The 71,255-nt window shown below is 38.1% G+C and overlaps 7 protein-coding genes across 8 annotated transcripts; 5 read left to right on the forward strand and 2 right to left on the reverse strand.

Annotated features, from left to right (window-relative positions):
- The first annotated feature begins 631 nt into the window (after window positions 1-631).
- LOC104420188 (citrate-binding protein) lies at window positions 632-1,650 on the forward strand. The gene is made up of 2 exons (XM_010032080.2): window positions 632-892; window positions 1,264-1,650. Exons 1-2 carry the CDS (start codon window positions 632-634, stop codon window positions 1,648-1,650), a joined length of 648 nt encoding a protein of 215 aa, XP_010030382.2.
- Window positions 1,651-10,694: 9,044 nt separating this feature from the next.
- LOC104420189 (citrate-binding protein) lies at window positions 10,695-11,795 on the forward strand. Its single transcript, XM_010032081.3, has 2 exons — window positions 10,695-10,955; window positions 11,409-11,795. The coding sequence occupies exons 1-2, from the start codon at window positions 10,695-10,697 to the stop codon at window positions 11,793-11,795; spliced, it is 648 nt and encodes a 215-aa protein (XP_010030383.2).
- Window positions 11,796-13,951: 2,156 nt separating this feature from the next.
- Window positions 13,952-15,113, forward strand: LOC104420190 (citrate-binding protein-like). The gene is made up of 2 exons (XM_039302303.1): window positions 13,952-14,269; window positions 14,730-15,113. Exons 1-2 carry the CDS (start codon window positions 13,952-13,954, stop codon window positions 15,111-15,113), a joined length of 702 nt encoding a protein of 233 aa, XP_039158237.1.
- A 3,020-nt stretch (window positions 15,114-18,133) lies between these two features.
- LOC104420191 (citrate-binding protein) lies at window positions 18,134-18,925 on the forward strand. Its single transcript, XM_010032082.1, has 2 exons — window positions 18,134-18,436; window positions 18,536-18,925. The coding sequence occupies exons 1-2, from the start codon at window positions 18,134-18,136 to the stop codon at window positions 18,923-18,925; spliced, it is 693 nt and encodes a 230-aa protein (XP_010030384.1).
- Window positions 18,926-19,702: 777 nt separating this feature from the next.
- Window positions 19,703-22,787, reverse strand: LOC104418173 (alpha-crystallin domain-containing protein 22.3). 2 transcript variants are annotated; one of them, XM_010029428.3, is made up of 3 exons: window positions 22,607-22,787; window positions 21,063-21,236; window positions 19,703-20,307 (listed from the first exon to the last, which is right to left on the reverse strand). In XM_010029428.3, exons 2-3 carry the CDS (start codon window positions 21,229-21,231, stop codon window positions 20,075-20,077), a joined length of 402 nt encoding a protein of 133 aa, XP_010027730.1. In that variant the 5' UTR covers window positions 21,232-21,236; window positions 22,607-22,787; the 3' UTR covers window positions 19,703-20,074. The 2 variants fall into 2 exon arrangements, with proteins under 2 accessions (XP_010027730.1, XP_010027729.1); XM_010029427.3 differs by having other exon boundaries at window positions 19,704-20,307; window positions 21,063-21,245; window positions 22,607-22,784.
- Window positions 22,788-26,094: 3,307 nt separating this feature from the next.
- LOC120288362 lies at window positions 26,095-26,478 on the reverse strand. Its single transcript, XM_039302304.1, has one exon. The coding sequence runs from the start codon at window positions 26,476-26,478 to the stop codon at window positions 26,095-26,097; it is 384 nt and encodes a 127-aa protein (XP_039158238.1).
- Window positions 26,479-56,949: 30,471 nt separating this feature from the next.
- Window positions 56,950-64,388, forward strand: LOC104418175 (cellulose synthase A catalytic subunit 2 [UDP-forming]). The gene is made up of 14 exons (XM_010029430.3): window positions 56,950-57,030; window positions 58,197-58,389; window positions 58,486-58,706; window positions 58,850-58,952; window positions 59,032-59,218; window positions 59,768-60,034; window positions 60,116-60,461; window positions 60,593-60,730; window positions 61,217-61,342; window positions 61,519-61,731; window positions 61,826-62,099; window positions 62,195-62,391; window positions 62,513-62,863; window positions 63,254-64,388. The coding sequence occupies exons 1-14, from the start codon at window positions 56,950-56,952 to the stop codon at window positions 63,833-63,835; spliced, it is 3,279 nt and encodes a 1,092-aa protein (XP_010027732.2). The 3' UTR covers window positions 63,836-64,388.
- Window positions 64,389-71,255: the final 6,867 nt, after the last annotated feature.

Consider the following 71,255-nt stretch of genomic DNA (forward strand, 5'->3'; position numbering starts at 1 on the left):
GCATTGATTACTTTCATAGTATGCACAATCAATTTTTATGCATTGATTACTTTCATAGTATGCACAATTATTACTTTGATGTCAAAAAAAAAAAAAAAAAAAAGAGGGCAGTGACTACATTTTCTCAGGTAATTAGAATTTTTATAAGGTTTACAATAACAAGTGCTTCTAGACAACTTATTAAGAAACTAATTAATGACACCATTTCAATTTTTATGTATTGATTACTTTCATATTATACACGATTAATATCTTGAAAATCGAATTGATGAAAATAAGATAAATTTAACAGGTATCTAGAGACACTCATTAACATGAACATTAACAAAAAGATAAGAATCCTAATAAGGTTAAGAAACTTGTTCAAGTGACCTAACAAGTTTTCACATAAGCAATGTCAATATTGGCCATGAATTTCATCTGTTTGTATAAGCTCACTGGGGCATTGGGTCGCGAGCGCCCAATGGCAAGCACTAGTATCCAAGTACAAAGGGACAATGAGTATAGCACATTGAAAATTCATAGCCACCTAGTTCTCTTCTCCCAATAAAGCCTGGACCTCCTCGCCAATCTACTCGAGCTTTTGACTTCGACTCGCTTCCATAATTTCTCTTGCTTTCCTCCACAGAAAATGGCACGCCTTCTTCTTTCGATTTCTCTGTGCCTAGGCCTCGTCCACCACGTCGCCTCTTCAGGGCCCGTCGATCCAACGAAAGGGTTCGCGTCTCTTCCATTGAATCAATCCAACTTCCATGTCCAACGACCCTACGACGTGCCTGAGGACGAGCGGTATTCCTTCCGACATGGAGTTCATAAGCTTTGGGTGTATTCCAGTGACGAGCCTCACACTCCCACAAGCCGAACAAAGCCTCGCACTGAGATTCGCATCAGCGTAAGCTTTCAATGATCCTGAACTCGCAACGTAATCGAAATCGCCAGATACCCAATGGACCAGGAATTATAAACCCGGGTTAGGATGGCGAGTATTGATGTTTAGAGGCGATTTATTTGTTACTGATTTCATTCATAAGGCCACATCTCTAGTCCGAGCCCGCGCTTTGAAAAGCGTGACGCGCAAGGAATTATTCATGTGCTATTGCAGTAGGCATTACTTTCAGTTATCCATTGCAATAAGAGCTGCATAGTTCAGATAATTTGCAACGAAATTTCAAAAGAGACAATCTGCGATTTCATTTTAGTCGTCGTATACTCATCATATCTGCTTTTCACCTACTGATAATGCTTAATCATACTGAATTACAGGGATATGATTATTCCTCCGGAGTGTGGCAATTTGAAGGATACGCGTACGTGCCACGTGGAACGTCCGGCGTGTGCATCATGCAAGTCTTCGGGGCGAGCCCGCATGCCACAACCGCAGCGCTCGTAGTCTACAATGGTTCATTGTCTTACTACACAAACACAGTCTTGCTGGAGAACGTTTACGACAGATGGTTCCAGGTGAATGTGATACATGACGCGAATGCCTCCACCGTGAAGATCTACATAGACGACCAGCTCAAGATGGTGGCTCCTGGTCGTGGTGAGGCCACACATTACTTCAAGTGCGGGGTTTATGCTCAACGTTATAGTTCCTACTATATGGAGTCGCGTTGGAAGGGAATCAAGGTTCTTAAGATGAGTAAATGATGGACCTTTTTTTCTCAATAATCGTGTTGACTTAGTCGTCACTACTTTTGTAATAACAACCGAGTCGATTCCGAAAAAGTTGACTTATCCTTAGGTGGCTAGCCAAAGGGTTTCTCTCTGGTCGTTCATCAACTTTAGGAGAATCTCGCTTGCCGGTAGTCTCCATAAATATCTTCCAAAAAGTGTACTACTGAAAGTTTCAAAGCTTTAATATATTATGCGATCAAGTCCTAAACTTTTTCATTCATAGATACAAAATTTATACTTTTACTCAAAACTGCCATTGAGTAGAGAACATTTCGGTCAATGCAATCAAGTGTTAAAATATTTGCAGAAAATTGCAAGCATCTCCTAAACTTATATTGCAAATAAATTTAAGGCTACCACATATGCAATCTTAGAGTCTCACGTAGGCAATTTTGATAGTGTTTAAAAAATACTCGATTGCAGCTTTTGAAGAGATATAGAACTTGAATCTTCTAATTAAAATATTTAATACTCGAGTACATTCATTACACGAGGTTTAGGACTTCATACTACTAATTAGGACGACAAAGGTGAGCGGAGTCCATAGTCTTTCTATTCTATTGAATGGAAATAGAAACGGGCATCGTTGTCGAATACAGTTAGCTAGAAAAGTTCCTCGTGACTCTACGGAAGGCACTATACTATTACCAACGATGAGTTTCGTGTGGGTGAATGTGAGTTTCATACTAGCCCTACCAAAATTAAAGACTTTTTGATACAACTAACACAGAAACGCAAATAAACGAAACGATTTAGGTAAAATAAATTGTAGAAATTGATCCTGAATATGGGCAATTCATGAGATTGACGTTGTACCTCCTCTACAGGAGATGATTTCGTGAAAATTAAGGTAAAGGAGATTATCGCTTGAGGCACTCCTACTCAAGTCGTTTCCCTATCCTAAATACACCCAAATCCACAATAACTAATCAATAAAAAATGAGTTTTCTTACACACTCAACTCTCCTGGTTGACGGCTCTCATACTTTATTGAATTTTGCAAGTTTTTCTAGACAAAATAAACTAGGAGATGAGGCTTTAAATTATTTGGATCAATTTACGTCGAGACTCGGTCTACTAGCAAACTAGGCCAAGTAACATACCAGAATCGTACAACTTGAGCACTCTCGATCACTTGGCCAATCAACCCACTAGTGTTGCACCGGCGACCGGGGTCATTTGATTGGCCTCCTACTTGGTAACTCCAACCCCGTCTTCATGTCCATGCCAACAATGATACTCCGGGTATCTCAAGAGCAAAATTTCTATCAATTCCGATCGAAAGAGAAACTTAGAGCCATAATCAAACAACTATCCGCTTTGCCATAATTTCGGGAGAAGGGATGCCTCCTCACTTCATCCTCATCCTCTTCGTCTCTCCCTAGCCCTGCTGAGCTCCTCACCTGCTGCAGATGTTGCCAGAATCCAATTACTAATGGAATTTGATCAATGGGACAAGCTTCATCAGCATATCTACTGTAGTATCTATCATGTGCACTTCCCAACAGATGCAGTTTCGTGTGACACAATATCTCGAATGGTACCTAATGTCTATGTCTTTCATCCACTCATGATATGTCAAATGTTCAGTAAAATGTATAGCACGCTGACTGTCATAATAGGCAATAATTCTCTCTTGCTACGACCCCAGTTCTCTTAGCAAACGTCTAAGCCAAATAGCATCCTTGATCGTCTCAACTGAGTCTATATACTCTACTTCAATTGTCGACAAAGAAATTATTGACAGTAATCACATTTTCCAGCAAGGGATAATTGTCCAAAAAATCATAAATCTATTGTACAATGATCAATTTGGTGTTTAACTTTTCAATTTGGCAAATTTAGTATAAACCTTTTGATGATTTACTAATATAATTCTTCTGACAATCGTTCTAGCCTCATTGGCAACGCCATATGTTGAGGGCATTTCCGAAATTTGAAATTTTCGCAAGAGCAAAGTTGGAAGAAAAAATGTATTAGCATTTCGAAAATACTCAAAGCTCAAAGTACCTAAACCTTTGTTAGGTTAAAAGTCCTTACAGGACTTTGGAAATGCAATTGCATCTCTCCAAAACTTTTTAAAAAAATTGTGAAAATGTATTTACGGCCTTTAGAGTGACAGAGGTTCTGGCAAAATTTTGCCAAGTGCAGCTGAAAGCACCAACTTTTGCAGTGAGACAACTTATTCAATACAATGGATATCAAATTTTCAATCTTTTTAGCTTGCTCTGGTATCTTTCTCTCACGTTCAGCTTGGGCTTTCTTTTCCACTTCCAACTCAGCTATTCGTTCCCTCTCTAATTCAGTCAATTAAAGAAGTTGGAGCGATTTCCAAAATACACTCCCAATTTTACAATGACATATAATACGACATAACTAGCAACAAAGAACCACCAATAATCCTATTTTAAACGCTCGAAATGCTCTGAAGATGGATTTTCAGATCATCATAAAATCGAAGTGTATATGATCTTATCCATCTTAGTTATGAGAAATAAGTAAATCTGCAATTTGGCTTGCTCCTCAATTTCCTTCTTCTACGCGAAGCGGCATCAGTCAAAATCTGTCTCATAAAAAATTAACAAAATAAGTAACAGTCACCATTCTTTTGGTTCTTCTATAGGGGAGTTCGGAGAGAAAATATGACATAGTACGTCAAAAGGAAAACAATCCCAATTTCAAAATAATTGCAGAGACAAAAGGGCTACAAGTGGAAGGGAAGCCAATGACATATAGGATAACGATCTAATTCACATGGGCACAACTCGTAATACAAAGTGCTCTACTTGCAAACTGGAGATTGCTTTAGTTTCAACTACATGAATCTGCAACTATGAAATAGCAAGGATGTGTACAGGTTGCAGGTGAACAGAAGCGATTCCCACCAAAAACTATATGCTGCAAGTACTGTTTAGAAATTAGACTTGTGTTCATGTAAGAGTCCATTTAGTTGCCACATAGTAAAAATATCACCTTGTGTATCTACTAATATTATTAAAAAGCATGGAAATAGAGTTGGATAAAGAATGCCATTATATGGTACTCGTACAAGGGATTCAAATGATGCCTTGCATGGTACCTATGCATGAGATAAAAACTTATGTTCTAGGTTATAGATACCTCAGCATGAAAGGCTGAAGAAGGTCCCAGGAAACTTGACGGAGTTAATAAAATAGAAAAAATCATCCAGTTCACTGCAGGAGTTAAGTGATTTTAATAAGAGAAATGAGTAGAGAACAGTGCTATTATTTCCAAAAACGGACGGTGCAATCTCAATCACAAGTGTTAAAGATGGAAAATGGGAGACTCATTTGACCGGTGAATAAAAGATTTAAGGTGAATATCTATTGGATATTGATCCATAAGTTTTGGTGAATATCCATTGGATATTTAAATAGACTCAAAAGTTTTAAATGGCAACATTTTAAAATATTCATTATTATTCTCTAGTCAAAGAAAAGATTTGGGGGATATTGTTCCCAAATAAAAGAAACTTAATAACACAAAAAGAAACTTAATATGGAATTCGATTGAAAATATTTTCTTTTTTATTTTAACTTTAGCTTTGACTCATGTGATCCTAAAATTAATCTTGTAATGTTTTAGGTCCTTGTACATCCTCGGGTAATATTTTCATCTACGAATTTATTATTAATGATTTCTTTTTAGTTAGTGATTATATTTTTTTCTATTTGTGATTTGTAGTTCTCTATACTTCAGTATTTAATTTTTTTTTCTTCCTTCATATTAATTCCACTTTATGAGATTTGTGAGAGTTTCCCTTTCAAATTAGTGCTTCTTGGGCCTTTTTAAATTCTCTATAATCTAATCCCAATTAAGCCAAGAAAAAAGGAAGCAATGGGACGCCAAAAGAAAAATTAAAACAAGTGGAACCCATCTTGCAACTCCCTCCATGAAAATGCGTGGCGAAAATTTGACGGTTCCTACCGTCACAAAAGCCCCATCGTTAGGCTAGCTAAGCTCTTTTAATAATTTAGGTGCAATAGTAGCTACATCACAGGGAATAGTTTCGCTTGAGCTCTCTTCATCTTGTAGCATGCACACGCCAACAACACTCGAATCCACGAGTGTTTTCTTTCTCTTAGATTGTCTTTAGTGTCGGACCTGAGCACGTCCTTAAAAGACTCGAGGATCTTCTAGACAAGCGGGAGATCCGCCCTAGGGTGAGAGCCCTCGCTTGGCTATGGCTTGTATTCCCTACTAATCTTGAAAAAAAATATCAGATTAGCTGCAAGGGGAGTCGGGAGTGACATTTCTCTTCTCGAAAATAATTTATATTCAAAAATATTTTTTTTTCTATTTTTATTCATGAATGAGTTTCTGAGCAAAAGAACATATTTGACAACTGCATGAAACTTTTATTCCCAAAATAGAAATAGAACAAGATTATATTTAGTACGACCCTTAAATTTTTTTATAACGTAGAAATTTTTAGTTTTTTAATAATTATTAAAATTTTAATAATTCTTTTGACTTCTTTCTTCTTTTTTCCTCCCTTCTTCTTCCTCCTCTAGCTAGTCACCAGGCCCCAACGATGACCGACGACCGGCCAAAGATGAGAGCTAGCAAGGCTTGACCTTGCCCAACCATCCTAAGATCAACTTTGCCTGGCTATAGCGAGACCGACCTCACCTAGCCATGGCATGGCTCCCCAACCCTCATCTTTGGCTAGTCGCTAGCTATCACCAAGGTCTAGCGACCAACTAGAAGAGGAAGAAGAAGAAAGGAAAAAAAAAATGATTTTGTTTCAAATTTGTTTCGAGAATAAAAAAGGATTTTTTTTTTTTTTTACTTATTATTTCTATTCCAAATCTATTCATTGGTCATTAATCTGTTTAGAGGAATAAAAGAATTAGCTAATGTTACTAAACGAATTTCTATTATTTTTCTATTTCAAAAAACAAAATAGCAAAAAAAATAAAAATAGAGAAATAGAATGGTTACCAAATAGGGCCTAAGAGACAAATATTATATATCAAGATTATGAGCCCCAGAATATAAAGTTCCCGAATTAACAAAGAAAAAGAATTTTGACCTGGAAGCAAATCCCTTTGATATTCCTCGATTTCAGCCAAGAGTGAAGACGTTTCTTTCATGTTTTCACGAACCAAAGGCGGCAACAATCCAGATTTTCCATATTAATTTCGACTGAGGTTTCATTTAGTTGCTCCAACTCCAGACGTAATTTGATAGTTTGTATCACTTAAATTAATAAGTCAATAAGAAATGTTTCGTTACCAACAATAATTTATATCTAAACATATTCATATGCACTCCTTAGGCTATGATAGCCTTTAGCCCAAGGGTTGTCATTGGTGGAATGTTACCGCTACCACACCCAGGGACATATCTAGAGAAAGTACTTCAATAAACGTTAAAACTAATTTGTCAAGAAAGTATAATTAAGTTTTAAAACTTATAAAAAAATATAATCAAGTTTTAAAATTTGTCAAATCAATTCAATCATGTCCTTCTATTAGCTCTTTCCAAATGAATTAACGAAAAATGCTGACGTGACTTTTTTTAAAATTTTCTCTCTCCTATGTGGATTTTTTTAATACTTTGTCTCTCCTACGTGGCATTGACCCTACTAAAACATGAACTATAAAACTAAAACAATGTTGTCTTGACCTAATTCCTAATTTTTTTACCAAAATCTTAAACAAATAAAAATTTAGAAAAACACAATACAAAGAAGGAAAAAAAAAAAAGGTTAGCCATTGCTGAGGCCCAGGCGATGATGGGGCAGCAACGGCCTGCAGCCCTTGCTCTTGCCCTTTTCTTTTCTTTTTTTCTTTTTGTGTTATTTAAAACTCTTTTTCATCTTTATTCTAATTTAATTAAGATTTAGGTTAAATAATTATATTTGGACCAAAACGACATCATTTTAGCATTATCCTTCATGTTTTACCCATCTTAGTGCCACGTTGGAGAAAAGAAATAATTTTTAAAAAAAATCACGTTGACATTTTTCATTAGACAAATTGGACGAACTTACCGGAAGGACTCAACACGCACTTGACAAATTCTAGAACTTGAGCACTTTCTTAAAGTTTTAAAACTTAGTTACACTCTCATGAAATGTTTTTTGGACTTCCAATACACTTATCTCAAGATATTTTGATGCTATATTCCATATAAGTAATTTTCAATTAAATTTTGAGGAATAAATCGATTGAAGATATATATCTCCAAATAATGTTTTCTAGATCTTATAATCACTGTATTTCTAATGATAATTCAAAAAATAAAAAGTTGAATGCTTATTTTTTGACTTTACATTATGAGAACAAAATAATCAGATCACTTTATGTTTAAAATATATTGAATAGGTTGACCAAGAAAACCTAGCCCCTTTACCATTATGTATAAATGGGCTATTCTATTTATATAGATTTGGAAGATGGACCCATTCAAGCCTTTTTCTTGTTTGTTTATAGGGCCTCCTTCTTATCTTTATCACGGGTAGAGCAACCTGGTGGCTCACCAAGCTCATAAGGTCACAGGTTCAAATCATGTCTCCTATTGAATTGGATAGCAAACAAATCTTAGATAGAGTACACTTGCTTATAGTTTATCATTTTTTTCGCACGTAGAGAGAGAGAGAGAGAGAGAGTGATTTCTAGAAAAAAAAAAAAAAAAAAAAAAAAAACTTCCCACTTTGGTGGCACGAAACCAAAAAAGAGGAGAATGACTAATTTTTGTCAATTATTTCTAAATATTTATGAGGATTATGTTAATTATAGCCTTAGAGTGCATTTGATAACTATTCTATTCTCGATAACAATTTTTACTAAAAAATGATTTTTTTATTCTGTTTCTAGGAATAATTTATGAGCTTTTGAAGATGTTTGGTAACTGCCCAAATGTTTATTCCCGAAATAGAAATGAGTTTGGTACAACTCTCAAAATTTTTTGTTTATTTTAATTTTCTATACTTTTGTTGTATTTTTATCTTCTTATTTTCTTTCTCTTTTTTCTTTTCCTTTTCTCTTCTTCTCCCTTCTTCTTTGTGGCCGGACGCCGGCCGTGGCGATGGCCAATGACCAACTTGGTGAAGTTCGGCGAGCTCGCTAGAAGCTCGCCTAGTCATTGCAATCATTAGCCTCGCAAATCTAGGTGAGGCCGAGCCTGGCCTAGCAAGGCCTACCTGGCTACCGATGAGGCTCAACCTCACCCAAGCGGTGCGAGGTTGGCCTTGGCCTTGCCCTAGCCTGGCAAGGCCCAACCTCACGATAGCTAGGCGAGGCTTGCCTTGCTAGATCTGGGGAGGAGAGCCTTGCCCAACCACCAGCAAGGCTCAGCCTCGCCAACCACCACAAGGTTGGCCCTCATCAAGCCAAGGCAAGGCTTGTCCTTACTCCTCATGTAGATATGCGAGGCTGAGGCTCACAGTGGTCAAGCAAGCATCTAGCGAGCTTGCCAAAAGTCGCCACCATCAACGATGGCCTTCGACTGGTTAGGAAGAAGAAGAGAAGAAGAAAAGAAAAGAGAAAAAAGATAAAGTTGGTCTTGTTTATGAAATTGTTTTCAAGAACAAGAAGCAATTTTCTATTTTTGATTCTGTTCCAAATCTATTCCTGAAAGAAAAAAAAAAAATTTTTGTTCCCAAGAACAATAAATTTACCAAATGCATTTATGATCTTTTTTGTTCCAAAAAGCAAAAAATAGAATTAGACACTATTTGAAGTGTTACCAAACAAGGCCTTAGAGGTACTTGTTTTTTTTCATTGGAAAAAAATTCCATTCGTTACTAAAATAATAAATGAAAAGATCCTTGGGAAATTTCAAAGGTCTCCATAACAAGGCAAGGCCACAGAGCTTCAAAACAAACTAAAAACCAAAAATTAAGGTATATCATCATAGCATTGGGAAAGATAATGATGCGCCTTTCATTCATGAACAAATTTGTAACTACATCCAAGTAAAAAGATCAATGGCCAATCACCAAATTATACATTATCATTAGTAATGAGCACACACAAAGGGCTCTTTAACTATAGTTATGGTTTTGCCTTTCGGCAATGTGCGTCTAAGTTCGGCATTCCCAACACCATCATCATATGAAGACTAAATAAGCTCAGATCTAACACCTATGAGAGTAAGTGTGAAACGCCAAGATTCTTAACAAAAACACATTGAATGAGCAGAGATTTGATACTAAAGCTGTTGTGAAAACCGTTGAAACTAGAGACGGACTATTTATTTATTAAAATTTCTAAATATAAAATTAGATCAGAGAGAGAAAAGCTCCCAGATATAAAATTGGAAGAGCGAAGCTCTCTGATCTAAAACTACATTGAAGAGTAAGGAAAAATAGGAAGAAATAAAAGGAAAAACAATGAGGGAGGGGAGGAAGAGATCTAAGTCAAGTCCCTCTTGTCCAAAAGTTGAAGAGACAAAAAAGAGCTAAAACTCAAAGAAGGAGGGAGAGGAAGAGGGAGAGGGAGGGGGAATGGAGCGGTTGGAGATTTAGAAAACAACAAAAATGTGGTAAAATAAATCTTAGAGGTACTTGTTAAATAACCAACTAATGAAACTTCACAGCTTTCCACGCATTAATTGTCCTCATATTATACTCGGTCAATGATTTGAAAATCAAATTATCTCGAATAAAATATACCTAGTAAGTGCCTGAAACACTCATAAACACGACCCTTATAGTAATACGGTAAGATATCTTAATATGAGCAATGACTTGCTCATGTGACTAACAGAGTTTTCGTTTAAGAAAGGTAAACTATGAGCCACGAATTTCATTCATCCCCACGTCAGCTCACCAGGAGCATTGACCGGGGAGCATTAAATGACGAGCACAAAGTCCACCGTCATAAAGTATCCAAGGTGCAAAAGGACAATGAATAGAGCCCATTTTAAAACACCATGGCCCTCTGCTTCTGCTCCCACAAAAATCGAGACCGTCTCGTCGTTCTCGCCAATCTTCTCAGAAGCAAAATATCAAACACCTTCAACTTCGACTCACTCCCCCACAGAAAATGACCCACCTGCTTTTTTTTATCTCTCTGTTCTTAGGCCTCGTCCACTGCATTGCCTCTTGGAGACCCATCGATCCAACGAAAGGGTTCGTGTCCCTTCCATTGAATCAATCCAACTTCAATGTTCAACGACCCTACGACGTACCTGAAGACGAGAGATACTCCTTCGAGCATGGAGTTCACAAGCTTTGGGTGTATTCCAGTGACAAGCCTTTCGCGCCTACCAGCCGAACCAACCCTCGCACAGAGATTCGCATCCGCGTAAGCTTTCACTGCTCCCGTACCTGCAACATTACTGCAGAAACCCCAAGAGCTCGAGAATTATAAACCTGTGTTAGGACGGTGATTATTGATGTTTTGAGGTGATTCAATGGTTAACAATTTCGCTTAGGAGTCCACGGCCCCTGTCCGAGCTCCGGTTTTGAAAAGTATGACAAAAGCACAGACTCACAAGGTCATTATTCATGTGTTATTATATTAGCCTTTAATTTCAGTGATCCATTGCATCACAAGCTGCATAGTGACATAGGGATCAGACAATTGGCAACGACAATCCAAGACAGACAAACTACGATTTTGTTCAGTCGTGGTCACTATCCTATCGTATCGAAAACACTTAAATCCATCCAAATACTAGAGTCACATTCACTCTAAGAAAACGTTGTAATATATGCATTTCACCAACTGATAATGCTTTATAAATCTGAATTATAGGGATATGATTATTCCTCCGGAGTGTGGCAATTCGAAGGATACGGGTACGTGCCATGCGGAACATCAGGCGTGTGCATCATGCAAGTCTTCGGGGCGAGCCCTCAAGCCACAACCCTAATGGTCCGAGTCTATAATGGTTCATTGTACTATTACAGAAACCCCATTCTACTCGAGAACATTTACGACAGATGGTTCAAACTAAATGTGATACACAATGTGAATGCTTCCACCGTGAAGATCTACATAGACGGACAGCTCAAGATGGTAGCTCCTGGACGCGGTGGGGCTTCACATTACTTCAAGTTCGGGGTTTATGAGCAAGACAATGCTTCCTACTATATGGAATCACGGTGGAAGGGAATCAAGGTTCTCAAGATATGTGATTGACAGACCTTCTCTTTTCCATTAGTCACGTCGACTTAGTCGTCACTACTTTTGTAATAATAATTAAGTCAGACTACATAAAATTTGACGAGCTAGGCGGTGCTCTTTCCCCATAGTAACATGTGCCTTGACCCCTGTACTTTAGGTACATTGGAAAGGCGCTATACTATTACTAAGAGGAGGTCTTAGTGGCATCCTTGAGCCAAAACAAAGAGTAAGGCTTGTTTAGACCGGGATCATGAATCAAGTCAATCAATTAATCATGCGAGGTTAACGTGGGTTTCATGTGAGTCCTACAAAGACCCTATGTTATATTTAACACGAATGCGGAAGCGTAAACAAACGAAACAATTCAAGCAAGATAAAAATTGCAGAAACTAAACCGAAATATCGGCGTTTTATATGACTCCGCAATATGCCTAGTCCACGGTAGATTCTAAAACAATTCTCTCCACTTCGTAATTACCATAAATTGTCGATGTTTGTTTTATAAAATAAAAATACTAAAAATTCGCATTTAGTGCGGCCTATTTAACTATAATATATGGACGTGGTGAACTGTGGATGCACTAAATTGACTTCAAATGATTTCCCCATTTACAAGAGGATTTTTTCTCCACCACAAAAACTATTACTTAATCCCAATTATCTAACTTTTGACACTTATATTTACCCTCAACCTTCCTCCAAGAGCTAATAAGAATATCCACCAATTTTTGCACACCTATATATTACGTGACAGTATATTCAATGATTTTCGAAATCTCTTTGTACTTTTCCTTGTTCGGAATTTAGCTGCCGATCGTCCATGATTCCCAATTAAAAAACGTACAAAAAGGAAGAAACCTACGAGCTCACGTTGAAAATTTCATGACCCAAAGTTGATTTCATGCAAGGAAGCAAAATGACGAGTAAATAAGACAGAAAAAGCCTAATAAGATAATTAGTAGGTGGGCTTAAGTTTTGGAAACATAATAATTTTTCCCTCAATTTTTTATAATGTGGTACTCTTTCATTTGTCAATGCTGTTATTCTAACTCAAGCTGACTGCAACAGAAAACATAACTTCCACCGCCGGCTGTCTACATTATTAGTTAATCATTTTTCTGGGTCCATGTATATATCATGAATTAATTTTGCCTCAAGACTATTTTGCGATTTTGTGTTAAGGGGTGTTTTGGAAGCATAACGATTCTGATCTACCTAAATTAATTACCGCTTGAGTTTGCTTATTTTCTGTTGAAAAGATAACACAAGATATCGACAATTGGGTCAAATAAACGTGAATACCGTGTTATATTTGTTCATTTTCCTTACATTTTTCTTCTTGAATGGATGTTGATTATAACCATCTTTTTGGGAGGTTGGCACCCTCCGGTGCCCATGCTCAAAATTTTGCCAAATTGGCCATCCAAATTTAACCCTCCAAGTAAATTTCACGAATCTTTTAGGAATATTTAAAGATGCTTTATCGAATAGGATGACCACCGGAACCGCCTATGTTGTTGCCATACTGTATAAAGTAAGGAAGATTCCATTCGAATATATAAAATATATGCTCACATAGGTACATTAAGGATTTATTCCTCAAATAAATCAATTGACATTATGTTCATGGATTTTTGTTAGATTGACTTACTCTTTGCGAAATTTTTATCTGAGGAAGTTTTATCCTGACTACACATAAAGATTTGACATATCTATTTACTCCATGCGTCTCTGTAATCAATGTGTTCGATTACTATAATAGCCTTCATATAAAGTGTTTCCAAAAATAACCACCATTTATTTATTTTTTTACAAAATAGGGCGTGAAACTCCACGCTCAAATTTGATATACAAAAATAGCTATCCATATCTTTAATACAAAACGACGTGAACATAAATGAATTTTTTTTAGGCCTCATCGCCAACGAAATAACATATGCACGAACATCGCTATAGATCTCCCGACACATCTGCACACAAACTTACATTATTTAACTGCTCGCTTTGTTGTATTCTACGTCATTCGTGAAATTATTCTTTTCTCCATCTCTCGTCACCAACGTTGGACCTAAATGTACATCTCTCTATATGTAGTCATATTCTACATGGCAAGTGATTGGCAATGTTTTCAGATTAGTCTTGCCACTGGTCTTTTAGCTCGAAAGTCTCAAATGGATGCTCGCAATGGCTCTCTTCACCCCCAATATTTCTTGTCCGCCATGTTGAAACTTACCCCCTTTCTTCTTCTTCTTCCATTGATCTCGGCTTCGACTCCCTCATCATCGAAGGGGTGGCCATCGGACCCGATCTATGGCTTCGAAGAGCTCCCGCTGAACCAGTCCAACTTCGATATTCAACGACCCTACGACATACCTGAAGAAGAGCGATATTCCTTCCAACACGGAGTTCACAAGCTTTGGGTGTATTCCAGCGACAAGCCTCACACGCCTACGAGCCGAACCCACCCTCGCACAGAGATTCGCATCCGCGTAAGCTTTCACTATCCCGATCTCGCAACGTTACCAAAAATCAGCAGAAACGACGATAACTCGAGAATTTTTAAACCCGAGTTAGGACGGTGATTATCGATGTTTCGAGGTGATTCAACGATTAGCGATTTTGCTTATAAGTTCACGTCCCCACTCCGAGCTCCGGTTTTGAAAAGCATGACAAAAGCACAGACTCACTAGGTGTGTTATTATAGTCGCCTTTACCTTCAATGATCCGTTGCATCACAAGCTGTATTGTGACATAGGGATCAGACAATTGGCAACGACATTCCAAGACAGACAAACTACGACTTTGTTTAGTCGTGGTCAAATCACTATCCTTTCGTATCAAAAACACTTAAATCCATCCAAATACTATATTCACACTCACACTAAGAAAACGTTGTTTATAATATATGCCTTTCACCATCTGATAATGCTTTATAAAACTGAATTATAGGGATATGATTATTCCTCCGGAGTGTGGCAATTCGAAGGATACGGGTATGTGCCGTGTGGAACAACCGGCGTGTGCATCATGCAAGTCTTCGGGGCGAGCCCTCACGCCACAACCCTAATGCTCCGAGTCTATAACGGCTCATTGTACTATTACAGAAACCCAGTCTTGCTTGAGAATATTTACGACAGATGGTTCAAGCTGAATGTGATACACGACGTGAACGCCTCCACCGTGAAGATCTACATTGACGGACAGCTCAAGATGGTGGCTCCTGGTCGCGGTGGCACTTCACATTACTTCAAGTGTGGGGTTTATGAACAAGACGATGGTTCCTACTATATGGAGTCGCGATGGAAGGGAATCAAGGTTCTCAAAGATATGTGATTGACGGACCTTCTTTTTTCCTTTAGTTACGTTGACTTAGACGTCACTATCTTTGTAATAATGACTAAGTCAATTACGTAAATTTCAATGCCCGAGGCAGCACTCTCTCTTTAGTAACATATTCCTTGACCCTCGTACTTTAGGTACATTGGAAAATGGATGGAAAGATTATGCAAACTGTGCAAACCTTGTAAATCCTAGCTCTGTCACTGGCCTGCCAATTCAAGGTTACAACGTTAGGTTCCGACCAAAAAAAAAGTTTACAACTCTGGGAGACTTTCGCTTGCGATAACCCTTGCTGAGGTAGCTTGCCTAGGCACCTATAAAAGGGTTACTCGACGAAAGTGCCATCTTGAAAGTTCTAAAGCTTTTATATGCAGTACAATCAAGTCCTACACTCTCTAACTGATATAATCATATTGTACGTTGTTACTCAAAGACATTCCTATTGGCGCAATCACATGGAAAGTGCAAGCAAGTCCTATACTTATGCTGAAAAATAGATCTTCAGGTCACCACAAATGCAAATTTCATCAAGTCTCACTTTGACAACTTTCGGCCTTGTGCATCAAAAATACTCAATTCATTTTCAGAAAGATAAAGGACTCAAATGCACCAATTCAAAGATTTAATACTCAATTGCATTCTTTACATGAGGTTGACCTCTTAGCTCTCTTTAATTGCGAAGACATAAGAGAGCGAAGTCGATAGTCTTTACTATTGAATATTGTAATGAGTAGAGAGGAGTGGCATTTTCAAATACAGTTAGCTAGAAAAGTAGCTCATGACCCGGGGAAGCCTCCCATAACACGATTTTTCTCTCTTCTCCTTAGGGTTCTCTCCTCTCCCTCTCATCTTCACACAGCTTTCTTCTTCAACCTCCATGGAGGAGAGGATTTGAGTTAAATCTCTCCCTCCCATCCTTTTTTTTTCCTTTTTTTTGGGGGCTGATTTGGTCCTCCATTTTCTTTTTCTTGCTTTCCTCTAATTTTGAGAAGTTTTTCTCTTCTAATCTAGTATAAATCTAAGAGTTTCTTTCTCCCATTTCAAGGAGGTTTCCATCTCCATGTAATCTAGATTTGGGGTTTTTTACATGGATCATTTCGGGGTTTCGCTTCCTTTGGGTTTCGTTACTATAAAAGTTCAGTTTTCAAGGAGATCAAAGGAGTTTCACAATAGTTTTGCTCTCATGGATGTCAGATATGTGTACATTCAACCTTGTTACTTTGAATGGCAATGACGTTGGGGACGTCAAATCTAGGCGCACACCGCTAAAAGGCAAAATCATAGCAACATAAGGAGATCTCAATGTGTGTGCTCATTACTAAAGATAGATTTAGTGACTAGTCACTGATCTTAGTTTATGCTTTTTAAGCATGTGACCCCTAGCTTTATTCAATTATTCATCTCATTATCTTGAGCTTGTTTTTTTTCGGATTTGTTTGGGATTTATCTTAATTTACAATTAGACTACATTTCTCTATAGTATATTTATGAAAATGAACAAAATGTTTCTTTGACCCCAAAAAAAAAAAAAAAAAGTCGCTATTCTATTACTAAAGGAGAGGTCTTAGTGGGCATCATTGACCCACAATAAAGGGAAAAACATGTCTAGTTCGACATTCTAAAACAATTCTCTCTACTTCGCAATTACCATATATTGTCAATCTTTGCTTTTATAAAACCAATGAAAATACTAAAAATTCGCATTTAGTGCGGTCCATTTTACTATAATTTATAGACGCAGCGGGCTGTGGATGCACTAAGTTGACTTCAAATGATTTACCCCATTAACAATTTCTCCACTACGAATAATATCATTTAATCCCAATTATCTAACTTTTAACACTTTTTAAGCCTCAACCTTCCTCCAAGAGCTAATAAGAACATCCACCTTATAACGTAACTGTATATTCATATTGTTAAATGAAAAAAAAAAAAAGGTCGGAACATTGTTGAATGAAGTTCGACAGTTTCCTTTTGTACTTTCTTATTTCGGAATTTAGCTGCCGGTCGTTCATAATTCCCAATCAACAAACAAGCTCTAGGAAAAGAAAGAAACCTACGAGCTCACGTTGAAAATTTCATCACCCAAAGTTGATTCCATGCAAGAAAGCAAAATGACGAGTAAACAAGACAAAGAAAGAGCCTAATAAGATAATTAGTAGGTGGCCTTAAGTTTTGGAGAAAATAATAATTTTTTCTTCGATGTTGGACATTTTGGTACTCTTTCATCTGTCTATGCTTTCATTCAAACTCAAGTTCACTATCAATATGGTACTCTTTCAAGATGCTTTATCGAACAGGATGACCACCAGAACTGCCTATGTTGTTACCATAATGTATAAACTAAAGGAAGATTCCATTCGAATATATAAAGTATATGCTCACATAGGTAAATTAAGGATTTATTCCTCAAATAAATCAAATTTTAATTCCTCAAATAAATCAAATTTGACATTACATTCATGGATTTTTGTTAGATCAACCGGCTCATTGCGAAATTTTTATCTAAGCAAGTTTTATCCAGACTATAAAGAAAGATACAACCAATCGATTAACTCCATGCATCACTATAATCAATGTATTTGATTACCATGATAACCTTCATTTAAAGTGCTTTCCAAGTTAAGCACGATTTATTGATTTTTATAAGGAGTAGGGCATGAAACTCCATGCGAAAATTTGACATGCAAAAATAACTATTCATTTCCTTAAATAAAAAATGACACGAACATAAATGATTTTTTTGTGCTCATTGTTAACGAAATAACATATACATGAACATCGCTACAGATCTGACAACACATCCGCAGACAAATTTACATTAATCTGCTAACACCGTTGTATTCAACGTCATTTGCGAAATTATTTTTCTTTTTTCTTTTTTTACCATCTCTTGCCACCAACGCTGGACCTAAATTTGAATCTCTCTATATGTAGTGATATTCTACATGTTTAGTGATTGGCAATGTTTTCAGCTTAGTCTTGGCACTGTTCTTTCAGCTTGAAAGTCTCAAATGGATGCTCGTGATGGCTCCTTACCCACCACTTCAAAGCTCACTCTCTTTCTTCTTCTTCTTCTTCCGTTGGTCTCGGCTTTGACTCCCTTGCCATCGAGTGGGTGGCCATCGGACCCGACCGCCGGCTTCGAAGAGCTCCCATTGAACCAGTCGAACCTGCACATACAAAAGCCGTACGATCTGCCAGTGAGCGCCCGGCACAGCTTCGTCGACGGCGTCCACAAGCTCTGGGTTTACTCCACTGACCACCCTCTCTCCAAGGGAAGCCCAACCAGGCCTCGCTCTGAGATCTTCCTCAATGTTTGCTTGCTTTGCTCTCTTCAATCTTAATCCTGTTCTACGTTGACGTGCGAATGCATGCTACATCGCTCTGAATCGAGATCGTTTTGACCCGCGCAGCAATACATATACTACTCCGGAGTGTGGCAGTTCGAAGCGCACGGGTACGTGCCGTGCGGCACCTCGGGCGTGTGCATCACGCAAGTCTTCGGAGCGCAGTTCCCTCGGAACACGACCCTGATGCTCCGAGTCTACAACGGCTCGCTGTACTACTACCACGACACGGTCCTGGTTCCGAACATCTACGACCGGTGGTTCAGGGTCAACATCATCCACGACGTGGCTGCGTCGAACCTGAAGGTCTACATCGACGGTGAGTTCAAGTTCGAAACGAATGGATATGGAGGAACCTTCCATTACTTCAAATGTGGAGTCTATGCGCAAGGCAACGCTTCCTACTACATGGAGTCCCGCTGGAAGGGAATTAGGGTTCTGAAGAAGGTTGACTGAAAATGCTTCCTGTGTTACCCTGGACTCCCATCACATGTGAATCCTACGTTGAAATAAAAGTAAAAATCATTACTTGTTCCCCATCCATTTGAAAACATTAACTGATCTGTATATTATACACTTAGAATAGGAAGCAGATTTTCTTTTTTTTCCTTTTGTTCTCCCTACGGATGTTCCAGTACTCGAAATTAGCACGGTTAGTCGAAGAGCTGGGAGATTTTCAGCTCAGTGGAGATTAACCAGTCAAATCCCATCAACTGCGCATAAACTACTCTAATTCAAAACCACCTACATAGGCTCAAAGTTTAGACTTATTCAGTTCATTAGACTTATAGGGTATTTCATGAGCCTCTAGTTAGTCAACTTTCCACGCTCATGCCCCTCAATTATAAAAGAACAAAGACTTTTGAAAGGCTAGAAAAGAAGAAAGGTCAGAAAAATAGCAATTTCTTTCTTTATAGCAATTTCATTCGTCCTGGTTTTCACAAGTTGGTACTAGTGAACCTAAGCCGTTTCATTTACAGAGTGTACCTAAATTTAGGAAATCCTGTTTTAAAAATTGGTCGATGAACTGGTTCTCTTTGAAAAGACGAACCAAACTGCAAAAAAAAAAAAAAAAAAAAAAAAAAAAAAACGATTTGGTTCGATTGGATTCCATGGCTCGGACTGTTTGAGCTCACCCTACATCAGACCCGCAAATAAGCGGAGCAAAAGGAAAGTGAGATGGTTGAATCGACCGACTGCAGAAGCATCACACCTGCGGAGCAGAGAACATAGAAACTGAAGGCAACATCTTATTCTGCACTACGACAGTACTTCACATAATGTCACCAACAATCGATGTTTTGCCACAATACATAAGTCATATCTCCATAAATAACTAGGAAAATCTACCCAGATACAAGATAAAACCAACATGACAACGGTGCATGCCCAAAATTGCATTCCCCTTTATATGGGGCCAAGATTGAAACAGCTTCAGGCTTTATCTGCAAGCACACAAGACTTAACTCCGAGTGTTCGGTTTTTTGAGACATCAATGAAATAATCAAGATGCATCGTTTGCCTCGCAGAAAACGGCGATATTTGCTCTCTGTGTGCCCTGTACATGTAACTTCTGAACGAGAACATTAGCAAGACCACTGGACTTCACTTTTTGAAGGCCATTACTTCCAGAATGCCATCTTGACGGAAATTGGCAAGAGTAAAACGGGTATCTACAGGTCCAGGCAGGTTAAAATGAACGGAGAATGGCCCCGTTGGACTCAGTTGCTGGGTTATCATCCGGTACACGTTTGATGAGCTGCTCAAAACGCCTCTATCTGTGATCTCGCCCTGTATTTCAACCCTCCCATGGACTCCAATAGAACATTTCAGCTTAGCTTCTCAACAAAAGCACAAAGATTTCTTTAATATGACAAGCTAGAAGATAATCACTTCTTGAAGCTGAACAAAAATAAATTAAGCATGCTTTAATTATGTCACCATAGCAACACCATGCAGGTTTTGCTGCATGGGTGGATGAGAGGAGAAGGCAATACAAAAAATAAGCAAAGAACTTGACAAGATCTCACAAGCAACAAAATGTTATAAGTTACCAAGCAATCCACATGCAACATTATGTCACTCTTTTCTGCCCACCTAGAAGACAATAGAGGCAACCTCAAGCTTATTTAGTTAAGTTGATAAAGCAAGATGCTTGGACTTAAATAGCTCAGAAAATCTTCGTTCAAGAAACTCAAATAATTTTTTTTTGACTTCCTTGCTAATATAATCAATGAACTCAACATCAACTTGACCTCATCTGCTTCTTGCAGAAACAGAACCTGAGCTCATCTCTCTGAAAACAGTGCATAGCATAATCTGCTCTAGTGAATTTGATGTGGATAAATCAATGCATATAAACAAAACATCACAAATTTATGCATGCCTGTTCAGATAATGTAAATATAAAATTAATGACAATATCTCACTACATAACAACAATCTCGTGTAATCACCTGAAAATAATCATGCTCTCCATCTCACAGTGGTGACCAAATGTGCATTCTTTCCTAAGGAACACTATGCTATACTTACCTGATAAGCATACACAAAGAACAGAGAGTCCAAAAAAAAAAAAAAAAATGGTAAATACCTGATTCCTTGTCAACACCAGGCACAGCAACCCGAAATAGATAGGCTTTCTCAGCCACCCCGATATCAACAACACCAATGGGTGGTCCAGGTTTCCCATCTTTGGCAGTCCCTCTAAGAACAACAGCTGATTTCATCTGTGGATGGTCTGAAGATGCTTGTGCGTCCATATTTTCTGTTTAACCTATCAATTGACATTAAATAAGCAAAACGAGGAAGAAACTTTACAAGGGGAAAGACCTTTTATTTAATATGAGTTGTAACACAGGTAATTTTTCTGTCATCTATCACTCAAAGTTAAATTTTCCAGAAACACAATTGTTCTAGCTGCAATGAATAAGAACTACCAAGGAACATTAGGACAAATCAATGAACAAGGAAAGCAACATCAATCTTCAGTGTTGCTTAGCAGTTTCTGAGGGGAATTAAATATTCGCACTATATACAGATATTTAACTATGAGGTGAGTGCTAGTCTTCATATCAATCTTAGAAGTTTAAATACCGGGCCCATAAGTTTCAAGAACAGAAACCTTATATGGCTCCATCATGTGTTATAGCTAGCGCGATCATTATTATCAGCGCTCTAGTAAGACCATCCATCTAGTGGATAAAATTCACAATTTTCATGTTGATTCTAAGTAAAAGCCATGAGTTGCTTCAATGTAGGGAGGGTTCAGCAATGGTAGAAGCAAGAATAAATGTCCAAATGGAAACGCCAGAACTTAAGACACCAAAATTACATGCAAAAATTATCAAAAGCCAAGCCTTTCTTTTCATACTTCTTAGATCCTCCTTGGTACACCATTAATTTCACTTTTCTGCCTTACTACATCAACTTCATATCGTACCTCTTCATCTACCTCATCTTCTAACCATACTGACAACCTCTCCAAACAGAAGATCCGCATCTAACAATCCAAACCCGGGCGTACGGCTATAGGCAACTGAGACAAGAGCACATGACATTGAGCCAAAACATGCAGAGAACCATCCACACAGGGCCATAGCATCACGAAAGGAATCATAACAGCCCAGAATAAACCCAAGAAACTCCAAACCCACAAGATTAGCACCATTTACAAGTATATGGACTGCCAATTCATGTCATGCGTTGTATCCCTGCCAGCTATTCATGCCAATCCGTGACATTACCAAAACAGTGATGACACAAATTGCTTTTCTCGCAAATGGGTCAGAACGCTTCGTCAACTTCAGTCGTGTCCATGTTGGATCAAATTCGGATACTGCAGACAGACGTCTGCCCAACAATGTCATGTTCTCGCATCGTATCAAGAGTCGACACCCAGGTCAAACCACATCTATCTGCTAAAGAACTGCGAAAGGGCCGAGAAAACAGAGACACTAGAAAAGACTATGGACAAGTTTGCTCAGCACCGTGCAACGGCTGGAAAGACAAGTCCAGCAGGACAATCCCCGCAGTGAAAAAGATCGACAAACCCACAAATCGAATAAGATCAGTAACAAGATGGCCAGTTCGCCGCATCAATTACAAAAGCGGAAGGAAGTTCGAGAAAACACAAACCTGCACCGAACTTGGCCTCGAACAGCGGTCGATCTTAGCGGCGAGAGATGGCAACGGCCGCAGGTTTTCAGGCAGTACGGTGATCTTGCCGGCGGCGGCGAGAGTGGCCGTGAGGAGTGAATCGAGAGAAATGGAGGGAGCGGAAGGAGTCGTGGGACTACTGACGAGAGAGAGAAAATAAATGTTCGGGGAAATTACGAGACAAGTCCCCCAACTCTCGTTCCTCTTCAATTTTTGCCCAATACCATTAAAAAAAATTAATATCACGAAAAATCTCAAACTGGTATATCAATAATAAATTTACCTCAAATTAATTTTTCAAATATCAAAAATTATAAACTATCATTTATTAATCTTCGTTAAATTAGATTAACACAATGAAAAAGTACAAACCAAAACACCTATAATAAACGAAGAGTAAAATCTCAAACCGATGCATCCGTCAACTACCATGTGTTATCAAACTCAGCAATGTGATGGTAAAAAAAATTTACAAAAATTAACATGAGGTAAATATATCATAGTTGTATTAATTTATGATTTTTCATAATATTAATCATTTAAGAAAAAGCGCAACTTTTATCACTATAACGAATTAACAAGACCTTTTAAATGTTTCGGAAGAAAAAAAAAACACAGCTTTTTACCATTATGATAAATTTAACATGATCATTCAAATGTACCAAAAAAGTTGCACAACCTTTTACCATTGTAAAGTAGCATTATATAATATTTTATTTATTCTTAAATGTTATTTATCCACGTATATTTCCACCCACCCTCACTACTTTAATAGCTATTAACCACTAGGAAAAATAACATAAATAGTCCCTAAACTTTGGCTCAATGCACAACATGATCCTTAAATTTTAATTTGTTTAATGTGATCTATAATCTTTAGCTTGATGTGCAATATGGTCTTTGAACTTTTCACTTAATTAATGTAAACCTTAGAGTTTAGGTACATGTTCAACTTAATCCCCAAACTATGTGAAAATATTAAATATTTTCTCTAAACTTAAATTAATGGAAAGATGGTAATGAACATCTTCATATAGTTTAGGGACTAACACCAAAAATCTAGATACTATATTAAATAAATTAAAAATTCAATGATCATATTGCATATTTGATCGAAGTATTGGGACCATTTAAGTGATTATCCTTAATGATTACTCTCAAGTTCTTAGTCCCAAACATAGTCTACCTTCACCTATATCATTTCATGGTGTCTTCTTAACACTGAAATTGGTTATTTTCATTAAACGAGCATTAGAAAAAAAAAAAAAGTCCTCTCTTCATAAGACAAGTATTTGAAAGATGTTTTTCTAGAATAGGACCTTTCGGATAAAGGAAGGTTATGGACCAATGCTGTCGTTCGCTATTTTTGACACATAGCAAGAAGTCGTGCATTCTCATGATAATTTTGAAAGAACATGTTAAATTTGTCATGGTAATAAAATGTTGCACTCTTTTTTATAAAATTTATATTAAATTTATCACAGTGCTAAAAGGCTGCGCTTCTTTTTTTATATCTAGCCCTAGTTTTTGCAACCTGTACTTCTTTTTTTCTCCACAAGTTTGATCTATATATTAACTTGGAAATTCAGGATTTCAAAATACAAATGAAAAACATCAACTAAGAATTATAGGTCAATATGTAAAACCAATGCAGGGTATACAGGTAAGAAAATTTGGAAATATTGTATAAAAAGTCCTGAATCTATTGTACTTTTGTCAATTCAGTCTTAAACATTTTAATTTTACTAATTGAGTCCTAAACATTTTTACAATTTGTCAATTAAATCCATCCAATCAATTTTGGCTAAAAATCACTGATGTAAACTTCGATTGTCTTACGAGACAACGTCGGCATTGAAATAGATAAATCTTAATAATTTTCCGATTTTTTCTTTTTCCTTTTTCTTTTCTCTTTTGGTTTAAAGGGTCGACAATGTCACGGCTATTGGCTAAGGACCCGCAACCTTTGCCAGCTACCAGGAAAAAGCAAACGACCCCCCTCCCCCAACATCCCCAGGCAAGGGCTACAAAGCCCTCACTAGATCTAGCAAAAGGTTGAGTAACAGCTTTCAATAACCTCACCAAATGTAGCAAGGTGAGGGTGTGGCGACCCTAACTCAAGCCCTTGTTGGCCATAAAGAGGGTAGGCAAGGGCTCGCAAGTAGAAACACCCTCACCTAAAGGTTAGTAAGGGTCATTGGCCTCAATCGGTGGTTGGTGGAGGTTGTCGGCCCTTTGAACCCAAAAAGAAAAAAAAAACTATTTAAAAATTAATTAATAATATTAAAATTTGTCAACGTCACTGATTTTTAGTCCAAATTGACCGAATTGAATTGGTAAATTGTGAAAAGATTAAGACTTAATTGATAAAATTAAAAAGTTTAGAATTTGCCGTGACCTCCACGATGCGGGTTGGACCACCTAGGAGTTTGGCTAATAAATTATTAAACTCAAGCCTAACTCAAGCTCTCCCAAGTTCAAATCAATTCACAATTGGGGTTCATATTCTTAATATCAAGTTGCCACTAATCAATTTACGGTAAGTTGATTAAACACTTAAGTAAAATAACGGGATAATTATTTTACTTCTACGAACCAGAAATTTTGTGTACATAGACTTCATTACACTATATTTCTCTAATGCCCTTTTAGTACCATCTTTTTCATGAAAAATGTTAGGCAAACAATTTGGATTCATTTTATTATTTCCTAACATGTCAGGTAACTATGCAGATGCACAAACCACCAACTTAACACCCACATTATAACTCATTTAGCCTCTATTTCCCATTTACCCACAAATATTCTAAATGTGGCTTTGATGGATTAAGGAGTAAAAAAAACCTCATGTGCTGCTCCTTTAGGTAACTATGCGAATCCTTTGGCATTGTTTCTCGATCCCATTTTGTGTGAAATGTTAGTTACTATCATGGTTCATTTTCATCCCGTTCTAAGCTTCAAACTCTACTTCCTGCAAAATGGTAGAAAATTGAGAATCAGCATATGCAAAGATCAAGCCATAGTTTCTCATTGGATGAAAGATTACTCGAGAAGACTCTAATTTAAATATTATAAAATTCATTGTATTAGGCTTTAGTGGTTAGTCCCCAATAAGTCATTGGGACACAAATAAAACTATTATGTTGGAATTAGGGATGTGCAAAATACCCGGGAACCGCCCGAACCGCTCGGGATTGGACCGGAACCACCTAAAACCGAACCGGAACCACCGGAACCGGCGGTTCTTGAGGGAACCGGTCCGATTCCCGATTCCAATTTATGGGAACCGGTGGGTACCGAACCGGTTCCGGTTCTCCATGGGCGGATCCGCCCGCCCGCCCACCTGCACCGGAACCTTTTTAATATTAAAAAAAAATTACTAAAAGAAACCCTAGATCTCATCTCACTCTCTTCGTCTTCGATTCTCTCTCTCTCTTTCTCCGTCTCTTCTTTGGTTCCTCCTAATCCTATCGCCATTTCGATCCTCCCCGAGCGTCGACATTGCCACCGCTGCTCCTCCGCCGCTGTTGTCTGCCCCCTCGCGCCGGCCACCACCCGCCACGGCTATTGCTCCTCCGCCTCTGCTGTCCGCCCCCTCGCTCCGAGCCCCCTCGCCGGCAATCGATGCCGTTGCAGCCCCTACAGCCGCGACGACCGACACTAGCAAATCTCGAACCGGTCATTGCGCCTCCATCGCTGCCTACGACTACTTCCTCATCGTCGGTGCCTACAACTACTTCCCCTTCGCTGTTGTCCGCCCTCTCCCTCTGGGCCCCCTTCGCCAGCAATTCGACGTCGTTGCAGCCCCTACGGCCGCAACGACCGACACCAGCAGATCTCGAACTGGTCATTGCGCCTCTGTCGCTACCTACAACCACTTCCTCACCGTTGGTGCCTACAACTACTTCCTATACTCTCTCTCTCTCTCTCTCTCTCTCTCTCTCTCTCTCTCTCTCTCTCTCTCTCTCTCTCTCGCGGAGCCTAATTTCCTTGGTTCTATCTTGCATCTTGGATCGAATTCTCAAATGGGCTTTTTTTTTGGGTGAGAGGTGTGTCGGGGTGCTGTTTGGAGTGAGAGCAGAGGCACGAATGCGATTCTGGAGGTGGAGCGCTTCTGCTACGATTGCCCCCAACCCTATTTTGCAGGTTCTCACTTGCTGTGAAAGTTCTTTCTTTTCTCCCCACCCATGATGTGCAATTCTTGATTCTTGTTGGAATCGTAGGCAGGGAACCGCTTGTTTCCGAAATGCTTGATTTTTGAGCTTCTATCGCCTGTGGTTATGAATATCTTTGAATTTGGAAGTGGGAAATGGAATATTTTCTGGTGGTTGAAGTCTAGCCTTATGCTCGCAATGTTGAGTTTTATGCAATTGCACAAGCTTTCACCTTTGAGGTTTACTCGAAATGGAGTACGGTTTCTGTATTGCTATAGTGAATTCGAACTCCTAGCCGATGATGATTTGCATTTAAGTGAAGGAACTAGGATTACCCTTTTGATATATGTCAATGAAGGTGGATGGATTATATACAGAATGTTACAGCTTTTTTCTGTCTGAGATTGGATTCTTTTAGTAGGTAGTGTCGGGTTGTGACTTATGTGCTATTGACTGTATTGTTCATTTTAAAGTGTTCTCGCCATTAAATTGTAGCGACACTCTGCTTTCTGCATTTCTGTGGAAATTTTGTCTCTGGCAGTAATCTTCATCTGCGTTAAGTCTATTATTTCAAGAAGATACATATATGTAGACATCACTCGGCACATCGCTCTGCATGTGTAGATTGTATTAGTAAATTCGTTGCGTTTACTTCTCCCGCTGTCCGCATCTCCACGGTACTTAAATTTGGTTTTTCTTTCTTTGGCTTGCTTTGATATCACGTAGTCGTTCTATGTTGAAAACCAAAATTATTTCACGTCAAAATTAGTTCCATGGATCCACTCGGGAATCGGACCAAACCGGTAGTCCGGTTCCCGCATGGATCCATGCAACAAATAGGTGGATCCCGGTTCCAATTTTTCGGAACCGGTCCTTAGCGGGTGGTTCCCAGTTCTAGATCGAAAACCACCCGCTCGGACCATGCACATCCCTAGTTTGAATTATCAAGGGGTGGGCACATCCCTAACAACTCAAGTGGTATTAAGGCTAAAATGTCAACTAAAATTTCATGACCATTTTGTAGTTAATCCTAAGAGTATAGCAACTGGTTTAGTGATAATTTGGAATGAAGGGGTATCAGTTATAATGGAGTCATCTGCCAATTATATCAATATCGTTCATGATGATATTAAGTGCAAAAGACCTATGAGGATTACATTTGTGTGTGCAACGAATGCTTTCCCAGATTGGCTTAAACAGTAGGATGAATTGAAATATATTAGTAATTTTAACCATTTTTCCCTAGATTTGTCTTTGACACTTTAATGAAATTATGTACCATACGGAAAAGGCAGAGAAAAAGATGGCTTAACATTATCAAATGGTGGCATTCCAAGATTTTATAAATGAGTGCTCGTTGTTGGACCTTGAATGCAAATGGTGTGCTTTCACATGATCAAATAACAGAGCGAGAGAAGAATTTGTGAAAGAAAGACTAGACCGAGTGTTATGTAATATGGATTGGAGGGTGGCTTTCCAACAACTAAAAATTTTACTTTACCTACAATTAACTCGAACCATGGCCCAATTTTGCTTTCCTTGGAAATAAAAGCAATGAAGTATATGAAAGGGTTTAAATATGAGGCTTATTGGGTGAAATGAAGAGTATAATGAAATAGTCAAAAAAAGCCCAGTTGTCCACTTCCCCCACCAAATGACAATTTTGTGAGCAAGCTAAAAGAGGTGAACTTGTGCCTTAATAGTGTGGAGCAAGAAAAAAATTTCCCATGCACAACAAAAAATAGCTCGGTTAAAACATGAGCTTTAGCGCATTACCAATGATATCACCGGTGAGGCTCAACCTCACCTAGCCACCACAGGGTCGACCTCGCGTTGGTCAAGCGATCAAAACTTATCCATTTAATTTGAAATTTGACTATGTTAAACTACAAGATGTGAAAAAACAACTTTTGTGGAGGAAGCCTTTCAAAATTCGAACCCTAAGAGTTAATGAAAATCCATTGAATCCCACAAAGTCACCAATTCCAGCAAAAACAGAGGTTTTGTTTTGATCAACAACAAGATAGAGAAAGAGTTACATAGCTAAAAGGCAAAATTCAAGAGTTATAAAGACAAGAAAAAATGTAGTGGGAATTGACATCTCGAATCATGTGGATGAGATGGGGCAATAAAAACACTAATTTTTTCCATGCTACAATGATCCAAATAAGACAGAGAAATAAAATTTCCATGTTGAGGTTAGAAGATGGGAAATGGAGTAGAGACCCCAACAAACTAAATAAGACCATAGCAAAATTTTTCCTAGGGCTATATAATTTAGTAGGCTACCAAGACTTCAACCCTTTTTTGGAGTAGTGTCCAAATATTGTTGGAGAGGACATGAATGAATTGCTAGTAGCAAAACTCACCTTCTAAGAAGTTAAGGATGCTATCTTTCACTTGGGTGCATCAAAAGCCCTTAGACCGGGTGGGATTAATGGACTTTTTTATCAGCATCATTAGGGAAATATCCAATCGGATTTACTTCCTGAATTGAACAAGACCCTCATCACCCTTGTTCCCAACATCCCAAACCCAAAGAACCTTTCTCAATACCACCCCATCAATCTTTGCAACTTTGCGTACAAGATTATCTCAAAAGTTCTATCTAATCACTTGAAACTTTGGTTGCCCCGGTTGATTAAGGAGAAGCAAAGTGCCTTTATTAGTAGAAGGCAAATTCAAGATAATATTTTGGTGGTAAAAGAAGTGTCGCATAAACTTCGTATCAAGAATAGAGAAAAAAATTCCAAGCAATTTTGAAGCTCGACATGGTGACCGAATAAAATGGGATTTTTTGGAAGCTTGCCTACTAAAAGTGGTTTCAACAGGACTTAGGTGACCTGAATTATGTAATGTATCACAATGATTTTTTTCAGCATTAATTTTAATGGAGAACTGTTGCCGTTCTTTCAACCCTCAAGAGGAACTAAGCAAGGCGACCCTCTTTCCTCATACTTATTTATTATTGTTGCTAATGTGCTCTCATTGCTCTTGAAGAATGCAACTGAGATAGGAAACATAAGAGGCATAAAATTGAACAAACACTATCCTGCACTAACTCATTTATTGTTTGCTAATGACTCGATTCTCTTCCTAGATGGTAAGGTTAGTGAGTGCGAAAATGTAGTGGATGCGCTAAACCAATATTGCGATGCTACAAGGCAAGCTATGAATGTAAACAAATCATGCATTTTCTTCAGTTCTAGTTGTCCTCAGAGTTTGAGACAAAACATAGCCCAAGAGTTGCTTGTCTCAGAAGTAGACAAAACAAGGAAGTATCTTGGCATTCTGTCAAATTGTGCCACTTCAAAGAAAGAAATGTTTGGAAAGAAAATTTGTTATCAAATATAGGGAAAGAAATCCTTCTAAAAGCTGTAGTCCAAACTATACCACAATATGCAATGTTAATTTTCAAAATCCCAATTTCCATATGCTAAGCTATAGAATAGAAAATTGCTACTTTTTGGTGGAAAAATGGGACTCAAAGGTAGGTATTCATTGGAGTAGTTAGGATTTGCTCAAGACTAGAAAGGATAAAGGGGGACTAGATTTCAGGGACTTAATCACAATCGACAAAGCTATGATAGGAAAGCAAACTTGGCGAGTCTTTCAACATCCTCCAGTATAGCTCTTTGGAGTAAACTATTGAAAGGAATTTATTTTCCTCATTCTGACTTTTGGCACGTAGGAAGAGAAAATAGACCATCTTGTGGGTGACAAAGTTTACTCACGGGGAGGAAAGCTATTTCAAAGTCAGTTTTATGGATCAAAGAAGGTAAATGGATTTCATCAGGAGTGATAGAAGGCCTGGCAAATATTGACAAGCCAAGATTTGTGGTAGACCTCATAAATTAACAAGACTCGTCCTAAGATGAGTAATTAATCCATCACTGTTTAATGATAAAGTGGTGAAGGAGATACTTTCCATCCCTTTACCAGCTTTTAGTAAGCCAAATTAATCTCAACAAGGACAGAGTTAGGCACTTATATAGTGAAAAATAGCTATAACCTTCTACAAGCAGCCTCAACCACTATAAACACACAACAACCATCCTTCTCTTACCAAACTCCAGCTAAACTCTAGATAAACATTTGGCAACTGAGAGCGTGTTTGGCAACTAGCCAAATAGTGAAAATTTCTATTTTTTTTGTTTTTAGGAGTAGATTTGGAAAAGAAATCCATTTGGTAAATTTTTGTTTCCGGAAACAAAATTCTATTTTTCTATTCCTGGAAGTAGATTTGAAACAACATCGAAAAGTAAAAAAAAAAAAGTTGATTCTTTGTTCTCAAGAACAATTCTAGAATCAAGCCAACCTATTTTTTTCTCCTCTCTCTTCTTTCTTCTTGTTCTTCTTCCCTTTCTCTTCTTCTTCAACCATTGCCACCACCACTACAGCCATTGCTGCCCCCCCGCGATCACCAACGATCGGTTGGGCAAGGTCTAACGAGCTCGTCGAAGATTCACCACGCCGGGGCCACCACGAGGTCGGCATCACCAGGCCAAGGCAAGGCCAACCTCCCGGCGAGGTCAAGCCCCGCCGATGGCTCGTCGAGCTTGGCCAAGCCTTCGCCAACGAGGTGAGGCCTCGCCAAGGGCCGACGATGATTCGATGAGGTCACCGGCCCTTGTCTGGCTGATCGCCAATCGTCCCAAGGCCGGTGACTGGCAAACTTGAAGAAGAAGAAGAAGAAGAAGAAGAAGAAGAAGAAGAAGAAGAAGAAGAAGAAGAAGAAGAAGAAGAAGAAGAAGAAAAGAAAGAAAAAAAGAAGAAAAAAAAAATGTAATAAAATTATTTAAAAATTAAAAGAAAATGATTTGGATTATAAATTTTCAAAACAGTATCAAACACAATTCGATTTCAAGAATAAAAAATTTGGACGAGTTACCAAACGATTTAAAATGTTTAAAATTTGTTCCTAGGAAAAAATAAAAAAGAATAATTTATAATCATAAATTATTCTCAGAAACATAATGATTACCAAACATGCCTTAAGTATCCCCCACCCCCAAAACTAAGAATATTTCTCTGGAGCGTATGCCAAAATGCGCTACCCACAAAAGACAATTTACTCAAAAGAAAGATCGGACCCAATCTTATATGCCCTTTATGCCAACTAAATCATGAAATTACTGAGCATGTTTTCCTCCTCTGCCCTTGGACAAATGAAGTTTAGTCCAACTTGCAAGTAAACATCAAGGTGTGAAGCTACGAACTGAGCATAATTGAACAATGGATCTTAAACTATAGAAACTCATAATTGGCACAACTAGATTAGGAGCTTGTCACGGTGCTCTTGTGGCAAATATGGAAGGCAAGAAATGATTTCATCTTCAAGGGGGAGGAAACCAAATCCGAGATGGGTGATCTCTGAAGCCCTTGCCATGAATTAAAACATATCTCATTAGTGTCAAAATTAGGGGTGTGCAAAAAAACCAAGAACTACCCGGACCGCCTGGAATCGGGTCGAACTAGCCTGGAACTGGTGGTTCTTAAAGGAACTAATTCGATTCCTAATTCTAATTTTCCAAAACCAGTGGGTACCGGTTTGATTCTCGATTCTAGGGGTGGAACTACTCACCTACCTATCTGGAACAAAGCAGTATTATAATAATGTATATTATAATAATATATTAATTTTCAATAAAAAAAATGAAAATTTTAAATTCCTTAATATGAAATTTATTCTCGTTCGTCTCTCTCATCTCTCTTAGTCTCACCCGAACTCTCTCTATCTCAACATACGGTTGCGCCTCTCAACTCCGATAAACTCACAAATGTGCCACAGTTCATCACCTCCCTCTCTTGACTTACAGCCACGCCTTCGGCCATTAATCGCCTCCCTCTCTCACTCTTAATGGCTCACCTCCATTTACTGTAAGTTCGAATCCCTAATCTTCAATCTACCAATTAAACCCCTAAAACTGTAAGTCGTTTGTTTGTTTGGTTAGTTTAGCTCTAAACCCTAAATTCCTATGTTGACACCTAAATTTTGGCAATCCTGTTATTTATTTATTGCATAGAAAATTATGAGTTAATTTTATCCTTGAAAAAATATTAATTGCATAGCATATAAATTTAGGTGCATTTATTTTTTATGTACATTTTTTTCATTTATTTATTGGACAGGTGGTAGATGATTTCGAATTAGTGGTTCTGAGTTTTAAATTGACAGGCTGGACGAAAGGAGCAAATTAGCCCAAGCCTGTTGTTTTTTGAGAAATAGAGATTTGATATGATATTACGACGGATTTTTGGAATTTGAGAAAATCACATTGCAATCTTATCTTTAGCAATAGGCGATAAAATTAGTGAAGAATATTCAAGAGATGAGGAAAATAAAAGGATTTTTGTGATTGGGGGATTATGGGCAATCTTCATGTATATTGGAAAGAGATGAAATATTCTAAAAAATATTGCATTTATTTTGCCTATAAAAGGGTTAAACACATAAGATTTTTGGGGGTTCTTCTCTCGTGTTTTTTAGGTCAGAAAAATTTAACATAAAAGAGAGGATTTTTCATTTTCTTTTGTTCCTTCCTTGGGGTGCTTCTCTTCAAAGGAGCAATAAAAAAAAGTCAATAAAAGCAAATAAAAGGAAAAAAAATGAGGGGACATGAGAAGACAAGAGAGAAGGGGGGGAAAGGAAAAAGTGAAGACAAGACCCCTACTGTTCATCTTCTCCAGAAGTTCTTCGTTGCTGGATTTCCACCAGTTTCTGCTACTCTGCCCACGTCCGCACCATTACACTCGCTAATGCACCAGCAGCCAGGCCACCGCACCGCCGGCCACCCCCATGCGAGCACCACCCACGAGCTCACGCCGCCCCTCATCGCTCTTGCTGTGGTCGCAACGACCCAACAACTCCGACCGCCCGAAGCTTCGACGTCGTCATCCTTGTCCCCCCCATGAAGTTGTTGTTGCCCGACGCCACTACACTTCGCCCTCTGCCCACTAGAAGCCGCATCACTGACCACCGTCATGTTGGATGTATGCCCTAAAGCTACTATGTAATAGTTACATATTAGGAATTTCAGTTATACTATCATTATTATTAATTAATTAATGGCAATGACATTTTTATTCATTTGTCAAATTATTTTATATTTATGAATGATTCCAAAAGATTAGTTGCAACTAGATCTATTCTTGAGACGTCAAGAATATATGTGACGTGTTCATAGTTAGGCTGAATCTTTAAACCGTTCCCGGTCAATGGATTATTGAGTGGATATTTATAATCCTGTTAAGACAAGTGTGTTCTTAACTTCACTATTAAGTATTGGATATTTAAGGAAATGATGAGTCACATGTCATTGGGTATTATGATGCTTGAGTTAGAACACATGTGTTTGTATCAGACAAGTTCACTGAACGTGACGCATATGGAACGATTAGCAATATAGAAGCTTTTAGCGTGGTCAATATCTAATTGTTCATGCTTTGGTCTTATGTAAATAATCCTTAGACCTGAGGTACAGTGTTAACTTGTGTGTCGAACAACTATAGTTCACGGGTGCACGTAATGCCGGGTCATTGATCCGTCTTCATACCTGATAGTCATAGTTTGTTCATATACGAAATTGCACGTATGCACAATATGGAATATATCTCATTGTTAAATGTAAGGTATAATAATGATATCCTACGCGATCTAATTATAACATGCATTGAAATCATCGGCCAAGGTTGTAACCAAGAATAAATTGTTTATATCTCAAATGAAATGCATGTCAATTAGATTTGTGCATATGATCAAATAAGTGACTTGACAAATATTTCATAGTCTTTGTTTGATCGGGACATAGTAACAGAGGGATTGAATTTCACTATAGCCAAAACTGACAGATTCATTATGTTCTTAAAGCATTCACACTATTTGAGTAGTCATGACATATTAATAGATGTCAATCATAGCTTGTAAGACCCAAAGATTAATTAGGACAATTAATTCTTTTGAGAGTATTAATGTGTTAGTACAAGTCTTACTACCAGCTTAGTGATGAACATAAGAATGTCACACACCATAAACAATTAGGATGATGTGGAACTAGAGAGAAATAATGTTGTAAATGTGTTTGCAATTACTGCAATCAAATTGTGTCGACTTGAAATTAAATTAAATGAGATTTAATTTAATTTGTATTATAATCACGAGCCTACTTGCATATGATGCACTTACATGCTTAAAGTGAATATATGTTAATGTATTTCAAATGCACACATAAAAATTATGTCATTTTTATTTATATATATATATATATAAATAAAAATGGGTTTGATTAATTATCTTTCATTTAATTAATTACTTAAGGTGCACGTGTGCAACGCACATCTTGTGCATGGTTTTATTTTGAATAAAAAAAATTAAAGCTTAAAGCTTCATGCATGTGAATGATTCTTTAAAATCGTGCACATGCACGAAGCATGGACGATCATGCACGATCGTGCATGATCGTGATCAACAACGGTTGCTGATCCCACGATCAGCAACCATTGCTGATTCGTTAAAGTTTTAAAAAAATAAAATCCTGCAAAAGGTTGCGAGGATAAGTGCTCGTTGAAAAAAATAGAGCAAAGTGTGTGTTCTCGTGTTTGTGAGAAGAGAGAAAAAGAGGGATTCTCTCTCGTTCGGGCCGTGACTAAAAATATCAAGGATACGGCGGATTGTCTCCATGAGATTACTAACATGATCATAGTGGTGAATATCCGAAAGTTCTCTCCTCCATTCGACGTCCATTGTCGATGTGTCTAAACTAAAGGTCTGACATTTGTGGGGCTTGAACTGTAGAATATCCAAACCAATTCGTATAAAGCGCGCTTCAAGAGGTAATTCGTTTAACTCCTTTTTTTTTATATTCAGATTTTTGATTAAAACGCACGAACAACGCCTTCGAAGAATTATATATAAAATATATCATTTTTGTTTCCGCTGTGTTCTTTTGTTAATTTTACCTATACATGATTCATGAAACCCCAACATGTCGTTCCGCCAGCCTCGCGACACCTGCTCGCCGCATCCACTCAATCGTGTAGTAGCCCGCCCCTTGCTACCCGACGCTGGTCACCTCGCTGCACCACCGCAACTTCGCCCTGTTGCTTTAGCTCCTTCGCTTACCCCCCTTGCGACGCTACCAAGCCCCTTCACAAGCGACACCCGCAACCTAGTGCCGACGCCTAATAGCATCCAACCGGCCCGCCGCACCTCCGCTATTGCTACGCCTCTGACCACCCGAGTACCAGAACCCCCGACGCTCACGCCTTCACCTCACGCTCAACCCGTTCGCCTCTGCCAGAGCCAAACCCAAGCTAGATCGCAACCCCTTTCGCCTTGGCAACGCTGCAGCCCTCCGCCTATGCCACTGTGACCAATGCCCAACTCTACCCTAGGAAGCACGGACACGCTGTCCGTGCTTCCGAGTCATGTCCGACACGTGTCGGAATGTGTAGGACACGTCGACACGCTCGGACACGGTCGGACACGCGGTCAACGCGTGTCGGATTTTCCGACACGCGGTCAACTTTTCTCGACACGCGTGTCGACGCGTGTTCGGAAGACGATGGAGGGTGGAGGTGAGGGAGGGCGAGGAGCAAAGGCCGTGAGCGCCGGCGAGACGAAGCCACGAACGGATCACCGCGACGGCGAGAGACGGCTAGAGAAAGAGCCGAACAAAGAGAAAAGAAGAGAAAAGGCAAACTCCCGCCGGCGAGACGAAGCCACGAACGGACCATCGTGACGGCGAGAGACGGCCAGAGAGAGCGAAGAGGGCCGCCACTGTTGCGATGGATCGGCGACGAGAGGAAGAGGAGAGGAGGGAAGGGGGTCGTGCGACGAGCGGCAAGGAGGAATAGGAAAAGGAGGGCTCGCGGCTCGCTAGGGTTTTTCATAAAGAAACCCCAAAAAAATAAGAAAGGCATGAGGGGAGGGGAAGTGACAGCTTACCTGTCACTGTCAAGTGGTGGGGGAGGGAAAAAGTAAAATAAACTTAGGGTGGAGGGAAAAGGACGAACGGAAGGAGGGATGGATTTGGGGGATTGTTTTTGAATTGGAAAATTAAATAAATGAAATTAAAAAATAATTTCGAAAAATAAAAGTATTGAATTTTGAATAATGATAAATTTTGATCACCGTAGAAAATCATGAATTTATTTAAATAAATTGATTCTAATTTCTTATTATTTATTAGTTTCATCGATAACTTTTGTTAAAATTAAAAAAATGTTTCGCATTAACTATGAATATATCTTTCGAATTTCAAATGAATTGATTTGTTAATATTATTAGTGTAAATTTATTATAGGCTCTTTTTTAATTAATTATTTATTTATGAATTTGAATCAAATTAATTAAAAATAAAAATATTTATTTAATATACAACGTGTCGCAACGTGTCGAATTCTCTATTTTTTAGAAATAACGTGTCGACGTGTCGTTTCGTGTCGGACACTCGTGTCGTGTCGCGTGTCGGTGCTACCTAGACTCTACCACCTAGACTCTACCAGCCATCCCCTGTTTCTCAAGTGCCACCCCTTTCCCACCTGACTCGCGACCAGCTGCAGCTACTGCCGCCGATCCGCCCATCGATCCTCACCAGAGCTCCGAACGCCGGCGACCCATCACCACCGGTGACCCACCACAAGTTGCCAAGCCCTATTTGGAATAAAGAAAAGAAAAACAAAAAGCAAAAAAAAAATTACCAAAAAAAAAAAAAAACAAAAGGCAGAAAAAAACATTATGTAGTTTTTATTTATTTATGGTATTTTTATTATTTTTTTATAGTTTGCTTTTTTAGTAGAATTATTCTTTAATGTAGGACTGAAATTCTCGACATGAAATTGTCTCTTAAATTTGGGATTGACAGTCCAATTTTCGAACCCGAAATCCAACTCGCAATCGCTTGCAAAATCGTCAATCTAATCTCACACTTGAGATTCGATTCACGATTTAGTTTACAATTGACCAACTTGATCTCATGCGCGAAATATGGTTCGCCAATTTATGGATATCAGTCATATCTTGTCTGATTTGCCGTCGTGTTGGTTGAATCAATTTTATTTTCGTTAAAAAAAATCAAAAATATTTGTATTAGGATTAGGTTTGTTTTAGAATATTTATTGTTATCTTGCATATTTAGAATAGGGATTTTATTTCGATTGTTTAAAAAAAAATGCATTCATTTAGGATGTTAGTTTTTTCTTTTTTTTTAATTTTAATTGCACGTTTAATTATTTGGCAATTTTAATTTCGAATTTCATCAAAGAAAAAGAAAACATTAGAATTATGGCATTCTTTGCACATCATTGCATATTAGGATAGATCGCATGCTTATTAAGAAAAATAAAAATCACGTGCACGTCTTATAAAATTAGGTTCATGAAATGTATGTCATTTAATGATTATTGCTAGGTTCATTTAATTAGAAATTGCCCGTCATTAAGATTATGTCATTTTGGTTAATTTAGATTGCATATTTAATTATTGCATGTTCATTAAGAAAACACAAAAATTATTTTACTCATTCATATAGTTTAGGCAATACTATTATGTCATATCATTTCATGTTAGATTAGTAACATGTATTACATAAAGCATGAATCTCATTAAATAAATGGAAACAAAAAAAAAAATTGAGTGATTGTGTGTTAATTAGAAATCATATATAGGATTGTCGATGTGAATTCTGATCTAACACTGCAGATGCTTTCAATGCTATAAGGTAAGTCCTGCAATTAATTTCAAATGTGTTAAATTGGTGATTTGCGCACCCACATGATCACCTCACATGTTAGGAAAATAAATTAAAATCAATTCAAGCTGCTTGCCAAACATTTTTCAAAATAAAGTAGAAAGGTACCAAAAAGGCGTTAGAGAAAATCTAACGTAATCAAGTCCCCGTACCCAAAATCTTTAGTTCGTAGAAGTGAAATAATTCTCCAATTATTTTACTTAGGTGTTTAATCGACCTATCGTAAACTGATTAGTAGCGACTCCCTTTTGCATGCTAGATATTTGAACCTAAGTTGCGAATTGGTATGAGTTTGGGAGAGTCCGAGCTAAGTCTAGACTTAGCAATCCATTAGCCTAATTTTAGGTGGTGCAACCGAAAATTTGATCGTGACACCTTGAATTTCTAAAACCCTCTCTCACTCTTAATTTGTGTCTCATGAAGCTTTGGTTTTTATCTGGGTTTGGCTTGTGTTTGCTCTTTCTTATCTACACTTCAAGATTGAAATAGTAAAGATAAGGTAAAAAAATATTAAACCTTTTTGCACGAAATTTTTTTCTACTTTATCACTTTCCTATTTCTTGGGGTCATTTTTAATCTTCGCAAAACAGAGAAAAGAACAATTTTAGGCCCTCAAAAAAACAAAAGCAAATTGAGATCTTTTGAGGGGGGACAGGGACAGAGAAACAGATTAATATTAATGTAATTTGAAAGTTCTTAAAGATAATCAAAGAGAGAATGATGATGGATTCCCTGAACAAGGAAATACTAATTTATAACACCTTGCTCAAGTACAAATGCTATATTACAATTCCGTCCCATTTAGCTCAAAACCCTAACTTCTCATAACATGGAGGAGGTGAAGAACAATGGATATTTCCCTGGACAAATTGCACAATGCTATGTAAAATTTTATGTTTTGCTAAGTTGGTTAGGAGGTCAACTAAGTCAAATGATCCTTATGTTTTGGTATCTTGTATGCATCAAGTTGTTGACTGAGAGCAATGGATATTTTCATTGACAAATTGCACCCTGCTGTGTAAGACTTTTATAAGTTGATCTTTATTGATGACGTGTTACTTGATTCAAGCAGGTGATCCATTAACATATCAATGGAAATGGAGGAATCCTATGATACAGTAACGACAATAATGGAATAAAAAACACCAAAAAAAATAAAGAGGTGAACACTTTGATGAGGCATCCAAAACAAATAAGGTATCATGTTCTTGTCCTCCTATTAGTAAGCAAAAATAAGCAACTTGACTTCAATTTCATAAAAATTTAACTCACATCAATAGGAAAGTTAATGTGTTTAGCAATTATTATGGGGCCAAGTATTCGTATCATGTTGATAATGGTACCTCAAATATGTTGAAGCACTTGAGAAAATATAATAAGAATCCTTGCAATATAGATAAGAAGCAAAAAAAATTACATCACAAAGAGTAGATGGAACTCAATTGGTAGGCGGAGATACTAATACTATTAGGAGTTCTAGAGTTTTAACAACATGGAAGTTTGATCAAGAAAAATGTAGGCAAAATGCTTTTTTGGATGAACAACTATTTTTTTATGGTTGAACATGTTGGATTTCATGATTATGTGAATCAATTACAACCTCTCTTCAAGCATATGTCACAATTTACGATAGTTAGGGATTGCATAAAATTGTATTTTTGTGAAAAAAAAAAGTTTGAAGGCTTCCTTTCGGAAACTTAATTCTAGGATCGCACTCACAACTAACACATAGAGTTTCATCCAAAATTTAAACTATTAATGTCTTACTACACATTTTATTAATGAAAATTGGAAATTGCACCAAAAAATCATCAATTTTATGGCGATGCCTAATCACAAGGGCAAGTATATTGGAAAAGTGATTGAGAAATGCACATATGAGTGGGGAATAGAGAAAAAAGTGTGAACAATCACTATGTATAATACTAGTTTGAATGATGTTGCCATTGGTTATTTGAAAGAAAATTTTTCGAAAGATAGACTATTGATCTTAGATGATGAAATTTTACATATAAGGTGCACAACTTACATATTAAACTTGATTGTGAAGGATAGCTTGAGGTACATGATTCCATTGCATGTATTCAAAATGTGGCTAGGTATGTAAGAAATTCTCTCATGAGAGTTAAGACATTTCGAGATCGCATTAAAAGTACAAGGATCACTTATAAGAGTACGATTTGTCTTGATGTCTCTACTAGGTGAAATTCCACTTACCTAATGTTAAAAAACGTCATAAAGCTAAGAAAAGCTTTTGAAATGATGGACGAGGGTGATCTTTTTTTCTCAAATAAGCTTAATTATGATACTCCAGGTAATATTGATTGGAAAAATGCCATTATTCTTTCCAAATTTTTGAAAAAGTTCCTATGATGCCACCAACAAAATGTCCAGCACTTTGTATATTACTTCAAATGGTTATTTTAAGGGGATAACTTCTTTACATAATTATCTTAAAGAAGCTTTTGATCATATGGTAAGAGTTATGGGTGCGAAAATGGAAGATAAGTTTAATAAATATTATAAGAGTTTCGAAAAAGTAAATATGACATTATTGATCATGGTAACAATAAATCCAAGAAAAAAGATGAATTATGTGAGGCATTGTTGTAAACTCATTCATAATGGTGCCGTGAAAGTTGATGAGATGTTTCATAAGGTGAAGTTCGCCTTGGAACATTTAATTAATTTTTTGAGAAATTTCATCCTACTTCTTGTGACAAAAATTTGTATGGTGAACTTGTGAGTTCTACTAGTACCGGTAGTAACTGCATCCTTATTGCAATGAGGGATATGGAGAGAAAGACTGCAGCTTAAATTTCTATGTGCAAGAGCCTTGTTTTGATGACCTTCTTGATAAGGAGAAGAAAAGGTCCGAAGACAACTTATCTGAGCTCAATCAATATCTTAAAGTTGAACTTAAGAAAACTTGTGATCTTGATATTTTGTAGTGGTGGAGTGTTGCCGACCAAAAGTTCAAATTCCTATTTTTGATGGCTCGGGATATCTGTTTGTTCCTATAATGCCATTGTTTCAAGTTAACTTTCAATACATACAGTCATATGTTTGATGGCTTTCGAAATTCGTTGACTCCTAGAGTCATAAAAAATTTGATTTGCACTTAAGATTGGTTGAGAGTGATTTGTGAACTGATTAATGTTGAAGAGTGTATCAGGAATGCATAAAAGTTTGAGTTGGGTAAGTCCATTATTTCATCTTTTAATTCTTTTATGTATCTAATAAGTGAATACTTTATTTAAATCTTCTTTTTGTTAGATATGGATTATGTTAACACGGAGATTAATGGTACATAAAGTTTACAAGTTGAAGCGAGAGGAATATATGTGATGAGATTTTTCAATAATTGTTTGAGTTCAATTGTTACTATTGTTGAGCAATCACCTATGCTTATTGTTGTTTTACTTTTAGGAGGATCGAACTTGAAGTTTAAGAGCTCTCAAAACTAGAGATTTACAAGCTTTACAAGTCGTGAACTTTTTGGCAAATCTTGTTGCGATTGTTTTGTCATTGTAAACTTGTCTATTTGATATGCTCGATGAGTTTGTTTCATGTACTTAAGTTTGGTTTGGTTTGGTTAGTTGGACTTGTGTCATTGAGATGGTATGGAGCTCATGTGATCAACTCGATGGCCATTCCAGCTTCTAACTTCTAATTTGTTTTTTACTTTCTTTCACTTTTAGCATTATGTTTTGACTTCTAGCTATTGTAGCTTCCAGGTTCTAACTATTGTAGCTTTTGGTTTCTTTCACTTTATTTTGTTTTTATGAGAATGTTTGCTTCTAGTTTCTGATTTTGTTTATCAAATGTTGTAGTTAACGATTCAATGACAAATAGACGGGGATATTTTGAAGAGGAAAACCCCACCTAACTTTGCTCTATTCGGTTTTTGCTAAAAACCAAGAGCCATACTTTTGTTTATATGAAAATTGTTTACGATTGAGGTTGTTTTGATGATACAATTGAGCCATATCATTGTGTATACTCAATGCTTTGGATTTATATATGTGGTGGCTTGTGAGTGGTGGCAATGATCTTGCAGTCAGCAATATTAATTATCAAAAATGATCAGGGTGTAGTTGAGAATGTGTTTTGAGTGAAGTAGGCATTTATGTTTTAAGAAAAAAACTTTCTAGTTGCACAGACCTTACAGTCAAAAGAATGGAAATATTTGGTTGATGTTTGGTAAGACCGGTTACATGAATTTACATAGAAATCAAAGTAGCCAACAGGCGATTCCCAATTTTAATTTTTTGAAACAAGTCCTTAGTGGACAATTCCTGAATCTAGGGTGGGAACTGCCTGCCCAAACCATGCTTACCCCCACTCAAAATCATATAGTAAAGAAAAGAGAGGAAAGACCTTACCAGGATCTTGGACTTCACCAAGCACCGGTACCCATGAAATCAATGTAAATGGCTCATTCTTGAAGGGTGAAGCAATCAATGCCACCTTGTGGTTGTGCCGAGACTCCACCGGGAGGCTCATCAATGGCCAAGCTAGCTCCATCTAAGTTCACTCAGCTCTTCACGCCAAAATCTGGACACTACTCCACGCGTTGAAATGTGTGTCCTCTTGTGGATTTGTAGGAGTGATGTTTGACCATTTAACTCTTGTAAATACACTTCAAGGAACAGACTAGTTACCTTGAGATGTCCATGTATTCATCAAGGAGTGCCACTAGCTTCTTATCAGTATACAAGGCCTTTAGTTGGCCCATTGCACGCAAAACCAAAATAAGGTTATGGATTGGGTTGTTAAAGCCCAAATCAAAAATATCCTCCCCTCTAATTGAGTTTAACCCACCTCGAGCCCTTTGGAATTTATTATGCTCTAAAGCCCAATTGATATATCTAACAACTTTTGATTATGAATGATGAATGAAGCTCTCTTTCTAACAAACAAAAAAACAATGAATAAATTGCAGGATTCATCTTATAGCAACAAAAACATCTGTGAAGTTAGCTTAAAAATCACATTGACAATCCTAAAGATGATTTCTTATTAATACGTAATCACTCAATATTTTTTAGGATTTTCTCTTATTTAATGAACTAATATATGTGCAATGCATGTAATGCAAATGCAATGACGTACAAGATGTCAATACTAACCTGACACATGACATTCAATTAAATGAAATTAATCATGCAAAACTATATGTCATGCAATAATAATTAAATGACCTAATCTAATGACCGGCAAATATTAGATGTGATTATTCTAATTTGTCACGCATTTAAATCATCCTAACGTGCAACGACTAAATGACGTGCAAGGGATAGTCTAATTCTACGTAACACACGTATTAAATTTTTTATGTTTTCTTTCTTTTAATTCAAAATTTCAAATTAAAATTACCCAATAATTAAACATGCAATTTTAAATAAGGAAAAGGAAATCTAACATCCTAAAGCAATGTTTTTGTTGTTTTTTATTCTAAAATTCGGAATAAATAAATTACATATTCTAAACATGCAATCTAGCCTAAAACAAGTAATATTCTAGCAAAAAGTCAATCTAATTCAAAGACATTTTTTGGATTTTCTTTCTAAGGCAAGCAATCAATCAATGGACAAATATTTAATCAAATAATGCGATCCACAATCTTATTTTATCTATCTCAATAAAAACACAAAATAAATCACTGATCATGTCCAAATGGTTATGGATATTGATGAAAGGTTATCCGTTCAAATTTTGAAACAGATCAAATCAATAATCATATCTTAATGGCTATGGATAGAATGAAAGATTTTTAGCATCCTAGGAATCGTATCTCGTAGTTTGGGATTGGACAGCCGTCAAGATATGTTGTTAAGTTAGGAAAGTTTTCTAACTTGAGGGGTATCTTAGAATTTTGTGAATCTTACATTATTTAAGTAAATGTTTAATGAAATATTCTAGCATCAAATAGAATAATTCTAATTCTAACAAAATATATTAGGATACACCGATCACTCAAATAAGGCAGCAAAATGTACGGAATATGTTAAAAATAAGCACCTTACTTAATTTGAGGATATTCTTGCTAAATTTGAATGCAATGCAATCAGACTGGAATCGCAATCACGGCTCCATGACGGTGAACTCTAGCAGGTGGAGGCGAATGGCGGTGACGCAGCAATTCACGAACTAGGACGTTGAGGCAGCAGGCTTGGCACAGCGTGGGAGTAGCTCACGTCAGGGCTCCAACTCGGTCACGAAGGAACAGCGATGACCATGGACAACTCACGGTACAAGGATGGCGGTTCGTGGAGCTTGCTCTCAATCAAGTCATGTTGATGCTCGGCCAAGGTACGTCGTTCGGTGGGCGACGAACCGTGTCAAAAGCAGCGACTACAATGATTGTCGTTGCGTAATTTGTTGGTCAAAAGATGGGACATCGAGATAGAGCTGCTGGACTTGCTGGGATTCGATGATTTAGGAGACTGCAGCAATGTCTTCAATGAAAATCCACTATTCTTGTGACAGTTCTTCTAGTTTTAAAACTTTGACTTTCTAAACCCCACACTTAGATTCTCCCATCGGTCCCTTCCTGATGCTTCCATATGTATCCAGCAAAATCCTGCAACAAAATTCAAGTGAAGCTCTAAAGAAAGATCAGTGTTTCTGGAGTTATTGCTACAAGGGTATTCCAATAGCGCAACGGCTTTGTACAAGGCGTGGTTGCTTCGTCTTTGATGCGAGGACTTCCGGCACAAGAACCACTTGGCCGCAGGTCCGCAGGTCGTCGTTGGTATGGCAGGGACCGTCGTGGGTAAGAGACAACAGCAACGTCGTCCCGGGTTGATGCAGGAGGTGGCGGCATGGACTGGGAGCAGCAGCATCTAGCTCGGATCAGGCGCAGACAGCAGCTTGGCGAGGAAGCTCCACGGCTTGGGAGGTGCAGCCATAGGTCTGACCGTGGAAGAGGGCGCTAGCGTGGGGTGTCTCGACCAAGGTTTGGTCGAGCTCTCTCTCTTTTCCTATCTTTTTTTTTTTTACATGTGTCTCTTGTGTGTACTCTGAAATTATAATTACCAATCTCTGATTTGTAAGGCATATCGTTTTATATATAGTGCAAAATTAGGTTTAAACTTAATCTCATGGGCTTACTTTAGGCCCTTTTCCATGTAATGAGCTGAATTAAACTCAAGACTTATTTTAATTAATTCCCACGGGCTAAATTTAGATTAAGTAAATCTCAATTTGCCATCTTCTCAGGCAAATTTTGCCCACTTGATCCCCCAGTGGAGGCCAAATTTTGTCCTGCTATAGGGGCTCAATCCATTCACTTTTAAGTTCATGACCATCCACTACCAATCCAATATATAATTAATGAAGATATAAACTAAATAATAAATAATCCTAAAATTATACACTATGCAATTTAATTCTCTTTTTTTGGGGGCTTAATTTTCTATGCAATAAATGAATAATCGGGTTACCAAAATTTAGGTATCAATAGGACTCAATTGGCAAAAATGCAATAGTTTTAAAAAAAAAAATTGATAACTTTTGTAAGAAAATTGGGAGGAAATTATAATGGGATCCCTATATTAACTCTCCTATTCAATTTGGGTCACGTTCTTTATTTTATATCGATTCGATTCCACAAATTAATGTCCAATTATGATTTAAAACCCACTTTGTATTTTTGTCCTGAATAGTCAACATATTATTTCGTTAGCATATGCAAAAGGCCTAACCATGCTACATGCGCAAATTGCAATTCCACAAATTCTAATAATACCTCATTTTGTGCACGGAATTTTGTGCTTACCACTTTAACTTAAGGAAATAAAAAGGGAATTCTATAATCATATAGGATCAAAAACATTTAAATAAATGTTCGAATCTTGAAAAATTTAGGAAATCAGTAACGTAATATCTAATGAAAAATTCTTGATGCAAAGGGGTTTAGTTGTGAACTTAAATTAGTTAATATTGCATTCAAACATCAGTTTAAATCCTATAATCACATAGAATTAAAAACATTTAATCTAATGTTTGAAGAATAAAAATAAAATTTTCAATAGGATTGTAATTAGCGGCGGCACCACATTATGTTGAGTAAATATTATCAATTGCCAAATTATGTTGAGTAAATATTATCAATTGACTCCACTTAACTGTTGAGTTGCACATGTGAGTTGTGTTAGAAAGTCTCACTTCAAAGAATTGATGTGGTATGGAAAAATTAGTATATATTAGTTGCTCCATAATCCATTAGCTTTAGTTTTTAAATAAATGTGGGTCCTACTAGAATTGCTTGTGGGCTCAAACTTAGTTACCTCTTGGCGATCTCCCCATCCAAATATACCAAGCTTCTGCTATGCGCTTCCCAACAAATAGTATTAGAACTGATGATTGATTGGTAAGCCACTTTCAACGTGTATTGGTATTTGATAAATATCTTAATGAAAGAATATGGAAACCTATGCAGTTTTTGGGTAGGTGGACGTTTTGGCAAACCTCATGGTTTGGTCTGAAGAAAAAGATAAGAGATAAAGTTGGGCATCGATAAAGATGCAAGTTGAGATAAGTTGATGCATAATGATACTTGAATTAAGGGGAACAAACCTAACACTAAACTTGCATCTCAAGGGAAGATGGTTGAGTTGCACTTATGAATTATATTAGAAAGTCTTAACATCAGAGAATTGGAGTGGAGTGGAACGGTTAATATATTATAATTGGCTCATAATTTATTAGCTTAAGCTTTTGAGTGAATGTAGGTACAAGTAAATATATTGACAGCTCGAACTTGGCTCCCTTTAATAATCTCCTCACTTAAAAGTATTGGGCTTTTGCGACATGCTCTCCAACATTGACTTTAAAATACTTTTAATCATACCTATAACTAAGAGTGAGTATGGTCTGGATGGGTAGTTCCTAACCTAGTATCAAGAACCGCCTACTAAGGATCGGTTCAAAAAAATTTGAATTGGGAACCACCCATTTCAAAGAACAACCAAATATCCCCATTCTTTTAATTGCAAAGTGCATATTACAAACAACCTCACCAAACATTGAGTATACATAATAATAGCCCTATCCATTTATCATTATAACATATAACAAACAAAATCAGAAACCCTATCTATTTTGTGGCAAAATCAGAAAGTAAAACAAAAATAAGTATGTGGGACTGGTCTCACTATAACCCAAAATCTGAAACTATAAGCCAACGTTCTTAATAAGAACAAAAGAAAATGAAAAAGAAAAAAGAAAAACCTATAACAACTAGAAACTAGTAGTAGCTAGAAACTAGAACATTATGTTGAAAGTGAAAGAAACTAAAAACCAAATTAAAAGTTAGAAACCAAGTTAATAATATATTAATTTTTATATTAAAAATTAGTATATTATTATAAGACCGGTCCGGTCTAGGTGGGTGGGTGGGTGTTTCCGCCCATGGAATCGAGAACCGAACCGGTACCAATCGATTCCAATAAATTAGAATCGGGAGCCAGACCCGCTCCCTTAGAAACTACCAATTCTAGGCCAGTCCAGTCCAGTTTTAAGCAATTTGGGGATCTTGGTTCTTTTGCACACCCTTACCTGAAACTTTTTTGAGTTAATGTAATTTGACCCCATTATATTGAGTTTTGACGACACTGAATTTGTTTAAACACCAAATTGGACCCTAATAAAACTTGAAATGTCCAAGTTACAAAAAGAAATACAAAAAAAAAAAAAAAAAGCCCACTCAATTTTGCAAATGCTTAAATAGAATTATAAAAAAAAAAAAAAATCTTTCACATGCTTTCTTTGAGATAAATGAATATAGTCTATATAATGTCAATTTTTTTTAGTTATTCTTTCCTGCGATCCTATTTTCGAAGATATTTGAACAACTTTAAGAATATTTATGTTGGCTATAAAAATAAGACGATTGCAACCTAAACTCGTATTTGATTGTACTTTCCTACAACTTATTAGCATGTAATTCGATTTGAAAAATCATGGTGATGTCCTAAATTTTCCATGGACATTGTTCGGCTGCTTTGGAAATGTTTTATATAGGCCGGGAAATTATCACAAAACAAATTCAGACTAGAGCTAAAAACCGGTGACCCACGTTTGAAGAAAACAAGGACCACAATTTGTTCTTAATCCCTAAATTATGGATAGCATATGTTGTTTGATGACACGAATTATCATATGCTGAGTTGAATTTTAAAAAATGATGAATCAACATGTCCATTTTTTTATCCATCTATTTTTTAAAATGAAAAGACAAATTAAAGACTTCAAATGCCCCACAGGGAAGCCACATAAGCAAATTCCATAATTTGCTTTTTTTTTTTTTCCGCCAATCAAACTTATTAGATTGGAAGCCACATCAACAAATTCCATAATTTAATGACAACATTAAACACTTTCATAATATCAAATTTCACATTAAACAAATTAAAAGTCCAAGGATGACATTGCACATTAAACCCAAATTCTTATTCCATTTGTATCATTTTCTCTTTATCTATCTCATGTTATTCAACTTCGCATTCTTCTGCAAGTTTCCAAAATGTCCAAGAGCCCATAATTACGCCACCCCAATTGTATCATTTCCGATCAATGTTCTGAATAATCACAGCTCAAATCAAAAGACTCATATGATTGTACGACTCAAAATTCATCCGACGAAATTGGTAAAATTGTTAGAATTCACTAACCTTGCAACTAGACTGAATTTAGATGGGCTTTTCCCCTAATCTATTCGATTGCCCTATGGAAAAACAAACCAATTTGATGAAATCAAATGAACCATTTGCAGTATTGACGAAGACGTGTTTAAAAAACGAACTATAATTTGGTTATTTTATGTGTTATTGGTGTTGATCTGTTAAAAGTGCAATGGGCTGTGACTATTGTCATCTTTGTTCCTAGTTCGTGTTCGAACGGTATTAGAAACTATAATTACATTTATATTCTCGTTGGTTTTTTTTTTCCAACACTTGACGTATTTAAATTGGGTTTATAATCGGTTATATAAAAAAGATAAATAGATTTAATATGCAGAAATAATATCTCCTTTTAAGGAAACCAATTATGCTTCTTCTTTTTTAGTTGTTGATGATCAACACCTTAAACAAACTATTAACTATCACTTTCAATAATAAAATAATACAGACACGAATGCTCATTTGGAACCTAGATTTACTTTTTAGGATCCGTTTATTTCATGGAAAAAAATGAATGGTCAATGAAAAGTACTTTTGCTATCGATAATAATTTATATTTAATCAATTTTAAGGTTGATAATAATATTTTTCATTCATTCATTTTATAGGTAATGTAATAAATAATTTTTTGAAAAAATTTATTTCAAATCATGAGCTTTTTGTCAAATGAATGCACCTTTAAGACGATGAAATGATCTACATACAATTTTCTACGAAATAGTTGAAAGAAACAGGAAAGAGAGAGAAGTGGGGGGGTGTACATTTAAGAAATGGGCTAGGGCTTAACACCCGTTGAGCCCCATGTTCTTCACCGAGGTTCATGGCCCCTCCAAAAGAGAGATTTCATTTCAATCTTGGGAAAAATGGGTTCAATCTCATTGTCGATTAATACATACATTTTGCTATCCTCGACCAAAGCCCTTGAAAAACCTTTTCCCTTAAAGCGTGACTCATCTTAAAAAGGAAAAAAACCATTTCGATTCGTAAAGATTGAGTTCTAAAACTTGTGGAATTGGTGCAGTGTAGGGTACTTGTCAGGTTTTGATCATTTTTGCATAGGGTACTTGTTAGGTTTCGATGATTTTGCATGACGATAAATGTGACGTTGCGCCTAATTGATTCGATGACTGATTGTTTGTTTTCTTCGTTTCGATTTCGTAATTCATTTTGTTTTTTTCCTTCCTATTTTGTTCCCTTCTGTCTTGAAATACTGATTTCAAACAGAGGTCCACCGCTTCCGTCCTGCTGCGCCCTTGCAGTGCGGATCCCTCCACATCTGGCCACCACCATTAACGTCTCTCTCTCTCTCTCTTGCCGACACACACATGGGTTCTCTCTCTCTCTCTCTCTCTCTCTCTCCAGAGTTGATGTACTTACAAATCCAAATTTGGCATTCATAACACATTTATTCTAAATTATTTTTTATCTAGCAAAAAATCTTAAATTAGTATCATAAATTTAACCAAATTAATTTCATCTGACAAAAAATACCAAACTGACATTCCTAATTATACCCTAGCATGTGTGAATTCATGTATGATCTGTCATTTTCCACATTAGATTCGTTATGCAAATGTCTGGATATTAAAAGGAGAGTAGATTCGGATTAGAGGTACAAATTTGGATCTTTTTTTTATATATTTTATAAGATGAAAATTAATTTTGATCAAATATGTCTTGGATTATCAATTTGGGATTTTTAATGGGTGGTGAGCTTTTTTGTTATAATCACAAATAATATGGTAAATTGAAAATAAATATTTGATATGACAAAATGTATGTGTAGTAATATAAATGTGGTTTTAAATTCATGAGGAATCATAATTGACTACTAAATTGATATTTATTATATTAACTCTAATTTTAGGCTATTTGAGAGTCATGATGTTTTTCTCCCTCGTTACATATGTCATGCATACGACAAACAATGTAATATATAATATTACAGTTATTACTTAAACCAATTAGCATTATAGTTATTACAGTCATATGACATTACAGAGCAATGACTACTGCACTACAATTTTATTTCATTGTTGCAGTCAAACAGACTATAAATTACCTTCAAGAGTAAAAATAATTGATAGAAGCTTCTCTTCAACTTAGAATTAAGCTAAAACGGAAAAAAAAAAAAAAAAAAATCTTCTCGACAATATTTAAAATATTGTCCACATTAAAAATTTCAAAGAAAACCCAGGTGTACTCGAGCGTTGATATCCGTATATTGTCAAATTTTCAACTATCTAAGACTAACCACAGCTAAGAAGAGTGTATCACAAGATTTAAACTAAGTAAAATGGAAAAAATGACATGCCCATCTATCTCTAAATATGCATATTTTTTCAAATTTATTTCCATTTTTTTTATTTACCACTTGGGATTTCGATTTTAGGGTTTGAATATTGAATTCGTACTCATTATTCATTACTAAAATAACGTCAGAAATTCTATGATAACCCATGGATTGTGTCAAGATCTGGAGTTCTCTTGGCAACAATGTCCTTCCTTCCCTCCCTTCGTTGACTTGTCAACAGCCTAAAAGTCAACACAGCTTCTGGCGTACTCTCCCTCGTGCAGTGCCGTCCAGTTGCGCACCAGATGGAATATAAATATCTACATTTATACTTTAAAAATAAACATAATCGGTTAAAAAAATTTAAAATATAAATTCGCGGTACTTGAACAAAAAATAAAAGCTGGCGCTCGGCTGTCCACCTGCCCGGGCATCACCCGTCTCGTCAAAGAGGGAATCGGGCAGGCCCACGCCCCTGCCCGCCAGGGCTGCCCGGGGACAATGATTTTTCCATTTTTAGTTTTTAATTTTTCTCTCACTTCCCGTCCAAGTAAAGAGCCCCCCCCCACCCGCGCCACCGCCAGCTGTACCCGCGACAAAGTCCCAGTCATCGGCCCAATCAATCACCGTCAATCCTGCGCGGGGCCCCACCCACCGGACTGGGAAATCCCCTGGTCCTACCCGTACGCGATCGCTGCCCACCGTCACATGCGGCTCCACGTGGCGCGTCCCCATTCGAGGGACCGCCCCCGCGGGGGGCCCCCTCTCGTGATGATGCCGGGTTCGAGTTTAAGTGATTGATTTAATGATGATGGTGGTAGGAGATTATTAGCGAGGTGGCGGGGAGGAGGCGCCGCCACGTGGCGCGAGACGAGTGGAGGAATGTGAAAAGGTAGGGGAGGGACACGATGCGATGATTAGCGACTGGAAATCTGAAAAGCTTTGCCTTGCGCTCACGTTGTAAGCTGGAGAGCATTTGAACGTGAAGCTTCTTTGCAACGAAGGAAAAGCCTAACCCGTTGTGTTACACGTGTTAGTTTCGGAGAAGACTCATGATTTCTTTCTCGTGGCTGCTTTTCGTGACCCTCTTTTTTTTTTTCAAAAAAAAAAAAAAAATTTGGGGTTTGTAATTTGACGATTTCTTGGTTTATATTTTATGAAAACAATGGAGGGTTGTATTTATGATGTCGTTGGAATTAGATCATACCCTCCGTTTGAGGAAAAAGTAAATACTTTGGAGTTAAGGATTCCCGTTTTACTAAATTTGTAAAAACTAATTGGGTTATGATGTAATCCATACTTTGATTTTCTTTTTCATTTTATGATTGAGTGTTTAGATTTTTTTTTATACCTCACTTATTGAAATTTGGCTCAATTCGAGGTTCTCTTTGAATAAATCACTAAAGTAGTTGAGGAGACTTGCCTACTTGGCAAAAGTTAAGTCCAATTATTGACCCGGCACATTTACAAAGTTAGAAATCGTGTTATTTTCTTAAAGTGTTGATGGGCAACGAGGAGGAGAGAGACTTGCAATGCCTTTATAGACATTGCATTGTTTGGAGTGGTCATATCGAATATTGATGTTGACAGTTGAAATTTAACGTTAGTTGTCAATTTGACATTTCTTTGTTTACTTTTTTGAATGGAGGTCTCGTATTGATCTGAATTTGAAATGTCAAGGTACATGATAAAAGAAATAAAAAGTATAGATGCTTAATTTTCAAAAAATAGAAATTCAAGTATTTATCGTATCATAACTCTCAAAAAATTATGAGTTTTGCTTCATTTTTCGCCAGGCACATCGGATTGCATAAATCATATTAGATCTATGGTAACCTAAGGCTATAAGACTAGCCAAAATGGGCATACAAGCTTGATTACACTTTTTTTTTCATCGGTCTAGACCCTAGATTAGAGAGCTTGATTAATTACATGGACAATTAATTATTTTATCCTCCTTTTGGAGTTGGGGACAGATGCTAACGATTGGTCATCGAGTTTTTTCCGATGCCTTTTAGTACTCAATCAAAGGAGGAGGCGTTCTTACGTCGCAATCATCCCAAGAAGTATTTTAACCCCAAAAGAAAATAAAAATATAAAGAATGCAAAAAAAAAAGAGAAAATCATCATGAAAAGTAATCACAAGCCTAGGTCAAATTAATAAGTCGCATGTGAGCGGGGGAGGACGAGGGCCCCAGGTACTTTATACATTTATTAATTAAAAACAAATAAATAAATAAATAATAGGGGTGGGTATTTCGCGCGACCCCTTGAGCCACCGACAGTTTCCGGCACGTAATTGACGAAATTGCCATTGGCCGGATACGAGATCGCTGGGGCATACATGGGTACTCGAAATGGCAATTAATTCTCAGATACAACTAGTACGGAAAACGGAAAATCGAAGAGCTTGGTTGAGAATCATGGTATAGCTCGTGAGCCGAAGTTATGATACGCCCTATTTAATTGCCAAAAAGGTGAAATTCGATGTCTAATTCAATGGATTGACGAAATTGCCCTTGATCGGGCATGAGATCGCGAGGGCCGAAGGAGGGGCATACCTGTCCACTTGAAATGGCAATTAATTTTGAGATATTGCTAGTACGGAACATGAAAACTTGAAAAGGTTGGTTTAGAGATTATGGCATTGCTTATGAAGCACAAGTCGAGATACCCTTTGTTCAATTGCCAAAAATGTGAAATTCAATGCCTAAATTAGGTCAATTCGTCCATAGTCCATACTCACAAGAAAAACCAACTCAAAATCTATGATGTGGTGTTGCCTATGGTCTAGATGTAGATGCACAACCACCTTCTTTGATGGGTGCATTTTTTGGTTGGGGTAGGGGACCGGGATCGGATTAGGATTGTGAAATCGAAACCTAGATTGCCTCCTCAAACACATTATTCACATTAATGGCCGACGAAGACATTGCTTAGTACGGGGCGAAAAAGGGCAGTGAAAACCCGCCCACGCCGAGCAGCTCCATGGCCAGATCGCTCCACCGGCCGTCCATCCGGCGGCAAGCTCCTTCCACCGACAGCACCAATTTCAATGGAAGTTCAAAAGAAAGGCAATCCCAACGTGGGCAAATTGCAAGGGCAAAACATCATCATGGCTTTTCGCTAGGTTTCGACCCAGACAATTCACATAAATTAAAAAAAAAAAAAAAAACCAGGACAATTCAAGAGATAGAGAGAGAAAGAGAGAGATTAAAAAAGAAATGGCGAACCCAAAAAAAAAGGTGTCAATGATAAAAAGAACTAGAAGTCTCCTAGAGAAGAGAGAAACGACCCGCCTCTCCCATGTGCGGATCGATATGATAAAAGGGGTTTTTGACCGAGCGCGGTTATAAAATTGGAACCGAGCTTTAATTCTTGTCTGCCGACACGTCATCGGTAAATTTAATAAACCCCCATGCGTCGTCCGGAATCTCTAACCCCTCTCTATAAAAAAACAAATGCCTCCCGGCGAAATTGTGAAAACGAAGCATCAACCACCCCAATAAATAAATGAACCATAATTATTATAATAAAAACAATTTATTATTATTATTAGGATTGATATAACTGAAAACCCAAGTTAATATATTTATAATAAATTTAAAAATTATCTTTTCGCTATAAAAATCATAAATTGATAGATATATAAAAACTTTACCCTCTATTAATTTTTTTTATTAAGTCGGGTTAATACTATAAAAATTATAAATCGGTATATTTATGACAAATAAAAGATAAAATCTCAAATCTTATTAAAATTTAACAGAAAATAATTGAGTTAAATTATCATAAATATATTAATTTATAATTTTTTTATGGTTAAAAAAATTAATTTGAGATGGATTTATCACACATGTACTTATTTGAAATTTTTTACGCTATTAGCCGAAAAATAAATGTGGTTCAAAAATAAATGCCGGCCGATGAAATTGCGAAAATGAAACACGAACTACCCCAATAAATAAAACAAGTCATCCCGACAAAAACAATTCACTATTATCATTATTAATATTATAAAATCTGGGCAAATAATTATGGTCGTGGTCCCGCTTCATTTACACGAACACGGACCGACACTCAGATCTGGAAACCGCGAAACCGAAGCGGAAACGGAAACGGCGCGCGCGCGCTGGCTGGCTTGCTTGCTTTCGGGGGGGTCAACGCGGAACTTAACGGTCAAACCCGGCCGTCCGCCCGCCCGCGAAACGGACTCGGCTGCACAGCGCCGGGAGCATCTCGTCTCGCGAGAAATTCGCGAGAAAACCAAACCCCCGAACACCAACCCGTACGTTGTCATATTTTCAGTGAGAGAGAGAGAGAGAGAGAGAGAGAGGGGAAGTAGGATCTGCTCACGCGGGAATTAAATATCCTGTCACCTCTTTCTCTCTCTATCTCTAGGATTGTGTGTGTCCGATACGCGTTTTCTCTCTCCTCGCCTCCGCGTCATCATCTCCTCCCCGACCGTCGCTCTTTCTCTCTCTAAAAGGAGAGTTTCCCCACTCGGGCTGGGCTGCTTTGCTTTGCTTTGCTTTGCTTTCACTTCGTGACTTTTCTCTCACTAGAATCGCGGAAAATTTTAAAAAAAGAAAAGAAAAAGAAAGGAAAGAAAAATGGGGGAAGAAAATGGGGGAAGAGAAAAGAGAAAAAAAGGAAAGACGCGACAGCCAGAACCCAAAAACCCCAGCCCGGAATCGCCATTAAAGCGCCCTTAAATTAATTCCCCATCTCCTCCTCCCAAAAAATAAAACTGAAATCCCCCTCTCTCTCTCTCTACTTTCTCTCACTACCAACTCGACCTTCCTCCTCCTGTTTTTTTTTTTTTTTTTTTGGGTTTTTGTCGTGGCCGGTGGGGGCACCCAGCCCAGCGCCACCACCACATTGTGGTCCCCACCTCCTTCTCTCTCTATGACTGACTTTTCTCATTCTCTCTCTCTATCTCTTCTGGAGTCTCGATTAGATTGGATTCACTCGTACAACAAGCACCAGCACATCTCTGCATCTGCTCCTCCCTCCTCTCACTCCTCCCCACTTCCCTTCCCTTCCCTTCCCTGTCACGCCTCTCTCTCTCTCTCTCTCTAGACGCTCGCGAATACGCAGGCGAGACCCATTTCCTCCCTTCCTTTCTCTCTGTGTGAATCTACCCGTCTAAAAAAGGCTGTCCGCAGCACATTGATCGAGATCGAGAGCGCAGCAGAGCATCCCCCGCTCGACAAGCATTCTCCCCCGCCAGATCGGCCGCTGCATTCCTCGTCGTAGAGGGGGAGGCAGCCTTTCTTGGTGGGTGGCTCCGGGCGGCAATGCGGAGATCCGGGTCTGTTCTGAAGAGCTGAGACTGCTGCTGGGTTTCTCTTCTTTCTTTCCTTTCTTGTGCCGTTCGCTTCCTTACGTTCTTGTCGGTGGTGGGTGAGTCGGGTTCTCTCGTTCTGGTCCCGCCATGAACACTGGAGGGAGGCTCATCGCCGGGTCGCACAACCGGAACGAGTTCGTGCTCATCAATGCCGATGAGAGTTCACGGGTAACTCTCCTCTTTCCTTTCTTTCTTTCTTTCTCGTGTCGGTGTCGGTGGCGGATCGATTCGCTGTTTCTTTCGATTTCTTGGTGGGCTGTTGGACTGGCCGAAGTGGGGATTCGGAGGGCTGGCGTGATAAACTTAGGAGATTCGTCTTACGTGGGAATCTGCTGCTGTACTTGCTTGTAGGGTTTTTTTTTTTTCTTGAGAGATTTTCGTGCTTCCGGTTGCAAATCTGTTGATTTTGATTGCATTGCGTGGGGTTGGTTTCTTTCTGAGGAGCTGTGGTCTTGTAATGTGCTCTGTCGTGAGAGTTAGTTTTGTTCTAGGGAGGTAAATTGCTACCGACAAAGTGGGTTTCTCCTGATGCGACTTTGCGGCTTTGAGGGACGAGGGAGCAAAGCTCCCTCTCTCAATTCAGTCGGTTTCGCTTCGGTTACTTTGGTGTTTTCGCCAATTAAATTATGCGCATTGTGCCTTTCTTGTTTTCAGTTGACCACGTTCGTCTCCGGGGTATGCGGATTTTCATATGCAGTCGAAAGTTTGGATTGCTTTGGTTGGTCGGTCAGTCGGTGGTTGGGTGCTGAAGATGTTTTTGTAAAAAGATCAGTTGGCCTGGAAATCTGGAACGTAAATAGCTAATGCTTCTAGGGTTCTACCTTAATTAATGGGCATGACGATTCTGCTATCTCAGCCTTTTAATTTGCGAGGTTGTGTGATGTGGAGCTTACTGAAACCAAGAATGTGGGTTGTTCTTTGTTCCTGCTAGTTCGATAAATTTATGACCTAGTGCCTGAAACCAAGAATGCACATAATATCGAGGAGGGTGCGCTGAAGGAATGAGTGTGTAGACAGGTCATAATAACCTCTTAGAAAATAGGGATCTGAAATCCGAACTAGAAGAGGCATCTGTATGTGAATTTCTGGTTCCTCAAGATTTTCTTACTTAATTCAGATAAACTGATGGATCCGTATGTTCTTGGAGAACCATTCCTTTCCAATTGATCAATACGAGAGTCTTAATTGATTCTTTTGAGTTAATGTGTTGTTTGTGTGCACGACATTGGCCATTTTAGTCTTGCTTTATCAACTTGATGAGTGAGGATGCGCCGCTTCTGGATGTGGTTGTCTTTGAAGACCCCGGCACTAATGCAATGTTTATGTTTTTGCAGATCAAATCTGTGAAAGAACTGAGCGGGCAAATATGTCAGATATGTGGGGATGAAGTGGAGATAGCAGACGGCGAGCTCTTCGTTGCCTGTAATGAATGTGCTTTTCCAGTGTGTCGGCCTTGCTATGAGTATGAGAGAAGAGAAGGAAATCAGGCCTGCCCGCAATGTAAAACTAGATACAAGCGCCTCAAAGGTGAGATATTCTTCCGCATTTCTCAATAAATAAATCCCCTGAAGTATGGTCAGTTTGGTTGATGAAGTGATCTTGTTATTGTTATTCAATTTTCAGGCAGTCCGAGGGTCGAAGGCGATGAGGAAGAAGATGACATTGATGATTTGGACAATGAGTTCGATTATGACCCTTCGGATCCTCAGCATGTCGCTGAGAAAACGTTCTCTTCACGGCTTAATTATGGCCGTGGTGCCCATCGGAACGCATCTGGAATGCCCACTGACGTTGAATCCTCTCCGCTTAGTTCACAAATTCCTCTCTTGACATATGGCCAAGAGGTCTCTCCCTCCCTCCTCTCTCTCTCTCTCTCTCTCTCTCAGAGACACACAGGCACACAGGGAAGAAAGGGGATCTGCTGTCTCGCATAATGTTAGGTCTGTTTTAGATGATGCATCATGATGATGTCTTTTACTTGTTGTAGGATGCTGAGATTTCTCCTGATCAACACGCTCTTATTGTTCCCCCTGCCACGGGTCATGCATATAGAGTTCATCCGATGCCATATCCGGATTCTTCTAATCCTCGTGAGTCATTTCCCAAAAACTTTTGTTGTTGATATTTCTAATTAGCTCAAAACTGAATGGAGTGCTTCCGTGTTTCTAGTTCATCCCAGACCAATGGCCCCCGAGAAAGACATCACACTGTATGGGTACGGAAGCGTGGCATGGAAGGACAAAATGGAGAAGTGGCGGAAAAAGCAAAACGAGAAGCTTCAGGTTGTTAAACATGAAGGAGCAGGTGATGGTGGAGACTTTGGCAGTGACGAATTGGATGATCCCGACTTGCCCATGTACTATTCTCTTTTCATTATTTTCTGAAGCTTGATTTTCTATTTTGGATAGTTTCATTTGGTTTTTCTGTTGTGTTCTCTTTGTTGGGTTGACGATCTTTGTAACCAAAAGGTTGGGTTACCGATAGAGGTCAACTGTGCACCCCTTACTTATTCGAGTGTGCAACTTTACAAGAGACTGTGAGACTGAACGATCAGGAATTACGGTGCAGCCGTTACCTATTTACAATACACATTAAATCACTGAAGAAATCTATGGTTATAAACAACATTAGTCATTGGCATTTGTAATTGGTAATTGTGAGATTGCTGTATCACCTGATTTTCTTGTGATGAATTATTACACAATCTTGTAATATGTAGTCCTTCAGGTCACATATAATTTGTCTTCTTGAAGGGAGACATAAGTGGTAAATATGATGCGATGCTTTAGTCTCGGGACATGAATGTCGATTATCATTTATTTTTTACTTGTTTTACATGACTTCATAGCTCTAATAACTTTTTGTTTAGTAGTACTCACAAGATTTCCCTTTTGCACATTATCAGGATGGATGAAGGGAGACAGCCTCTTTCAAGGAAGTTACCCATTCCTTCGAGCAAGATAAATCCATACAGATTACTAATTATCCTCCGTCTTGTGATTCTTGGACTATTTCTCCATTATAGAATTCTCCATCCAGTTAATGATGCATATGGATTGTGGTTGACATCGGTTATATGTGAAATATGGTTTGCTGTGTCGTGGATATTGGATCAATTTCCTAAATGGTACCCTATAGAGAGAGAAACATATCTTGATCGTCTATCTCTAAGGTATGAGTAGACAAATTCAATTTACATTGCACATTTAATTGAAGTCGTTGGCTCATGCGTGGTGGTGTGTTTAAATTGCAGGTATGAAAGAGAAGGGAAGCCATCGGAATTGGCTCCTGTCGACGTTTTTGTGAGTACAGTTGATCCAATGAAGGAACCTCCACTAATCACTGCAAACACGGTTCTTTCGATCCTTGCGGTGGATTATCCAGTTGATAAAGTGGCATGCTATGTCTCAGACGATGGTGCTGCAATGCTTACTTTTGAAGCACTGTCCGAGACATCTGAGTTTGCGAAGAAATGGGTCCCTTTCTGTAAGAGATTTAATATTGAGCCCCGAGCACCAGAATGGTACTTCTCTCAGAAGATGGACTATTTGAAGAACAAAGTTCACCCAGAATTTGTGAGGGAAAGACGTGCAATAAAGGTTTGTGGTTTCTGATATGCAATTTCCAAACCTAAAATGTTTGTGATTTCCTGAGCAAGTGCTTTCAACCAATATAACAATAATATCTCTGAAGACTTTTGACCAATTTCGGTGTGGGTTTGTTTGAGCAGAGAGAATACGAAGAATTCAAAGTCAGAATAAATGCATTAGTTGCGATGGCGCAAAAGGTTCCCGAAGAAGGTTGGACAATGCAGGATGGAACCCCATGGCCCGGAAACAATGTCCGCGATCATCCTGGCATGATTCAGGTAGGTCGATGTTCCTCTGATTTTATGTCTTTCCACATCGCTAATATGAGTCATACACTTGGTAGGTGCTTGACAGAAACATAGTATCCCCTCATTCAAATTGAGAGTGAAGCAAAAGGTCTAAATGCACAGTTGTGCCCTTCTGTTTATCTTTAATTTTACACCTGATTCATGTCAACTCAGCTGATCATCCTTAAGCTTTGACACAAGAAACTGAGGTACAACCGTACAAGCATGTACTGATACAACAGTGAGGCGTTCAATGTGATTTACCCTAAGAGTATTGCATTTGCCATTGCCCTGAGGAGCAATGTTCTATCACTTAATTCAAACCTGTCCAGCGACGTCATGATTGAGCCCCCAAAATAATCTGTGACATTATTGATCAGCCTAATGCAGTTCAGTTTGCGAATAACTTGTGTTCTTATCACACTGCAAATTGCTCTTTCCATTTACATATAAAGATCCGGGGCATTCTTTTTGCAGGTATTTCTTGGTCATAGTGGTGTCTGCGATGATGATGGAAATGAGCTGCCTCGATTGGTTTATGTTTCTCGTGAGAAAAGACCTGGTTTTGAGCACCACAAGAAGGCTGGTGCCATGAATGCCTTGGTAAGTCATTCTGTTTTTTCTATCCTTTGCATATGGCTGGGTGTCACTGATGTGGTCGCCGTGATGTCTTGTTTTATATGATTCTTGTGATCAAAGAACCTTCTTTTGAACACCATAAGAATAATGATGCCGTGAATGATCGTTTTTCTCTTGGTGCCAATGTGCAAATGATACAGATTCGGGTCTCTGCAGTCATCTCCAATGCCCCTTACCTTTTGAATGTTGACTGCGATCACTACATCAACAACAGCAAGGCACTCAGAGAAGCTATGTGTTTCATGATGGATCCAACTTCGGGGAAGAAAGTTTGCTATGTGCAGTTTCCTCAAAGATTTGATGGGATTGATCGTCACGATCGATACTCTAACAGGAATGTCGTATTCTTTGATGTATGTATATTGCTCCTTTCTAATTCGCATTTTGTTGTTTTCTGCTCTTAGTGCTTGAGGAATCTTATTCTTTTTATTTTTATTTTTTTGGTAGATCAACATGAAAGGACTTGACGGTCTCCAAGGACCAATTTATGTCGGTACTGGGTGCGTCTTCAGAAGGCAGGCCCTTTATGGACATGATGCTCCTTCCAAGAAGAAACCTCCTAGCAAGACATGCAACTGTTGGCCGAAATGGTGCTGCCTCTGCTGTGGAGGTAGAAAGAACAAGAAAGGGAAGACAAAGAAGGAGAGGAGCAAGAAAACTAAGAATAGGGAAACGTCCAAGCAGATACATGCACTTGAAAATATTGAAGAGGGAGTGTCAGGTACATCTACTTTTTATTTCTGATAGGCATGCGCGATTATATATTATCTCATAAGTGAAGTTTAGAGTAGATAAATATGGGATTTTCCATTGCAGAAGTGAGCAACGAGAAGTCATCTGAGATGACTCAGATAAAATTGGAGAAGAAATTCGGTCAGTCCCCTGTTTTTGTTGCTTCCACGACTTTGGAAGATGGTGGTGTTCCGCCAGATGCTAGTCCTGCATCGCTACTAAAAGAAGCCATCCAAGTCATCAGTTGCGGATATGAAGACAAGACAGAATGGGGAAAAGAAGTGAGTGAAAAAAAAATAATAATAAACAAACGTTGAAGATAGGCTTCAAAATTGGTATTGCAGCATTTTTTTTTTTTTTTTTACAAAATTAATTCCCCTGAAATTTTTCAATCTGTTCCAGGTTGGCTGGATATACGGTTCGGTGACTGAGGATATATTGACTGGGTTCAAAATGCACTGCCACGGCTGGAGGTCAGTGTACTGCATACCTAAGAGGCCTGCATTCAAGGGTTCAGCACCAATCAACCTTTCGGATCGTCTACACCAGGTTCTCCGGTGGGCTCTTGGGTCAGTCGAGATTTTCTTGAGCAGGCATTGCCCAATCTGGTATGGCTACGGGGGAGGTTTGAAGTGGTTGGAACGATTTTCTTACATCAATTCGGTTGTGTATCCTTGGACCTCCATCCCCTTGATTGTTTACTGCTCACTCCCGGCTATCTGCCTTCTCACTGGCCAATTCATCGTGCCTGAGGTAAGCCCTTTTATGTTGTCATTCATGTTGAATGTATTAGAAAATGGTTTTGCTGAATTATGATGGGAAGCCTTTTCTCAGTCCTATTTTCGTTGCAGCTTCTGGAGTTGTTGGACATATCTTGATAACCTACTTGATGCTATAATGTTACTTACGCACTTAGACAGATACTAATCTCATGAGTGGCTCACAAAAATGGCTTATTACAAACACATCATCAATAGATATGTTAATAAGAAGTATATGCCTTTTGGAGCAGTCATTTAGATGGTCTTATGGCTTATTTCTGATTGAGTGCTTTTCTAATATGAGATATTCCTGCTGTTTCCAATACTTCTATGCATCAGCTTCAAGCAGTGATTAACGTAATAATTTGATTTTTGTCTGCAGATTAGCAACTATGCAAGTCTCGTCTTTATGGCACTTTTCATCTCCATTGCTGCAACTGGTATTCTTGAGATGCAATGGGGTGGTGTTGGAATCGATGACTGGTGGAGAAACGAGCAGTTTTGGGTTATTGGAGGCGTTTCATCGCATCTTTTTGCTCTTGTCCAGGGTTTACTCAAGGTTTTAGGTGGAGTCAACACAAACTTCACCGTCACCTCAAAAGCAGCGGACGATGGAGCATTCTCAGAACTCTATATCTTTAAATGGACATCGCTGTTGATCCCGCCCATGACTCTCCTGATCATGAACATCGTTGGGGTTGTTGTCGGGATCTCCGATGCCATCAATAATGGGTATGATTCGTGGGGTCCCCTCTTTGGTAGGCTATTTTTCGCCTTCTGGGTCATCGTCCATCTCTACCCATTCCTAAAGGGATTGCTCGGGAAGCAAGACCGGATGCCGACGATCGTCGTGGTCTGGTCGATATTGCTTGCCTCCATCTTGACCCTCTTGTGGGTTAGGATCAACCCATTTGTGTCAAGAGAAGGCCCTGTGCTGGAAGTTTGTGGGTTGAACTGTGATTGAAGGTGCAATAAAAGACATTTAGATAGTCATTAGTTCACGACATTAAGAAGGAGATGGTCATCGAGTTGTGGGAGAATCATTGAATGCTTCCTGGGGTATCTGCACAATGAAATAAAAACCAATTGATGGGCAAGGAGAAAAAGGAAGGAAAATTCTTGAAGGAAGCTATATCTGTAATTTGGGTTGATGCTGTAGATACAAGATGCTGGGGCTGACACATTGTCATTTGTTTTTACAGGGTTTCATCAAATTCTTTTATTAAATTTAGGGTTTGTATGTCTTCTTTTGGGGGTTTTGTGTACTTCTAAAAAGTGGGGGATTGAATTATAAAGGTACATTCCCTCTGTGAAACATGGGCGTCTTCTGTACTTGTCTGGGTGAAGAAGTATTCGTTTCATGTTGCATTGGTTTTTTACTCGTTCAATGTGGACATGGCATGTAATCTGTTCTTTTGAAGACAAGAACACGTCAGATTCTTCATTGTTGTCTGGACCAAGATTTTCTTGAGCAAATCTTTTGGTCTTTCATAATTGATGCTAATGTTTGGTTGGTAGACATTTGCATGGCTCTTCAGAGAATGTCTCACCTTTGGTGAGTGTGACTTCCATATATGTTATTTAGCATTTTCACAATTTAGGGTAAGTATGACGTGGGTATACTAGTTTGAGGTAAATATGGAAATGGGTATATAGGTTTGATATTTTTTATGATGCGAAAATTAGTTTGGGATGATTGTAGTATGGGTGAAACCATAATAAGCTTGGAGTTAATGTGGCATGTGTATGTAAGTTGATAGTATTTTGTGGTATTAAGCCTTCTTATTATAGCATCATATTAATTGATGCAATAAAGAATAAAATGAATGAATATTTGTTAGCCTATACTTTTTATTTGCCCTTGAACTATTATTTCTTGAATAAAAGGAAACTCGTAAACTCTTCTCGTGAGTTACTGATAGGACCAGTAAATATATTGTCATGATTTACTTTAAATGTTACGTATTAACCAGTAAATATATTGTCATGATTTACTTTACATTTTATGTATTCAAGGGCATGATTGTATACGCCTGACTACCAATAGGTCTATGAAATACTAAGTTTCATAACTCGGTTAAATATAGGTCTTGGCATGTGCGGACGGTCACGATCCTAAGCAGTTGACACAAAATTCGTGTGATTTGAATATATGACCTCTATTTCCTAAAGCTAGAATTTCCCTAAAGCACTAATCCAAAGTAGGTTCTCTGATCTTTATGTAACTTCTTTGAAGAATCGGTAAGTTGACCATCCCACTTGTCATTCTCAGATCTGATGTCCTATGGGCCCTTCGATTCACAAGATTTGCTTGTGCATAAGAATTCTTGATATCAAGAGAACGTCAGCTCAATATGTAAGCTTAAACTAATAAAGAAATTTCTTAGGTGAATGCGTGTGAACAAAAAATTAATCATATATATTCAGATATTTAGGATCGAAACGAGTAAATTAATAAGTCTTGACGTCACAAGAGAAAGCTCAAGTTCGAATCGAATCCACTTGACTATTTAAAATACCTAATCGAACCCAAGTTGCTATTTTCCCAATGAACCATCTATCGGATCAAAGCCTCTCACGTCAAGACATACTCCACGTTTTAATATTCAATTCGTCAATCAAATCGATGAAATGACAGCGTAAACGCTGAGGGAGACTTAGTAAACTGACGGACACAGTTGGAGTCCTTCCTACGCGGGTCAACTTTCGTCTCTGTTGACCGGTCCTCGGCCTTTTCTGCTCTTTAGTCAGGTTGAATGAAGGAATTTCCATTTTAATTCGATAAGGAAAGTCATAAGCAGTTTAAACGTAAAATTATAAAATAAGATAAACCCTGTCACACATAAAACCAAAATGAAGATGTTTCCGAAATTGACCATTATATTAGGTCTCTCCCATGGACTCTGATTAATTCTAAGTAAAGGGTCAAAGTCTATGGTAATATTAGACGTACAAACATTTATTTATGAAATTGGTCATATGAGTGGACATTTAAATCAGCAAACTACATACACGTACTCAATCAGTGCGCCATGTCAGCTTGTGAACCGACTTTGTTAATCGGTCTGTGCATCTTCAGCATCAATTTATATAATGAGCCTACATAAGAACATTTGGTGAACCCTATCTGAGGATGTTTCCTGTTGCTATTTGATTGGAGCGTCTCGATTGATTACATAGAATCATGAAAGGTGATTGAATGATTGAGAGTTGTCATTCTATCTTTTTGGGAGTACAGTCCTCGAGTTGAACCTAAATCTCGTTTGGAATTTACAAGCAAATGAATTAACCAAATTAGAAATAGGTTAATTACTTGCTTTGCTTGGTCAGGTTTAGTTTTATTTCTGGCATTAAGAACCTAAAATCAAAAGCTTTTGGAGGTCTAACTAAAAGGGTACCAAAGTTAAAGCAAAGGCAAGACATGTTTAGTTGTAAAAATGACATTTCGGCCCCAACGTATGTGAGGTTGTCAATTGATTTGCATATTTTGTAGGTTTCCCAATAAAATATGCAGCTAAATCAGGCTCAAAATGATTACCACCATCTGATATTGTGAGACGAATAGGTAGAGCCGAAAGAAATTTTTTTAAGTGCACTTTTTAAGCATATCATTATATGCATTGACAGAACAATTGATCATTTCTTGGTTCTGTATAACACGAGGATGGTTAGTGTATCGATAATTGCATAATTTGCACAATTAATTATTTAAGAGATAAGCACATTAAAAATTCTAAAAGTTATCATGAAAGTACAATCGAATTTTAAAAATTCAAAAAAAAATGTGATCAAGTTATAAAATTTATCAAATTGGTGTAATTGAGTATTTCTCTTAATTTCGTTTAACCTGCAGGCCATTGCCTACGGTCCATTGGCCGAGGCCCGGTGACCTCTGTCGGCAATTTGCCACCCTTGCCGACCCTTTTCAGTGATGGTGGGACAGCGGCAGTGAGGATTTGCAGTCGTAGCCGCTTGGTTTCTCAACCCCTTCCCTTTTTTTCTTAAATTATTTTTTTAATCTACCTTATTTCTTATTTTAAGGTTGATGACTTATCTCATAAAAGACAATGTAATAAAGTATGGACATTGAGTCAATAAAGACTGAGAAGATTGACTCAAGAACAAATTTCATGAGGGGCTTGATTGTAGAATTCAAGCTAAACCATTAATTGCAAAGTGGTCATCGACGGAATCTATGAATGTGTAAGATTCAATTGAAAAGTGAACCCCAATAATTTGATATGGTGGGACTGTAGAAAAAATGAAGAACCAATTAATTTATTTTGAGAATTCATGAGCATGGACCAAAACAACTTCGTCATCACAACGTAGGTGAGAGAAAAAGCCACATATCAGCCTTTTCCATTAAAGAAATGAGTTGATTGCATTAATTCAATAAGTATATTTTTTTCGCAAGTTTCAAAATTCAATTGCACTTCCATGAAATTTTTTATAACTTCCGCTGCACTTATTCCATTAATATTATTAGGTCCATTGGACCGATGGAGGAGCAAATTCTTTTCTTCACCGTCATCCCTTAATTTGCCCTAACTCGTTTGCGGCAATCAAATCTCTGAAAAAGCATCACGTACACGCAGCCGAATAAGTTGACCTTCGCAGGAAACCCCCCTACCCTCGAAGCGTATTCCCGGAGACAAAACCCCCCCGGTCAAAGTAAGCGGATCAGACGGGAGAAACGTCTCCAAGAAGGTGCATGGAACCTAGAACCGGCCGCAGCAGATCAAGAAAAGCCAAACTTCCGTCTTCCTGTCATCTTCATGGAACCAACCCTGCAATTTCTCTCTCTATATGTTCCAAAGAACCTCCTGCACGAACCCCAAAACGCGGTCGCCAAGGGACCCAAAAAAGCCACAAAAAAAACAAGAAAAATGAAAAATAGAAACCGTTGCAAGGCATATACATAGCAGAATAATTCAACGTCCATCTCTACCTTCCCTCCTCCTCAGCAATCACCAAGAAATGGCAGATACCATGTCTCCTCTCCCTCCTCCTCCTCCTCCTCCTCCTGCTCCTGCTCCTCCTGCCCTTGCTTCTTCTGCTTCCAAAGGCGGAAGAATTCATCACCACCGCCGTCGCCGCCACCGCGAGGGCCTCGGCTTCACGGACTCAGACGTGGCGGCGGCGGCTCACCAGCTCATCCAGCTCAGCGACGACAGCGACGAGGACAAGCGGAGACCAGCGAAGGGCGGCGGCGGCGGCGGCGGGGCCGTGGATCGCGAAGTCGCCTCGGCGAGGATCGAAGAGATCTTCGGTAGGGAGAGCGGGGATCGCCGCCGGGACGGTCTTGGCCTGCCCAGGAAGAAGAGGTACAGAAGCATCGCCGAGATTTACGCCGAGACGACGCCGATGGAATTCAGAAGGATGGGTGGTCATCACATGATCAGATGAGCAGACGAGTCGTGGGTCTTGTCTTTCCTGGGTAAACGATAGTCATCGTCGTGGTCCAGCCGACCTCTCGTTGTTGCCAGCGATGTTTTCTTTCGATTACAGTTCGAATTTCGATTTCGAGACTTCCGATGTAGAAAAGTTTTGTCTTAGCGTTAACGAGTTTTCTTTCTGGCTCCGTGTGTGCGTGGCCCCTTTCCTTGTCTATACTTCCTCCTTCTTTTGCATGTTTAATACTAGGAAAAGCGTAGGCTTTAAGGAACAGAAGGAAGATGCTACGTTTCAAGCAACTTTTAACTTGTTTGGATTTATAAAATCTCAATGATACCGCCAGGTGTTTGGTTTCTACCCAGAATCGGTTCTTTACTTCTTCGTCTTCCTCGCCCCTTCTCCATTCCGGTTTGCTTGTGCATTGTCATGCAAGGATTAATCATGGTCAAATCAAGCTGCTCGGGCACACCTCGCGTTCTCTTTTCCAGTTCTAAAATACAGATTGGTTATAGCTGGCCCGGCAGTTTCTTGGTGCCTCGAACGCAAGAACAAGTGTAAGGCCATCTTTCCAACTTTTCAATATGTAAGACAGAATCAATGTTCGACCTTCTACAAATAGTAAACTTCTAACTTTCAGAGGAAGGAATTCGTCAGCAAGTAGTCGAGGAAAGTTTACACGCAGTTCTCTGCGCGTTGTTGGTGTTTCTCTTTATCGTGTGTAAATAGTCGCCACTTTGCAAATTAAGACATTCCTCAAAAGCACTCTTTAATCATATTCTTATATCAATCATTATCGATGAGAAGTGCAAACGCATGAAGGCATTGTCAAAAATTGGATGGAGTATAGGAGTACGGGGATGGGAAGAAGTAGCACTTAGATGTTCCAATGAACGTTATTTGATGTAGTCTCTCTTTGATAATCTCCTCTTGATAATGTATATAAAAGTTCAAAACACATATTTTATGTCACCTGTGTTTCCAAATTTATGCTCTACATCTATTATCTTTTAAATGAAATATCTCATTTTCTTTCTCCATTTTAATTAGTATTTTTCAGTGAACAACATTTTTTGAGATTGAAACTGTAAAAAAAAAAAAAACCATAAAAGATTGTTGACTAGCTGCTACTTTTCAACTTAAAATCTACTCACTACCTAAAGAAAAATTATTCAAGTTCATTTATGAATCTCATATACCATAAGAAATCCCATCAGATTCAAGTAATCATTTCCTTCTATAAGTTAACAACATCATTTCCTTATTTTTAGTTCTTTTTATGTATTTTTAGCGGGACAAGTACACTATTAGTGCCATAAAGTTATATACGGCGCTCACTTTGGTGCCTAAAGTTTATGTCGGATCACTTTAAGTGCCAAAAAGTTTGAAAAACGATTATTTTAATGTCAACTCCGATCTGGTTGGCCGGAAATCCGACGTTGCATTTTTTTTAATTAATTTTTGAAGTTGATGTGGCTCGTCAGAAAGTACAATCAGCATTTAAACAACAAAACAACGCTGTTTGGTGTCTCTCCCCTAATTCAAAACCCTAACTCCCCAAGAGAGAGAGAGAGAGAGAGAAGATAAGCCAATGGTGATGGGCCAGTCGCCATCCTCAACGGTCCCCATGCTTGGCGGCTATAGCTTCGACTTCGACCCCGATTCCAACCCCGACCCCGACCTCGACCCCGACGACGGCCACTCGGCTACCAATTCAAAGGCCGTGATATGGCCGACGCTCGGGGAGGCCGCCGACGAGTGCGTCGCCCCCGATCTCTCCCTCTCCATCTCTGATCTTTCCGATGAGTGCTTGGCCTGCGTCTTCCAGTACCTAGGCTCCGGCGACTCGGGCTAGTGCTCCCTCGTGTGCCACCATTGGCTCGTGATTGAAGGCCAGAGCGCCAGAGGCCACCCTCCACGCCCACTAGGAGTTGCTGGATGTGGTCCTAGCTTGAAGAATTTGAGAACGTTGAAGCTGATGAAATGTTACCAAGATTGGGACACGATGCTATTACGACGGAGGGCGGCGACGGTGGCGGTGGCGGGCGAGTGACGGCAAGGATTGGACAAAAAAACCCTAATTTCAATCCCCAAATAAAAAATAAAAATAAAAAACCCCAAATGAGTTGTGCGATGTCGTTTTCTCGAGGCCATCTACTTAGGACGGCAAAACTACTTGTCATTTTTTTTTAAAATATGTCAATTTAATCATTTTTTTTTAAATATAAAAGCCACGTGTGGCATCAAAGTAATCGTTTTCCTCCGATTTGGCACTTAAGTAATCCAACGGAAATTTTTGGCACTAAAGTGACCGTCGTACACAACTTATGGCAGCGATAGTGTACTTATCCCTAATTTTAGCAATCAATCATTCATTACATTAATTAACTCTTTACATATATAATAAGAAATCAATTCATGTCATTGACATTTTTGTTATTCAGACATTTTTCCCTTATAATTTAATTTGAGTAAAATATCTTATTAAGTTCTTTTTTTTTTTTTTTAACATCTATTTAGTTCTATTAACTTGGCTATATTTATGATTTTTTTTTTTAAAAAAAAAACCTGTTTTTAGTATTTTACTGATTTATTTGTTACATTATCATTATTTCCGTTAGTTTAATTTTCTTCCATATTCTATATATATATATATATATATATATATATATATATATATATATATATTATATTTTACAGCAAAGTCTCTTCAACTTCTCCATTTCACTAGATGGATCATGCCGATAGGTCAACAGTATTAGTAGCTGTTGTGTAGCTGCTGCTGTTTATCAATCTTCTCGCTAACATGGTCAGTTCTGATCTGAACCGTTGATAGCTTAGGCATTGCACGTACTACCGAAAGAAATCACCGAGGTTGATAGCCATAACAAAAAGAAATTTCAGGAAGATACTCTGTACCGGTTGAAAGTCAAGAGAGAACATGTACTCACACCAAAGTTTAGAGAGTTTTACATAATTTTTCTAAATAT

Source organism: Eucalyptus grandis, chromosome 9 (genome assembly GCF_016545825.1).
Source record: "Eucalyptus grandis isolate ANBG69807.140 chromosome 9, ASM1654582v1, whole genome shotgun sequence".
Lineage (NCBI taxonomy): Eukaryota > Viridiplantae > Streptophyta > Magnoliopsida > Myrtales > Myrtaceae > Eucalyptus > Eucalyptus grandis.

What these genes read in the sequence shown, in the direction of transcription:
- LOC104418173 (XM_010029428.3), bottom strand. Translation starts at nt 21,231, where the DNA reads ATGGACGCACAAGCATCTTCAGACCATCCACAGATGAAATCAGCTGTT. An exon ending in TGGTGTTGACAAGGAATCAG is followed by an intron (nt 20,308 to 21,062) that starts GTATTTACCATT and finishes TTTGTTGAGAAG; the next exon opens with CTAAGCTGAAATGTTCTATT.
- LOC104420191 (XM_010032082.1), top strand. Translation starts at nt 18,134, where the DNA reads ATGGATGCTCGTGATGGCTCCTTACCCACCACTTCAAAGCTCACTCTC. An exon ending in GCTCTGAGATCTTCCTCAAT is followed by an intron (nt 18,437 to 18,535) that starts GTTTGCTTGCTT and finishes TGACCCGCGCAG; the next exon opens with CAATACATATACTACTCCGG.
- LOC104420189 (XM_010032081.3), top strand. Translation starts at nt 10,695, where the DNA reads ATGACCCACCTGCTTTTTTTTATCTCTCTGTTCTTAGGCCTCGTCCAC. An exon ending in GCACAGAGATTCGCATCCGC is followed by an intron (nt 10,956 to 11,408) that starts GTAAGCTTTCAC and finishes TCTGAATTATAG; the next exon opens with GGATATGATTATTCCTCCGG.
- LOC104420188 (XM_010032080.2), top strand. Translation starts at nt 632, where the DNA reads ATGGCACGCCTTCTTCTTTCGATTTCTCTGTGCCTAGGCCTCGTCCAC. An exon ending in GCACTGAGATTCGCATCAGC is followed by an intron (nt 893 to 1,263) that starts GTAAGCTTTCAA and finishes ACTGAATTACAG; the next exon opens with GGATATGATTATTCCTCCGG.
- LOC120288362 (XM_039302304.1), bottom strand. Translation starts at nt 26,478, where the DNA reads ATGACCAGTTCGAGATCTGCTGGTGTCGGTCGTTGCGGCCGTAGGGGC.
- LOC104420190 (XM_039302303.1), top strand. Translation starts at nt 13,952, where the DNA reads ATGGATGCTCGCAATGGCTCTCTTCACCCCCAATATTTCTTGTCCGCC. An exon ending in GCACAGAGATTCGCATCCGC is followed by an intron (nt 14,270 to 14,729) that starts GTAAGCTTTCAC and finishes ACTGAATTATAG; the next exon opens with GGATATGATTATTCCTCCGG.
- LOC104418175 (XM_010029430.3), top strand. Translation starts at nt 56,950, where the DNA reads ATGAACACTGGAGGGAGGCTCATCGCCGGGTCGCACAACCGGAACGAG. An exon ending in ATGCCGATGAGAGTTCACGG is followed by an intron (nt 57,031 to 58,196) that starts GTAACTCTCCTC and finishes ATGTTTTTGCAG; the next exon opens with ATCAAATCTGTGAAAGAACT. An exon ending in GATGATCCCGACTTGCCCAT is followed by an intron (nt 59,219 to 59,767) that starts GTACTATTCTCT and finishes GCACATTATCAG; the next exon opens with GATGGATGAAGGGAGACAGC.